Raw genomic sequence first — 72,089 nt, forward strand, 5'->3', positions numbered from 1 at the left:
AATAATAAAAAACTTACAGTCTTGAGATCATCCATTTGAATCGAAGAGTATTCCCTTCTCTATTTTCCAAATTGTTTAACACAGTCATTGCATTCGCTGGTTTTCAGCCCAACTGAAGTGGAACAACATCAATAAAACCAGTTTTAGACTGGACTTGTTATGGAAAGTCATGGAAAAGTCATGGAATCTGAAACTACTCACATGTTGACTCCCCGTCTTATCTGAACATAATTTTAGCTCCATGTTATGTCTATCTTACCTTCCTGGAGCAGAGAGAACCTGAATATCCGTTCCGGCAGGCGCAGACGTTTGGTCGGATACAGCGGCTGCCGTACAGACACTTCTGTTCACAGAGAGCTGAGAGACAACCAAGACATGAACAACAAATCAGCCTGAGACACAAGGAGACAAATCCTGGAAGATCCTATATTCATCACCCATTTCAATATTTGTTTCAATACAGTTTCATTTCATTTGAGGTGTGGTTTTGAGATAATTTGCTCATTAAAACATAGAAACACCCTGATGGCAGACCTAAGACACTAATAGCTGCCCATAACGTCTGTTATATGGAAGAGATAATGTACCGTCATTATCGGAAAATAAGCCCAGACAGGATGAATCAACACCCAGACATGAAGCAGAGGCTCGCAGTACGTGATCCAGCTTCTCGTCGGCTACTTACCAAATATATTCACCATTTGACACCAAACATTGATCTAAAATGGTTTCATTACAGGCTAAAATAAGCTTCCACCAAAAAAAAAAAAGTTCACCAGAACTGTAACTATAGAAACGTCTGTAGCTAGCATCCATGCTACACTGTAGCAGAACTGTAACCATAGAAACGTCTGTAGCTAGCATCCATGCTACACTGTAGCTGAACTGCAACCATGGAAATGTAAACAAATCCGGTCAGATTGCTGTTCAACCTCTAACCAGCAATCTAAGGTTTGTTTGTCTCTGAATAAATTAAATCTTGTAAAAATCTTCCACATTTCCAACCTCAGTTAGCTGAGATGTCTGCAGTAAAATCGTTTTGCCACAAGGTCAGCTGATTTGATTAGAAATCAACAAAATTGAACTTCTTGACTATGAAGTGATGTGATTAGATGTGAATCAGCGTGTGTTATTCAGAAATATCAGACCTCAGAATGCATCCATTGGCCAATAAGAATTGCATATTCAACAAAACTGTAATAATTAATGTCTGGATCTTGATTCACTCTGTTGGGGCTTACTGTGCGAAAATCACCGCTCGCTTTACATTATCCCTTACATAAGCAGTTTGGGCAGCCCCTATATAATCTACATACAGTCATATTAACAGAAAAAGATGTGATTGACTGTGTAAACGCCTCTTCCAGTGGGACATTTTGTTTTGGCGGAGGGACTTACGGATCTGGCACAGCATGCCCTGCCACCCCGGGGTGCAGTGGCAGCTGTTGGGACCCACACACTCCCCTCCGTTCAGACACTTCTGCAGACAGGTGGCTGCAGGAAACACACAACATGACATACACACATTATATACAATAGATAATATAATATATAACATTTGGTACATGCTTATAGTACGGATGCCCATTGAAGACATGTATTCATACGTTTTATTTACGCCATTTTCCCATGATATTGAGTTATTCATGTCATTATCTATAACACATTTTGTTTTGATAACACAGTATCAGTCTGTGTGTTCTGAAATGATGTTTTTTTGGGGCGTAAACGATCATCTGTGGGCATGTCTTGTGGGCAGGGCCAGAGGTGGGCGGGGCCAGCGGTTGTGTCTATCAAGGTGAGGTGAGCGGCCGCAGAGCAGGAAGTCACAGCAACAAGAGCAATGGAGGAAAGAAGAAGAAAAGAAAGAAGAAGAGCGAAGTGAAACGCTCAGAAACACGGGGAACATCAGCGTCAGATCGGCTGCGGTGACCTGATGACATTATCGAGATGACTGACAGGTGCTGGGGGCGGGAACTTGACCAACTGAGGGGGAGGAGGGCGGGCTAACAAGGAGAACAGTTGGATATTACAGCTTTAACAGATGATTGTTATCTGTAATCGACCTCTTCTAAGAAAGCTGAATTGCTGGATTTTGAGGAACCAGCTGCGGCTCGCAGCGAAGGCCGAAGGTCGACTCCATAAAACACCGCGAACGTCGGGACGGATGGTTTCCACATGCGGGACGCCCCGGTGGAAGCATCAGTCAGCGGGGCCTGGAGGGTTCAGGTGTCCAGGACTCTGCGGGACTCTGTCAGGATACCTGCTCCGGATTCAGTCCGGTGTGTTTTACAGCGGGATGATGGGAAACATCGAGCGCGGCCGGTTTGACGTACGGCAAAGCCTGTCTTCGCTCTCAAGTCTGGGCTAAAGGCCAGAATCAATGTGATCATTTACTTTATTCATTTATTTTTTTTTATTCATCCCAGCCTGCAGATGTTTATTGCCTCAGCTTTTATGCATCTGACATTTCATAGATCATCATTTTTTTTTTTACGTTTAACAGTAAAAATATGACAGACACATACAAACCTGAATCTGATTTGTACAGAAACTGTACAAAATGGGCACTTAATAAAATCAAATCTATCTTTTCATAATCTTAGTCTTCTGTACATGTAAAAAAAAAAAAAAAAGACAGCTATATTTACAACAACCTGTCAGGCCAAACATCAATGCAATCATTCAAATCACGTCTTTAAACATATTTTTACCAATTTTGCTTATGATTTAGTTTGGTTTTATCCGTTTTATTCCTGTCGTATGAGCTGGTTTTATTCTTCTGCAGCCCAGTTTTTAACTCATGCTCTGTATTTTTATGGTTCATCTCAACTTTTATACCTCTGCTAAAGAGTTTGTCGACCCTGTTAGTCAGTTGGTTTATCTGTCTGTCAGCAGGATTTCTCAAAAACTTATGAAGGGATTTCCATGAAAGTCAATTGACAGATCGGCCTTGGGCCAAGAAGCTATTGATTAAATTTGGGGATTTCTGCCTTTAGATGATAAGAAGGAAGTCAGTCATTCAATCAGTCATTCATCAAAGTTAAGTTCATCGTCAGGTTTATCAGGCTAGTCTGGGGAATTAAATCTCCACAGACAGGAGTGCGATACAAATAAAGTTTTCTATCATATATTACAGTACTTACGTTTATCACATCTCTTTCCCCGCCAACCTGACGGACAATCGCAAACATCTGGACCGACGCATCTTCCTCCATTCATACACATGGGCTCACACACACCTGGAGAGAGAGAGAGAGAGAGAGAGAGAGATGATGATGAAGAGGAGAACGAAGTCAAGGAAGAAGACAAGGAAGAGGGGGAAAAGGTGGAGGAGAAAGAAAAGGAAGTGAATGAAGAAGCACCAGATGAGAAAGATGAGGAGGAAGAGGATGTGGAGGAGGAGGAGGAGGAGGAGGAAGAAGAGGAGAAAGAACTCACTTTTCTCACAGCGGCGCCCGGTGTATCCCTCCAGACAGGAGCAGACGCTGTTCCTCATACAAACACCTCCGTTCTTACAGGGAGGACTGCATACAGCTGAGGAGGAGGAGGAGGAGGAGGAGGAGGGAGAGGAGGAGGAGGGAGAGGAGGAGGAGATGGAGGAAGAGGAAGAGGAGGAGCAAGAGGAGGAGGAGATGGTGGAAGAGGAGGAGGAAGAAGAGGAGATGGAGGAAGAGGAAGAGGAGGAGGAGGAGATGGAGAAAGAGGATGAGGAAGAGGAAGAGATGGAGGAAGAGGAGGAGATGGAGGAGGAGGAGCAGAAAAAGAGAGGAGGGAAAGAGAAAGTTGAAGAAAAAACATACAAAAAGTAATATTATTTTAATTATTATTTTAATATTCTTGATCTTCATCTCCATGACATTCAATATATATATAAATTTTATATACAGTATATATCATATTTTAATATTTTCCTACCTTTATTTTAAAACTCATTAAACCAAAAAAGAAATAAAATAGAAGAAAATAGAAGAAAATCTGAAAATATATACATAAAAAGAAATCCTGGGAATTCCCCTTTAAAAATCAACTCTATCAACTCTATCTGTTGGATTCAGCCATAAACACTCTAAGACTGATAGATTGATTGATTGATTGATTGATTGATTGAAGCAGCTGTACCGTTCTGACACTGCGAGCCATAGAAGCCGTGCGGACAGTCGCAGGAGTCCGGCCGAACACACACTCCTCCGTTCAGACACACGGGAGAGCAAAGAGCTGCAGAGAGAACACACACGTCAGCACCGACACACACACACACACACACACACACACACACACACAGACACAGACACACACACACACACACACACACACACACACTCACTCACCGGTCTGGCAGGAGGGTCCGGTCCAGCCTGGAGGACACAGACACTCGTCTGGAGAAACACACTGGCCTCCGTTATGACAGTGACGGTTACACACCACTAAAGAAAAAGACATCATAATAATAATGATAATAAAAATCTACACTTCAAAAGCAAAATTACAAAGTGATCCACACTCAAGAAAGAAAAAATAACAATAAATGAATATAAAATAAATAAAAAAGTAGTAGTTGGAAAAGTAGCAAAACAAATACTAAATAAAAAATAATTAATCCCAATGAATATAAAATAGCAGCAAAATAATAGTAAGAAAATGATCAAATAAATAACATAAAATAACTCATTTCATTATATTTGATTTTTTTTTTAAATAAAATAAAACCACAGTAATGAGACATAACTACATAATAGAGACAGTCAAATAAAGTAAATAAAAGACAAAAAAAAAATGAATGTCAATGAATATAAGGTATCAACCTTATATTCATTGACATATAAAAAAAATTAAAATAAGATAAAATATAAAAAAAATTACATAAAATAAAGTCAATAAAAGGGCATTTAAGAAATAATAGACAGAAGATAGCCTGATCTTGCATCACCTGCTTTTGTGATATTAACATTAATAATATGAGAAAAATAGTGTGAACTCACTGGTTTCACATCGGGGTCCGACGAACCCGTACGGACAGGAACAGGTCTGCGGTCCCACACAGGAGCCTCCGTTCTCACAAGGAGAACTGCACAGAGCTGCGGAGAGGGATTTTATTTATTTATTACAAGCAAATAATAAACATGTTGTCCCCCACCAGTGATGTAGTTCCACCCTTGGAGTCAGTCAGTGATTGCTGAGTGTACTTGAAATATGAGTGAAATTGTATAAGCATTTTGGTATGGGACAATGAAAGGACAGATTGACCATATATTTCTGTTGCCTACTCTCCTCAGAATTAGGCTTACAAGTTATATCTTGAAATATAGTAACTGTAATTGTCCTGTTTTTACTCAATAGAGCACAAAATATAAGAACTACAATACGCAATAAATACAATCTGTACACTACAATACAATTTATAATACAATATACAATATAACATACAACACCAGGAGCGTGAGTGTTATGAATAATATAAATGCTAAATGATATATGGTATTGCACGGTAGGTAAGTGGTAATATGATATAAGTAGTGAACACTGAGGCACAGTGGTAGTGCAGTGATGATGCAATAACGGTACAACAGTCCAACAACTGGACAATAACTACAGTGTCTTGTGGTTAGAGGTTTGCCCAAAAATTGTATTGCTGTATTGCTTTACCACTGAGTCCCCATTCATTGTCCCCCACATTGTATGATAACTTTAAATGTATGACCTGCTTTACCACTGAGTCCCCATCCATTGTCCCCCACATTGTATGATAACTTTAAATGTATGACCTGCTTTACTACTGAGTCCCCATTCATTGTCCCCCACATTGTATGATAACTTTAACTGTATGACCTGCTTTACCACTGAGTCTCCATTCACTGTCCCCCACATTGTATGATAACTTTAACTGTATTGCTTTACCACTGAGTCCCCATTCATTGTCCCCCACATTGTATGATAACTTTAACTGTATGACCTGCTTTACCACTGAGTCCCCATTCACTGTCCCCCACATTGTATGATAACATTAACTGTATTGCTTTACCACTGAGTCCCCATTCATTGTCCCCCACATTGTATGATAACTTTAACTGTATGACCTGCTTTACCACTGAGTCCCCATTCATTGTCAGCGGCACAAAGTCAACGTTACAGTGTGACTAACTAACGAACTAACTAACTAACAAACAAACTAACGGACGGAGACCGATCCATAGTCCCCCCTTTGTTGGGGGACAATAACTCACTTCTAACATTATGTGTCATCTTATGCCTTGTATGTCTCTATATTTTTGTTAATTGGTTAATTGATTGTTAACAGTTTACTGTAAAGCGTCTATAAAATCACAAATAACAAAACATGGTACTTTTTAAAGGATAGTAGGTAAATTAAAGTCACAATGAAACTGCATCTTGAGAACATCTTGCTTCCTTAATGTGATGTATTTCCTGTTGGAACAGGATGTTGGGGCGGGGCTTAATGCAGGGAGGGATCATTCAAAAGTCTAAACCAATGGGAGATCAGTTAGGCAGAGAAAGGCAGTTTTATTGGATGGGAGGGGCGGGACTGTTCAAATATCTGTGATGCTTTATTGGTTGGAGTGTTTACTTACACCTACTAGTACACGAAGAAGTCACAACTAAATATTTTCAGATTTCCAGGGAGTAAAAATAATGACATTTTCATATATTTATTTATTTTTTACTTTTTTTTGTATAAATTGTCGAATTGGTGTATGGTATGACAGAATGGATTCTCTCTATATTTTGGAGATACTGAATGACAAACTTAAGGATTGATATGAAGATTGATATGAATAAAAACCCATTATGGAATGTTACTGAACTTATTAACTATCTTTTCATAAAATAGTGATTTACTGTATTTCTTAGGGATCGAATCAAGAATTTTAGAAAATAATTAATGTAGTGTTTTGGGACTAAACCGTTTCAATGCAGACTACATTTATCAATTTACCTTCCTGACAGGTTTCTCCATGGAAACCTGTGAGACACTGACACACACCCGGAGCGACGCAGAGGCCGCTGTTCATACACTCCGGCTGGCAGATGGCTGATGGGAAAAAGACAGAGAGAGATGTTGGGATACAGAGAGAGAGTGACACAAAGACAGAGTTTTATCACATGTAAATTGGCCATCTGTCTGTTTACCTGTCTGACAGTCGAGTCCGGTGTAGCCTGGTTTGCAGCGGCAGGTATTGGGCGCCGCGCACTCCATATTCCTCCCACACGGATGCCTGCAAACAGCTGGAAACACAGACAGGGGGCGCCGTGCAGCTGTTAGACCTGCTGACTGCCATCTAAACTCGTGCAGCCAGACCTCCGTGTCAAAGTACGGAGCCCGGGAGTGGCCATCGGGAGAAAAATAATTTATGTCATGGTCACGATTTACTGTAACGTGCGCACGATATGCAATTCAAGCTCTCGTTTTATTTTTTCAAATAAATTGCCAAAACGTGCCTTGAAATAGTGATATCATGCTCTCGATATATAATACATGCGCTCTTCACAAGCTTATAAAGAGTCAGTGCACATATTGGTGATTATGTTTAAATGTGGCACTGACCTGATTGTGTTTACATGGCCTGAAGGTTAAGTGGCTAAATATGTTGCAATATTTGGGGGATTTGCCTATTCAGTGCAAACAGACAATGGATATTTACACACCAAATCCTTACTAGGCCTATCTGCAATACCTAAAAGGTTCCTTTTAAGTTGGATTTTTTCCTAAATTGCACAGTTTAACGAAATCGAGGGAATGAATTGTATCTCGTGCGCATGAATGAACTAAAACGTGCATACGTTACAGTAAATCGTGGACTCAATATAACTTTTTTTCTCTCCCAATGGTCTCTCCCGGGCTCCGTACCAAAGTAACAGAGGTTTGGAAAAATTCAAAATAATAAATCAAACTTTTACCGTAGCCTGTCGGTACATCCCTCTTTTAGAGCAGAGCCTTAGGCTAAGAAGCTGTAAAGACTTTTTTACGATACGATACGATACGATACGATACGATACGATACAACTTTATTGTCAGTTTACTCTGAAATTCGTTTTGCATCCTTAGGCAATTCCGTTCAAGAGATTAACACACAGATTAAACATACAGTTACACATGTAACACTTTTCATAGACGTACAAAACACATGAAACAATCATGATAATCATACATATCACATTATATCCTCTGGATTCAGATCTCAGTTGGCAGCACACTGATTTTGGTTTAGCAACAGGATAGACTGATGTATAAAAGAATTCTTCAGTCTGTTGCGTTGAATTGAGGGTTTAAATTGACTCTAAATCGCCTACTGGAGGGCAGAAGTTGGTATTCTCCGTTTAAAACATGCGAGGAGTCAGAAGAGATACTGTTAGCAAGTCTGAGCATCTCTTGTTGTGAGCTGCTTGAAAGAAGTGTGCCACAGGTTGGCCAATAATCTTCGCACAAATTTGGGTTTGATTATATAGTTTAGTTTTAAAAGTTTTTCAAGTTTTAAGATGCCGTTTCTGGTGTGTGTGTTTTCAAACTCAAAATCAAACTCAAAGCCAATAACAAGGTCTCCTTCTCCAACAGATGGGTGGGTTTGCATTATAGGACAATATGTGAGTGGAAATAGGAGTACCAAAAAGTTGATATTCTGTTAAACAGGTTTAATCAGGTTTGGAGGAGGTGGAGCTGTACCTCTGCAGGCCCGTCCGTCCCCGGTGTATCCTACGGGACACCTCCCACAGCGGAAGCCTCCGTCCCGGGCCGGCTCACACTGGACCCCGGGGAAACACGGCCGGTCGGCGCAGGACGTCGCGGGCCGGGCCGCCGTCGCCGTCGCACCGTTCCGTCCGCTCGGCAGGACGGAGGTGGCTCGGTGGAGGGGGGAGCCGTAGACCCTCCTGCCCGGCGTCGTGAGGGTCAAAGCGGGTTCGATCTGCGGCGGCTCCGGGCCCTCGGACCCAGGCTCCGCCACGTCTCCGTCCGCGGAGAACTCCGACTCGGACAGCGAGTAGGACAGAGCGGTGAGGGCCGCCGTTAGAGGGAGGGCGGGTTTCGGAGGAGTCCAGGGTTTGGCCTGGGCGGTCAGCTGGGGCCGGGTTGCCAGTTTGGGCTGCGTCACCCCGCCAGGCCCGGGGGAAAGCTCTGGAGCTGGGGGAGTTATCTTGGAAGGGGTGAAGCCCAGCACCGCTCCGTCAGACTGCTGGGAAATAATAACAGAGAAGTTCAGGGACAAGAATGACTTCACACTGAGGTAACTGGACGCTCATGTTCACTGCACATTTTCCTTTACTCTTCATAATTAGTAACAGACTGCTGAAGACCTTTTACAGTCATGACGACAATGACAATTTATTTGTAAGACACTTTTCGAAACCAAGCGATAATGTGCAATGAGGAGAGGGGTGGGGAGGATAATTCAGTTTAAAAATTTCATTGGATTAAATGTTTGTCTCCGCCCCCGAGTGCAGGATGAGTCATCAACAGAAATGTGCTGTTTACGAGAAAGAGACGCTCTGTTAATTTTTATATAAATTTTATATTAAATTTTTTTGTCATTTTTTTGTCCTGTATTGGTGAATAGGTGAACACTAGACCAGCGACATTGGCAAAAAGGTAAAAAAAAGTTTTTTGCATTTCATGGAGTCTTTAATTAGCAGGATACACACTGCAGTAAAGGTAGGCTCACCTTGGAGACGGTTGCCTGGGGAACCACAAACTCCCTGGAGGTAGTGATGCTTGTTCTGGCGTACGTCTTGGCGTCCGGCCTGGGGTTGGGACTTTGCCGGGTGACGTGGCTGTTTGTGGTGAGATGGAGGCCGCCGATCGATGACCTGGGAACATTTCTCGAAGCGGCGGCGGTGACCGCCTCTCTCCGCCCCGTCCCGCCTCCCCGACTCGCTCTGGTGACAGAGGAGGACAGGTGTTTGATGCCGTGCCTGGCGGGCAGGACGGGCAGGTGCAGCTGGGAGACTTTGTTGTTGCTGCCGTGCGGCGATCGGCCGGTCTTGCCTAGCGTCTGCTGCTGAGGAAGGTGATTGGACGCTGAGGGAAGAGAGGAGGTAACAGACTTTTACAAACGCCAAGCCCAAAGTTTTCATCACGGAACTTCTGTTGCCATATTCAACCCTGAAGGGAGAATTAGTTTATTATCTTTCTTTAATTTCTTATATGGACCACATTCATATGAAGTCCTAAATCTGATCCGTCGCCACGTGACTGCAGTCTGAACTGTCAGATCAGAATTCATCTGGTTTTACGTCACTCGACAGTGACTCTGCGTCCATGTGACCGTAAAAACATGGAGGACAATAACTGAAGCTGCTAGTGGAGAGACAGCAAAGTCACAAATTTAATTAGTATTTGGAGATTCCTCCATTCAAACTAAGCTAGACGGGACAGACTGTAATCGACCAGAGTTTGAAACAATTCTTCCTAGGATTAGGGCATGGACCATCACATTAGTGACTTCCATAACGTGACATTTTTTGTTGTTCATTTCCACATGTGGGTCATTTCTGGATGTAGGTCCGTGAACTGACTGTGAACAAAATTGGATCTGAGCAAAAAAATTGGAATTGAGAAATTGCTGACAAACAAATTAGCAGTGAAACACCATAGGTTTGTTCTCTTCTACACGCAATACATGATCATAAACAGAGGAAAACAAAGATGTTGACTTCAGCCCAGACACAGCTGAGCCGCAGCGTAAACACTGGTGACAGCACACATCTGGAATGAAACCAGAGCTGATGGGCGTCGGCCGCTCCAAAGGCCCAACATCTGACTTCATCTCCACACATATGGAGGAAAATATGTCAAAGCCAAGCGCCACACATTTTCATGATTTATCCCTCAGACTGGTGGTAGTAATCATAATATAAATAATAATAATCATTCCTGCTGACACAATACTACCACGACAGCTACAATAACTACTACTACTAGTACTACTACGAATGATAATAATAATAATAATAATAATAATAATAATAATACTACACCCTGGATTTCAGTGATTTATCTTTTTCCAGACTACTACTACTACTACTACAACATCAGCTACTACTGCAATTACTACAAGTACTACCACCACTAATACTGCTGTCACTATTACTACTACTGCCACTACTAGCACTGCTGCTGCTACTGCAATTAGTACTACAGCTGAAACTACTATTACTGCAATTACATTACTACAACTATTACTACTACCACTTCTAATCTTAATACTACAACTGCTCCTACTAATAATGATATGAAGTCTTTATTTTTATATCACTCTTCAAAACACATTCTTTTATATTCAAGACCTGCTGACTACTACTACTACTGCTACTACTACTAGTGCTACTGCTACTACTCCCCCTACTAGTACTACTACTACTACTAATAATAATTTTTATTTGTATTTGTACTGTTCAGATCAGCAAAGTGCTTTACACCCAGTATTTTGGTGAATCATCTTGTTTGTGACTCAGGATTTGGTTTCATCTCACCACATTACAGATGAACACGATCCACAGAAAATTGATTTAAACTGGAATGAATTTGTCGTGAGGACGCCGCCCGTGAGAAAACAGCATTAGGCAATCTTCTGTTCAAACTTTGCGGCTGGGCGCAGACTCAAAAACAAAGTACCAAAGGTGGTTACTGGATCCAGGCAGTCCCTAAACCACTTGATGTGACTTGGAAATGCTAGCAGACACCCGCAAAGTGATTATCCAGGGCAATAAATGAAATTCCATCAAACCAGGAAAAACACATAAAACTGAATCAGGAAGACCAGAATGTCCTGAGAAAAAAAAAAACATCTTAAAAACAACCCACAGTGTGTTCAGAGGTTTTATATTATTTAATGATGTTTTCATCAAATAGTCAATTTTATTCTTAAGGACAACATAACACTTTAGGGTCATATCTAATGATAATAAAAGGGCTTCCTTAAAAGCTACTACAGCTTCATTTTGGATGAAATATTATTATTTGATGTTAATTTCTCAGTAACCTATTTGAAAAACAGAAAAGATCACATCATCTTGTGAGCAAAGGGCTCAAGATAACTTTTTCACTTTTTTCTTCTGTTTTTGCCAAACTCTGTCAAAACTAATTATCAATGAAAATATAAAGAACTTTCCTACCAAATAATACTGGGATGAACAACAGGAACACCACATGAAAAAGAACTTTGAAGTGACTAAATGACATTTACAAAGGCAGCCACACAGGCGAGGCACATTAAATCGAATGCCAATTAGCAGTATGTGTCAGCTTTAAAAGATCTTTGATCAAAGGATCAAGAGGCAAGTAACACATTTCCAAAGAAGCCAAATTGTTGTTGCCTGAATTTCCAGTCTGTCGGTCACAAAAGCTGCAAAATCAATTGATCTAGCAACTCTCTCTTGAAAATCATGACAGCTTATGCCTAACACATATAAATACATATTGATTGGGGAAGGCAAGAAAAAACATCCGTACCCGCTTTGGCGTTCTTCATGCAGACGCGTCCGTTGCCGTGGAGGCCGGGCGGGCAGCGGCCGCAGACGTAGCCGACGTGCGGCGGCCTGCGGTTGATGCACAGAACCCCGGGGAAGCAGGGCCTGCTGGCACATGTAGCCGACAGGTTGGCAGCAGGAGAAGGACCGGACCCTGCCAGACACAAACTGTAGTCAGATCTCTGTCAGCAAGACAGGGAAACGCTGACGAAGACGAATGTGCTAGAATGCGTACAATATGTACATTCTTGTGCATTGTTGTCTGGGAGTGTCATGTTAATAAAATCATTCAAAAATCTTTGCAGCTTCACTACACTTAAGACAGAACGGTATGCATCACCAAAAATATCTTCCAAATGAAACTATGAGGCAAATTACATGAGAAAATTACAAATCGACAATTGAATTCAGCCCCAGAAAGACTGATCGGTACATCTCTAATGACGATTCTGATTTTGTCAAAGATTTTACCTTGGAAAACAACCCTGCTCCTTCCTCTCGTCTTTAGTTCTTTCCATAAGATAGTTGTACTTGAAAATACAGCTGTCATGAAGCTGGCAAGTCCTTTTCGTACACTAGGTGGTTTTATTACCCATGTTCTCTCGTGATTTGGATTGTGGACGAGTTTGTGTAAATTTGTGCTCCCCCAAAACTTCTGGGCGCATTCTGCTCCAGATTGCCTAAAAAATATGACCCTAATATTATTACTTCAAGAATTTGGATAGAGAGTGTTGGAAACCTTACCAGCAGCTGGTCTTCCATTTACTGGTGGCTGGGCTACAATGGAGGTCTTGGCAATAGTCTCACTGGTTATGGGCTGACCAGGCTTGACCCGGTCTGGTGTAATTCCTGGGACGTTGTTGGAAGTGTCTACGTTAGTCCGAGAAGGGTTTGGGCTAATTCCTGGTGTCTTTCTCAAAGTATCAATCTTAGTATGGGATAGGTCTGGTGTAATTCCTGGTATGTTCTTGGATGTATCTATCTTAGTGTGGGGTAGGCCTGGTGTAATTCCTGGTATGTTCTTGGACGTATCTATCTTAGTGTGGGATAGGCCTGGTGTAATTCCTGGGAGGTTCCTGTAAGTTTCTGCCTTAGTGAGGGATGGGTCTGGGCTAATTCCTGTAACCTTCCTCCAAGTGTCGACCTTAGCTTGTGATGGGTCTGGGTTGATCCTTGGAATTTTCTTCGTTTCATCGGCTCTCGTCTGGGAAGAGCTAACACTTGAGGTCTTCCGCAGAGTGTCTGTCTTCGTTTTGGACGGTTGCGGCCTAACATCTGGTATGCGGTAGACAGTTGAACGAGGAGCAGATGTGAAACTGGGACTGGTGGTGACTTGCCTGGGGACTGCTGTACAGAGAGAGAGAGAGAGATTATAACATTTTACATTGATGTATAACGCATTTATCCAATGTTCTTTACCCAGAGTTTCTTCCAATGAGTGTAACAGTAGAATAAGCTTCAATTTCTAGATCACCAACGTTAAAAGCAACCAATGGCAAGGAGGTCAAGGGTCAAAGAGTGTAGATGGAACAAATATTCCTGCATGAGTGATTACAGTATGTATGATAGAGCAGTAAGAAATAAAGGCTAGGTACGAAAGGGGAAATCAGGGACAGGGGGAGTGAGAGACGGGACTTTTCAGTAAGTTTGTATAAAGAACTCAATGAGGCATGATTACCACTCGCAGCCTATCAACACATTTACAAGCAACTAGGGGAGCGAACTAACAGCTAGCGTAGCAGGAAAGAGTCGGTGATTGACGATGACAGACCACAGACATGGCAGCAAGTCAAACAGAACTGACAGCGAGTGTTTTACATTTATTTGGAGGTTGGGATGGGGAGGGGGTTCTCCAAGCATGAGGCCTATATTGTTGTAGCCTTTGTAGAAGTCGATGCATTTATCCCGCATGTATCCTTCACTAGTACGCTGCTGCAGACATTTCTTCCTTGAATGTTGTACAGTAGAAATCAGAAGTCAGAATGTCTTATCATAAAACTCTTCTTGTCCTTTCTTTACTAGGTGTCTAGTATTTGAGTCAGGTCTCAAACACCTTTCTGACATCTGGGTCTCATGCCTACTTTGACTTGAATTTGTCTCGGTCGGTCTTTGCTTTCTCCCAGCAATTTAAGGGATTCCACCTGTGTAAAGCATGTAATGGTCCTCAAACGTCTATGCATTAATTAGTCAAAATTTGTATTAGTTGGATATTGATGGGTTTGGTACAGAGCTCCTCTACATCTCCTAAAGAAACCATCCTTAAGATGCTCCTTAAGTGTTATTTTTACTTTTGGAAAGACATGGACACTGTTTATTGCCTCATTTGGTCTTGATCCTTGATTAGAACTTCATTTGCTCTGGTCTAGGTCTTGACTTGGTCTCAACCCCCTTTGGACCTGGTCTTGACTTGAACTTGACTGGATCTGGTCTTGACTACAACCTTGGTCTCAACTGACAAGTTACCAGTCCATTTCCTCTAACTTCTGATGGCTGAAAAGACAGCAAAATATGAATTTTTCAAATGATTTGTCTTAGGGATGCAGCAGAAGTTCAGCAAAAAGTGGGACTTCTACTACATCCGTAAGTCCTGCGTGTGTATTTTATGATATATGCACAGGAGGCGACGATTGGCACGGGGGAAGACAAATGTTATTGTATCACCAAATACTACACATCAAGTCAAGTCAAATTTATTTAGAAAGCGCCTTAAAGAAAATACATTCGTCACAACTTGCTTTGCATCAAGGACATTCCATTCGTTGTTATGTTTTAATTTTATGGGAGCTCAGAGAAGATTTACGACCGCAAACAGCACGATACTCCCACGCAGCTCCCGATGGCCCTCACGCAAGTTGTGTATCTTTTGCAATGAACTGATCCAGGAGGTGAAATAAGTTAAACCAAAGTCCCTCGGCTCGAGAAGATCAGAGGTTCGAGGAGGGAGATGAAGAGAGAGCAACAAAAGAAAGGGGATAAAGAATACAGCACTAAAAATCAAGGGTGGAGTACAGTCTGGCCTTGTGAGACTAAGATTATAGTATTCCATAAAAATGACAAACAATTATGTACTGAAACTGAGTATGTTTTGTGTTGTGTGTTGCTGTGGGCCAGTTTCTCCATTAGGAACAATAACGTCTTGAATCTTGAGCCTTATTTTTTTATGGTTCGGTTTAGGTGCCAGATGAGTATTGTTTTCCTCAAAGGTCAATTCAGGGATTGCAAGAAAGTTTAGAGAGTCACAGCAAAGTGTTTGAAAGTCAGTTTAGTCCACTTCCCTTTGACAACCTGACACTATCTGAACAGTCCCACCTATAGGTACTCTAAGGATTATTTGCTCTTCAGCCCCAGTCTCTTCTTTAGGAAGCTACACCTGTGGTGCCTTGCTGTTCAACAGAAAATTAAACTTCTAAAACACAGTCCTAAACATTTTGAGGACTGGGTCTTTTTTTTTTGTCTTTTTTTATGCTGTGAAACTTCACACGGCAAAAAGCTCAAGAGTCGCTGGAGACGTGAAGTGGCCAACTGTCACCTCGTTCCTTCGTTTGTTGGTAGTCTTTACTCTTTACTCTTTACATCCATCTATCGCTGCACCATTCACACTACAGCTAGCTGTCAACTTGGCCACTAAAGTAGTATTGAGATGTGTTTGATAGAAAAATTAATTCAGAGAAACTCCCCATCTGCAAACCTTAAAAAGTCACAGTGCAGACGGAAAATACAGCAGTGTTTCGCTTTTTAAGATCTTGTGCGACTAAGACATGAAACCCATCTGTGTGCCGTGCTGACGACCTGAGACCTGCTACCCAGACAGCCTTGACACACTAATGATGTTAATCAGCTGTGAAAATCACTAGAACAGTTAGGTATTACAGACACTGAACATGTCTTAATAGCATTTAAAGCTGCAATAGGCAAAATCTTTATGTAAAAATCCAGCCTAAAACACATATTCGATCCCATCCCCATTTGCCCTATTTGCCCAAATTAAATTCTGGTGTTGGACTGTTAAATTCTGGTATCAGGAATCTTCTTGCTGCATGGAAAATGCCGAATCAAAACTTCAGAGCGAAATACAAAAGTGTCTCCTGTGCAACAGCAAATGAGCGCTCCGTACAAAGAAAGCTGGACTCGCCAACGATGGTTGAACCTGCTGCGAATATCTTTTTTGTTTGCCGTCTCCACCCTCATGAGCCATTAAGAAGAAGAAATTTAAGTCCGGGGAGTGCGCAGTTTGCTGTCATCACGTTACATGAGGGTACGGGCCACATGGGTAATGAAGTGACTTCAAACTTTTGTAAATTCAATTACCTCTCGCTTCGTGTTTGGCTCTGTTTTATGGACCGGCCTGCTATCTGTTTGTGTCTAACAGCAACTTTGTGAACATTTCCAACACTGTAGCACACATGCACACACACACACACACACACACACACACACGCACACACCTGAGCGATACAGCTTAGCGGGAAGCAAAAACCTTACGTTACTCTTTCTCGTTTTCCCACTGAGGCGGTTGTTTTTAAACCATTAACTCCAGTTAGCAGCAATACAAGGGAACATATGGAGGGAGGTGGAGGTGGAGGAATGGGAGGGAGGGAGGGGGGGTGGAGGGGGTTGGGGGGGCATCAGCTACCATCAGCCATCTGGTTTCCATTCAACACAAGTATCCCTGTTGATTGTTCCTCAGAGAGCGGGAGCACGGCTACGGTGAATGCATTTACATTTATGTTTCAGGCATTTAGCTGATGCTCTTAATCCATAGTGACTTCTAATGAGTGCAACAGTAGAATAAGCTTCAATTTCAAGGTCGACAACATTGCAAGCGATGAATCATAAATAGTGCCGTGGTCAAAAGCCACAGCTCACCAACAGCAGCTGGAACAAACATCCTTGTATGATAGAGATGCTATGGAAAACAAATAACTGCCAGGGAGAAATGGTAGAAAAGTGTTTTGTTTTTTTTGTTACGTGAGACCTGAGAGCTCAGCAGAATGACTGCAGAATTTCAAAGAGCAGCAGCGACTGATAAACTCATGTTATGCCTGTAATGGGATCCAGATTTCGGGGGAGAAGCTATGTCATCATGTCTATGGGGTCTCTTATGTTGTCCAGTACACTGCAAGAAGTTCTTTTATTCGGTCTTAAAATCTAATTTTCGTTAAAATAAGTGAAGAAAAAAAAAACTGCCAATAAGGTGAGATCATATCACATTTCCAATGCATTTTAGCTTTCAAAAATCCTCTTGAAATAAGTGGTTAGTGTTAATTTGAAAGGTTGAATATTTTATTAATATCAAGATGTCACTTAGTTGACACTGGAAAATTCTTAAAAAAAAAAAACATTGAGTTGCACTGGGACTGAGTGAAAGTATCACATCTCATTGGCAGATTTCTTTTCAGTAAAGATAAGATTTTAAGACTCTATACAAGATTAAAAGATTTGTTCAGATGAATATTTTGTACAGTGTAATTTCAACCTAAATCTGTACATTTTTATCGTTCCAGAAACCCGGGGAGAGGAACGTGTTCTCATTTTATTGCCATGATGTAACGGTCAGATTTCTTTGGATAGGCTTTCACTGCTGGCCCTGACTGGACACCAGACTTGACAAAACTGTAATCGAATACTTTGTAATCGAAAACATTTACATGTTGCATTTTAGGCATTTGACTGACACTCTTATCCAGACTTACACTAAATGAGCAGGTTGAGGTTCAGTTCCTTGCTCAACCGTACGCTGACAAGACATTTTGTTGTTGATGTCCCTTTTAGCTATGGGACATTCGCTAACTACATTTAAGTGCAAATTACACCTTAATGCAGCCGCTTAAATATGAGGAGGCAATTTATTTGTCTTGTCTTACAAGCAATACGCCCAATACTGAGGCTGTGTAAGTCTCTTTTAAGATTAATGAAGATGAAACCCTATTTAAACAGTTTAGCCACAGGGTTTCCTGCAGCGCTTTAGAGGCAAGACAGGCTGCTGTGACAAAAGAAAACCTCTCCTTGACTGCAAAACCCTAAGAAATCCAAACTTCCATTATTTATTTTCATTGAGACCAAAGCAGTTATGAACACAGTGTTCAACTGAGACGGATACGCTGGTCAAAATCGACTGCAACAAAAGCAAGCAGACTATTTTGGGAGCATGAGGTAAAGTTTTTATAACTTTATCAAAACATCTATAATATCAGAATTCCCTGTCTGAATGTTGGTATTTCGCTCCTTTAACAAGCAATACCTCATATGCAAATGCATATGCAAATGACTTTTGCATTGCCTCCCTCCCTGTATTTACTGGTATCCTTTGTTAGCCTACAAATAAGCAGATAAGAAATTGACTTGTAAACTAATTTAATCGACTTTGTTTACCATTAAAGAAACATAAAATGTGTGTGTTATTTATTTAGGTATTTAGGTGAGTCAGCTAGCCTTGACTAACATGTTAGGGAGGCTGTGTAGTCACTGCAAGACTGCTAGGTTAATTCCCAATATTAAAAATTACCTGTACATGTGGTCCCATCTCCCAGCATGTCTTTGGGGCACGGCCCGCAGCTGTAGGAGCCGAAGCTGTTGAAACATTGGACTCCTGGGAAGCAGGGCTTCCTCTCACACTCATTAATATCTTCCAGACAAGTCACACCTGGCAGAAACACACAGCAAATCAGTTAAAGGTGAGGACAGTGATCATGTCTCCTCTACTGCTGCCTTAAAGCACGAGGTGATTGCATGCTCAGTGTATACTGCTACGTTTTGTGAGTTTTAAACATCAAAGGTGACTGGGGTTTAGATTTCATATCAACAAAATTTACATCCAGAAGTGCTCTGAAATAACAGACAGTCCACTCTGTACCAACAATGTTTTTGTTGTGACAGGATAAACTTTAAATTCATTTTTCTCAATTTCATTTACTATTCACACTGCTGACTTTGGCTTTGTAGAGCAGTATTTGTGTAAAGTGATATGTATAGTCTACTGTTTATGAGTAGACTGATATGTATAGTCTACTGTCTCCAGTGTTTTTTACACTGTCCCTTCATCGTATGAGGCCCTGTTGTCCCTGCACCATGTGTGTCTGACACTCTTATGCTGTGTGACTTTCAGTGAGCGAGGCTCTGTGTCACTTCAACGAGACACTTGGTTGATACTGGGGTCAAACCTGTGACCTTTCAGATACACGGGTTGTAGTTTTAGTTCGGCAAACATTTTTCGGCGGCAGAGCTGCTCTGGGGGCAGAAATAATCTGATTGGTTGAGTTAAACCTCAGTGGGCGGAGCCAAACAATACCTTTGTCTACACTGAAGCCCAGTGAAAAAGACAAGAGGAGGAAGCTAATGTTATGAAGCCTTGTGCTCTGCTACCAACTGAAAAAATGCAATTTTGCCAGGTCAGCTAGTTAGCCTAGCTGAACTTTCAAGTTCAAACTAGCCATGCTAGCCTATAGCTAGCTAGGGAAGCTAGTTAGCTAACTAGCTGCTGACCTTCCTCATGAATGATAAAAGAAGTTTTTGCCATTTATATTTTCTTTTCAGAAACATTAGACTGAAGCCCAGTGAAAAAGACAAGAGGTAAGAGAGGAGGAAGCTAATATTATGAAGCCTAGTGCTCTGCTGCTAATTGAAAAAATTTAATCTAACCTTATACAAAGTTATCTTTGTTACCTAGTTAGCCTAGCTGACCTTCCAACATCATGAATGCCATAGTAATTAATGCATGAAAAAAGTAATTTCCATTTACATATTTTATTTATATTTTGACTAGAGTTCCTTCTCCTTTCCTTTCCTTCTTTCTAACCATCTAAGTTTGCCGGTTAGCTAACTTGCGCTCTGAAAAACTCTCTGACATTATTCTGCCTCCAGAGCAGCTGAGAAATGTTTCTCTCTAACCACTTGGCCACCCAAGATTTTATAAACTCTTACCTCTGAGCCCTGCAGGACACTCGCATCTGTACCCGTTGGCCGTGTTGATGCATTTTCCGGCCGTGCACGGAGCCGACGTGCACTCGTCCACGTCCTGGTCGCAGAGGGCGCCCTGCTTCCCCTCGGGACACACGCACAGGTACTTCCCACTGCCGGCGGGGAAGTTGACGTCCGTCACACACGTACCGCCGTTCTGACAGCCACAAGGCACCACGTCAATCTGTATCGAGGGGGGGAGAAGAGACATAGAGCGAGAGTGAAACCTTGGTCTAATTACCGTAAACAAATGAGAGCATGGTGGAGACGATTGGTCGCCTCTGTCTGTTACACCAGTGGTTCTAGTGTTTCTCCAAATGAAGACCACATTTCCCATAAGCCCTGGTGCTTCCTGTCCTACATGTTGCTGCTCCTCCCCGCTCCCTCACCCTGGCATCGCTCCGGGTGCGTTTGTTTTGAAGCGCAAGAAGAAGGATAAGAGACAATAGCAGACCTTGATATCATCCAATCTGTTTTGTGCCATACAGCAATATAGCAGATTTCCCTCAAAATCCAACCAGGTGGAGAAACAATGGAAAATGCAGAGTAGAGGCTGATAGAGGCTGACAGGCTTTTTGGTGATGGTCTGGTTTGTTTACGGTAATTATGCTTATATCTCAAAATTAATGTGGTAAAGATTTATTGATGTTAAAATGCAACACAATGCACCTTTAATAGAGCAATAATGCTGTTGAACCTCCTTGGTGCCTGCTATCCTTGTGTGAGCGCAGAGAAGTTAATGGTTATTTTCAGGACTTTTATTTTGTAATTTCATTTTCAGGTAACAACTGTCATTTCAGTGTTTATCTTTTTCTTATTCGAAAGCGATTTGGGTTGGAAGGAAAGGCTTGAAACTTCAGTTCCAGCTAAATGTCCTCACCATCCACAAAGAAGATGTCAGTGCTGAGAGGATTCATGTGTGTGTGTGTGTGTGTGTGTGTGTGTGTGTGTGTGTGTGTGTGTGTGTGTGTGAGAGAGAGAGAGAGAGAGAGAGAGAACCACCCAGGCAGGAACATCACTTCCATAAACTGTTTACAGCTCCTTCTTTCTCCATGCTGTTCTCATTTTCTTCCATGCCATCCCTCTCCTCCTCATTCCCTTTCCTCGTCTCCTCCTCTCCTCTCCTTTCTCCTCATTCCTCCCCTTCCCTTTCCTATCTCGATCCTCCTCTCCCCTTCCTTCTCCTGTCACCTCCTATCCTCTTTTCCTCTCTTTCCTCTCCTTTTTTCTTCTCCTGCCTTACTCTCTCCTCTCCTCCCTTCCCCCCCTTCCTTCTTTCATCTCCTCTTCTCTCCAGTCCTTTCCTCTCCTTTCCTACTCTCCCCTCTCCTCTCTTCTACTCCTTAATTTCTCTCCTCCCCTCACCCCATCCTCCCTCCCATCTCCTCTTTTCTCCTCAGTTCCTGCTCTCTCTCCTTGCCTCATTTCCTTCCCTAGTCTCTCGTCCTCTCCTTCCCCTTTTTCTACTAACCTACCATTTTCTCTCCTCTCCTTTTACTCCTCTCATCTCCTTCCCTCCTCTCCTCCTCTTCCTCTTCTCCTGCCCTATTTCCTATTCCGGCCTTCCACTCTCCTCCTGTCTCCTCTTTTCTCCTCTTCTCTTTCCTCACCCCCCCCCCACCTTCCCTCCTCGTCTCTCCATCCCTCCCCTCCTTTCCTACTCCTCTTTTGTACTCCTTCCTTCCTCTCTCTCCTCCTGTCTCCCCCACCACACTTTCTCCCCTTCTCTTTTCTCTTCTCTCCTGTAGAGCTGAACAATTCATAAAAAATAAAAAAAATCGAAATAGCAATATGAACTTCTGCAATTTCCAAATCCCAGAGGCTGCAAAAACCTTTAATCATACTCAAACTGACATCTATTTTTTTTTTTAACAAAATCAATTTTCTTTAAACAATTGTAAAGTTATAAAAAAAATGATGACAAGAAAAACTTCAGTTTAAATCTCAGTTGCAATTAGATTTTTTGTCTATCTTTCAGCCCTACTCTCCTGTTAATTCCTCCTTTCTCTTCTTATTCCCTGCTCTCCCCTTCCTTCCTCCCCTCCTCCTCTTCTTCCCTACTCCTCCACTCCCTTCTCCTTGCCTCCTCTCCTCCTCCTCTCCTCTCCCTCCCCACCATTACCTCCACAGTGGTGGTGCTCTGGGCGTTGCACTCGTCCGACAGGGTGAAGCGGAACAAGCGTCTCTCCTGCCGTTCCTCCTCTTGCTCCTCTTCCTCTTCCTCCTCCTCCTCCTCCTCTTGCTTGGGGACCCTCCAGATGAGGAGGCCGGCCGGGGAGAGGACGGCCTCCTGCGGTCCCTCCTCCAGCTGGAAGAGGAGCGCCGAGCCCTCGGGGTCCGACGCCGCGAACTGGAAGACGAAGTTCTCCCCCGCGAACGTCCGGAGGTCGCCCTCAGGTCGGTGGAAGGCTGGTGGCACGTTGACTGAAGAGGGAGGAGAAAAAAATGTAATTAAAAACTTTCCATCTCTCCCTTTAGCTCTTACTCTATCTTTTCTGACCTCCTTAGTTTTGGTGGTTTGTAATTTTGGCGATCTAGGAATTGAAACTTATTCTACTGTTGCGCTGATTGTAAGTCGCTCCAGAGAACAGCGCCAAATAACTAAAATATAAACGTAAATTGAATAGGGATGGAGAAAGGAGAAGACAAGATGATTAAAAAGATAATATCAGTGTGGTTTTAAGTTAGTGCCAGTGGTCTAGTTTCCCTCCAAAACATGTCGTCTTACAAACTTTACGTCACATCAATGTCTTAGTTACTAAGTCATTTGAAGGACCTAATAACTCTTAATAATAACTTAATAACTCGACTTAGTAACTCATCCGAATGAGATCAGCTTTTTGGCCACAAAAGAAATGTTTTACTTTGCCTTTCAGAACTTCTGTATGTTTTTAACTGGTATTAGAAAGATATTTAGGTCACAAAATAATGCAGGCAGCAGCTACAGACGACTACAGACTACTGCTATACTACAGAATGCTACTAGTTAATGGTTTAGGACCAAAATACATTTCTGATCTCCTTCAATGTTATGAACCCTCCAGACCCCTCAGGTCTTCAGGTGCTGGTCTGCTTACTTCCCAGGATCAGAACAAAGCATGGAGAAGCAGCTTTTCGTTTTTATGCTCCTCATGCCTGGAACAAACTTCCAGAACATCTGAGGTCTGCCTCCACTTTACAATCCTTTAAATCAGGGCTTAAAACGTTTCTGTTCGCCAGGGCTTTTTAAGAAATCTAGGGCAACACTCATCTGCACTGTAATATTTATTTCTTTATATCTTATATAATTTTCTTTTAAATGTGGTTTTAATGCACTTTTCACTTTTCTAATCCTCTTGCACTGTCTTTTTAAGTCTTTTATCTTGTGGATCTCTTGTCTATACTTTTGCACTTGTAATTGTACATTTTTTACCTTTACTGTATTTTTTATTACTCTGTAAAGCAGTTTGAATTGCGTCAGTGTATCAGTGTATGAAATGTGCTATACAAATAAAGCTGCCTTGCCTTGCCTAGTTCCAGCGTGTTGGAGTTAGAGGGATGATTGTCAGTCTATCTAATCTGGTGGGACTTGACCATGTGAATCCCCCCCCCCCCCTCTCTCTCTCTGAGTGGTTAAACGACGGGTCAGGGCATGCTGGGAAACCTATACCTGGCAGATGGCCTCCGTTCCTTTGATCTGCTAATGGACAGAGGAGCAGGAAGACTCAGTGTCGTAGTGACAGCTCTAATGACCGCCTGCACTGCTGCTATTACCAGTCTAATGACACATGGGTTCTTTAGTGGAGCATCACCCTCAAAAACAACAAAAAACATTAAAGATCAGTCTCCTAAAAACATCCCAATGGCATATATATCCTATCCTACTGTATCTTATCCTAATAAGTCATGTGACTGCAACTTTGATTTTGGTGCTTTTCCTTAATTGAAATGAAAGCTGACATGGCTGTTTATGCGTGGAGTGACTTTATACTATTACTATTACTACTACTACTGGTACTGGTACTACTACTGCTACTACTACTATTACTACTACTGCTACTATTAGTAATACTCACACAAACACAAACACATTTTATAGTAACCCAAAATGCATCCTAGACCCGTCGATCATGATCTGCCTTGTCTCCCTGTTATTAATCCTCAAACGGACAAGTTGTACGTTTAGAAACACAATCAGCTGTTCACAGAGCTGAGGTCCTCCAATATGGCCGCCAGAGGGGGGGGGATACATCACCTGAAATCTCTCCATAGAGGAGTGATGCAGTTTGATAGTGTACAGCTGTAGAGGAGTGCATGAGAAGTATGAGATGAATATGTGATAATGAGTTTTACCTTGGTTGAGAGACCAGGAGAACTTGGAGGTGTCTGAGTCACAGAGGAGGCAAGGGCTGCTGGGATTGGAGTCTCCCTCCGAGAAACACATTCCATCTATGTTACATGTCTTCTCCTGGGAGAGAGAGAGAGAGAGGGGGGGGGGGGGGGGGAGAGAAATAACTGTTTACTGACTGTTTACATTTCTTTTCCAACAATCAACAAGGACACTGAATAAAAAATTAAGACATTAAATCCGCAAAGGTAATTTCCCCATCCATAATAATAATAATGATAATAATAATAATAGACTTTCAATAATCCCCTATTCTTTGAAACACATCCAAGTCTTCCATTTTAACATAATATTTGTGTTCCAGTACTAACAAAGATAGACAGAGAGGAGAGAGACAAAGAGAGAGTGATGATAGAGAGACATAAAGAGAAAGAGACAGAGAGAGAGACAGTGGAATAAAGGTAGAGAGTGACAGAAAGATAGAAAAGGAGAGAGACACAGAGAGAGATAATAAGAGAGAGAGAGTGAGAGACAGTAAGAGAAAAAGAGAGGGAGAGAGAGCTAGAGAAGAGGGAGACAGGAAAGAAGAGAGTAACAGAGAGAGGGAGAGAAGAGACACAGAGAGAGAAAGAGACAAAAATAGAGAGGGAGACAAGAAAGAGGAGGTGAGAAAAAGAGAGGTAGAGAGAGAGGCACAGATAGAGAAGAGAGAGAGACATAAAGAGAAGAGAAGAAGAGAAAAAAAGAAACAATATTGGAAGAATAGTAAATAAAAATATTGCCAAAGCAACATTGTTATTAATTTCCATGCCAATAAAGCCTGTTGAATTGAATAAAAGAGACAGGTAAGGAAGAGTTGTTAAACATCTCAGCTCCAAACTCATCTTCACCACATTCAGTTTACATGTCAACATGCTGAAGCAGCTTCCAGAAGATTCTACACTATAAAAAAGTTTTTTCCAGTTTCCCGCAGCGACTTGTTTTCCTCTGGCCTTTTCCTCTGGAGACTGCAGATAACGGACAGGAAATCAACTATAAATAAACATCAGCCGCTCCATCTCTTCCTCAGGTAATTCAATTTCATTCAGCTTTGGCAAGCACAACTAAACCCCCCTGGTGTCTGCAAGTGTTTGAGTGTCTGTATCTATGTGTGTGTGTGTGTGTGTGTGTGTGTGTGTGTGTGTTCACTACAAGTTGCTCGTAAGAGGGGGAAAGTGTTTTCTGTGTCTGTACAATAGGTACAGCTCGTTATCTTTTTTCTGAGAGTTTTAACTAGACAACTGTTGCATGCTGGGAAGATGGAAACTTACACTGTGTGTCTCTGGTTTAGTCATTCAACAAGCAGCCAGTCTTCCAGAGTGCAGATTCTCCACCCAGGAGTGAGAGTATAAAACGCTTCACCGCACATTTCCACTGTGCACCCACTGAAACACATCCGCCTCCTGTAGCTACTCCAATAACCGCTATACTCAAGTTAAAAATTCCTTCTACCTCTCCTCTCCTACACTCTCCTAGCATTGAGATTGGTCCATTGGATAATTGTCTGTTAGTTAATTAAGTCTAAATCTCTAACAATCACGCTAGAAACAGAGAGCTAGCTGAGTCAGCTTGTTGTGGTGTGGCTGTAGATCCATTCAGTAACGTTCTCAGTAAAAGTGAATAGTGTGATAAGGTGGATTTGTTTCCAAATGTAGGTTACTGTGACACAGTAAACTGTCTTGTCTTTAGCCCTAGTCTCTACTCCAAAACACTCTAGTTGTAGCTTGAGATAGGGTGACCACATTTTCAAACCCCCAAACCGGGACCCTTAAGTGTACCGCACGTTCATGCACGCGCACAACTTTCAACACCATGGACAGCGCCTCAGCAAACGAAAAATGATGTTTTGTCTCCAAAAATCTACCAAAACATAGTTTATGTGGTGCATTGTTTATGTTTTTTGACTGGGTTAGGTAATAATGAGCGGGACAGAACATGATAAATGTCTATGCGTTTAAGCGCTGAAAACAAGTATAATACTATTATTATTATTTTAATTGTGGTGAAAACTGGGACAATTTGGTAGTGAATGTTGAAAACCAGGACATTTTAGTGTTTTACAGATATTTGTCGGGACTCGGGACACCCATCTTGAAACTGGGACAATCCCGGACAAACCGGGACGTCTGGTCACCGTAGCTTGAGAAGAGTCAGCTCAGTTAACCTGAACAAACTGTTAGCTAGCTAACTAGCCAGCAAAGACACTGATGTTAATGTGAACATGTTAATGCTAGCTGCTACTAGATATGTTAGCTAGTGTGCTAATCAGATGTGTTAGCAAGACAGTGATGGTTAGCTGACCAGATACTATAGCTAGCTAACAAGCTGATATTCTCTAAACACTAATGGATCAGGTTTACAGTTCAGTTCACCTAACAAACTCTGGTCTTTAACTAGCCCACAGGTGTGTTAATGTTGATTTGTTAATGTTTTGTAAAATCAACAAAAGTCTTCAGCCTGGAGGAGATAAACAGCATGACATGGGGAACAGGTGTGTTTGACTCTGCTTTGATTGGCTGTGTATGAGTTACCTTTAACTTACAGAGTCCTGAGCGCGAGGCCTCGCAGACCTGGCAGACGCCATCGTAGATTGTCAGCACCTTGGCCTGGCTGTACTGGGAGCCGTCATTGGTCACCTGGGACAGGAAGGGGAGGAGTTACGCTGTGAACGGGCCAATAGATTCTGCTGCCCACCAACTAGGTAAAAGAAAATGTTTCTACTCTTAAAAAGGATTAAAAAGCATTTTCGACACATCCATACGTCTAGTCTGGGACGGAAAACTGTGTTACTTTACAGCACCGCATATGTAAACATCATATTTTTAGGGTTTGTCATTAAAGTGGTAATCCACAAAATTCAATTTTTTTGTTTATTTGTCTCCATCTTTCGTGCCAAGTGCTCATTGCTGTGGTAGTTTTTTATGTTTCTGGTTTGTTTGGAGTAAATAGAAGAAGAACTGTGGTGTGGAACTGTAACTTGGTAGTGCAATGCAGAAACACCACAGCAATGAGCTAGGGCTGAACAATTAATCAAAATTTTATTGAAATCGCAATATGGCCTACTGCAATTTTCAAATCGCAGGAGGCGCAATATTTGTTAAAGGCGAAATGTGTGTCAAAATACCATTTTAAATTAAATATTGTGGTGCTGCAGAGATGTCCTGGCCTACACATCATATTCTACAGACTTAAGAAAACATCTTTGTTTGGTACAGATCCCCGCAAAAATCACACCATAATCATTTTAATACGTTATTCAATGAAAATGAGAATAATGATGTAAAAATGATCATTCCCTCTAATATTGCAAATCATATCACAATTGCAATATCAGTCAAAATAATCACAATTAGATATTTTTTCAAAATCGTTCAGCCCTACAATGAGCGCTGGGAAACAAAGTTGGGAACAAAATCAATGGATCTCATAGATTATCACTTTAAATGCAGGTTAAAATGAGAGCGTTACCTTCATCTCCCAGCGTGCGTACGGCTTGTCGTCCATCATGAAGTCTTCTGTATGGACGGCCATGTTGCTCAGGGACGGGACGGCGCAGTCTAAAGCCTTGGAGCTGAGGAACGTGGCTTTAGTCCTCTGCTTCTCCCCTGGCGCCCACACTCCGTTCATATACTGTGGAGACAGACAGACACAAAACATCGGCACGAGTCTTGTTACTGGAAGGTGACAAGTTCAGTTCCCACGACAGCCAATGTGTTCATCCCTGTCAAAGTGCCCTTGAGCTTCACACTGAAACCCTTACATAGCACACAGTAAGGTTTGACCAATTCGGGTTTTTGATGGCTGATTGCTATACTGATATTTTTAGACTGAAGTCGCAGATAGCTGATATTTTGTGTTGATATTCAGTATCTTCAAATTTGACAATTTTCATGACAAATGACACGTATTCAGAGTTTCCCCCAGAATTTTCTTCTTGTCAGGGTGGAAAAGCCTCTGTCCCACCATCATGGGACACTAAAACTCTCCATTGAAACCCAGACTAATGAAATTCTTTTAGGTTTCAGCTCTTTAAAGCAGCTACCTGTTCAATGGTAGGGAAACTCTGCGATATACTGCCTTTTCTGCCTTTAAACTAAGAATTAACAATAAAAAACATTATTGAACCATTAAGTGAATGAATAAAATGTGCAAAGAAAATAAAATTTCATTCATTTCACACTGACATGACAAATGTAATTCAGTGGAAATATTAAAACAACAACATTTTGGTCACAAAGGCTCTGCTCAGCCAACAATCCCAAACGTGACCTTTGACCTTCCCACCACTTACCTTCAGTCTGGTGGCGTGGCAGCTGAGGTCGGGAGAGTCGATGAAGCCGAGGCCAAAGACTCGGACGCTGCGGCAGTCGAACGCTCGGATGTCACACAGTCCGCCGTTCTCCAAATCTGTTAGCTCTACTGGCTGGCCTATCAGAGGAGAGATTATTATTAGTCAATTATCTTTCCAGCCTATCAGAGGAGAGATTATTATTAGTCAATTATCTTTCCAGCCTATCAGAGGAGAGATTATTATTAGTTAATCATTTTACCAGCCTATGAGAGGAGAGATTATTATTAGTCAATTAACTTTCTAGCCTATCAGAGGTGAGATTATTATTTGCTAATCACCTCACAAGCCTATCAGAAGAGAGATTATTACAAATTAGTTATCTCACCTGCCAATCAGGAGGGATATTATTATCTGCTAATTATTTTATTAGTTTCAGAAAAGTTATTAATATTAGTCATCAAAGGTCTGTAATTTGAGCCTATCAGAAGAGAGGTCATTGTTAGTTAATCTTCTCACCAGCCAATCAGACAAGAGATTATTACCAGTTAATCATCTCAACAGCCTATCAGAAGTGACATTTTTTTTAAGTTCCATCAAACATCTCAAACTCCAGCCAATCACAGAAAAGAGATTATTATTAGTCAGTCATCAAAGGTTGATAACTCTTTGACTGCCAAAGAATAGAATATTAGTAGAGATGGGAAAAGTACTGCAATATTTTACTCAAGTGGAAGTACTAGAAATGTTACCCATCTAAGAAATTACTCAAGTAAAGGAGTAGCTCACCAAGAAAATGCTTAATTTAAGTCAAAAACTGCAAAAGTTTTGTGCATTTTCCAAAAGGCATTATCAGCTAATCATCTCCACGCAAGAGAACAATATACAGCTCTTCTTGATTTCATCTCAATCTAAGAAAAACATGTTGTTAATGAGAATCCCTCACGGTGGTAAGGCAATGTAGTCTGAGTGAAATAAGTGAAATAACAACCTCACAGATTAACCTGCTAAAAGCATTAAGGGACCGGGGCTCCAGGACTGGAACAGCTGTCTCTGGATACTCACTGATGGCCAGACTGCAGTCGTAGAAGCTGTGGCTGGGGTAACACTGGCAGCCCCACTCCGTACAGAGTCCGTTTCCGTTGCAGAAGTTGGGGCAGCGCAGTGCCGTCACCACTTCCCCGGACGTTCCCGGTGGACCGACCTCCTCCAGGGCCCGCCGGGTCCGGTTCTCCAGCAGCCTCCTCTCGCACTCGTTCTCCAGGTAGGGCAGCAGCTCCTCCTCCCAGCCCAGGTCGTCTTTGAGCTGCAGGTCCAGGATGCAGAGATCCACGGCCTCGTCCAGACGGCGTCCCAGCAGCCCCCGGCACACCGCGCCAACGGTGGAGTTGGCCAAGGCCGTCTGGCACACCTCCAGGGCTTTGGCCGAGGTCAGGCCGCTCGGCGTGGGCCACCGGGGTTGCACCTCCGGCCGGGCCTCCTCCAGGTGATCCTCTGGGAAGAAGTAGGCGAAGCTGTCCAGATCGGCCTGACTGAGGCTCTGGGCGGTGAAGATAGGCCGGAACTCGTACAAAGTCTGTCTCCTCGGCCTGTTGACGGAAAGCAGAAGGTCTTCCCTGAACTCGCCGTCCAGTTCATCACCAACATCATCACCGTGTCGTCCGAACTCCCCGTACAACTGAGGCTGCTGTTGACTGTCGAAGGCAGACATATCCAAGATGCTTTCTTCTCGCTCTGGACTCTTGATGTATTCCAGTGTTGTGTCCATGGAGGGGAAGACAGATGTGTAATCCACATTATCGTAGGCGATGCAGTCGGAGTGAGCGGAGGGATTATACAGGTTCCCCATCCCTGTCGCAGAGTGATGAGAAGCGCTGTATCCTTTTCTGCACTGACAGAAAGGCCTCCTGATCTCCTGCCTCGTCCCAGTGGGCGTCTTGTCAAATAAGCTCTCACCAGGAGCTATCCTAATACACACACAAAACAAAACCATCTGGAACAAGTATGCTTTGTGAGACTAGACCAGTTGGACCAAATGAGATCCCAACAAAGTAAAGTACTGCTAACACAGATATTAGCTTTTCATTTAAAAAAGATTTATTGAAGGTTAGGTTTTATTTGGTCATGTTGCCTGGATGAGCATAAAAAATAATCCAGTTTAGAGGAAACAGTGTTAAACTTGAATTTTAGTTTAGTTATTTCATCTGCTAAGAATTATAGCCATCGTAAATGACGTCACTGACTGACCTCCAGTCCTCTATGAAGCGGTGCAGGTCGTCGGCGCCATAGGAGCTCCCATCAGAGCCGTGGAAGTCGTTGTTGCCGTTGCGGTCGAAGGTGCCGCAGAGGCCTCGCGTGTTGCCGTAGTCGTCGCTGGGCGCCCTGACGGACAGGCTCATCCCCCAGTCGCTGACATCGGCCCTAACAAAGGCCCCGGAGGGAAAGATCAACTACAAGAGGAGAGTCACAGCCAGCAGCTAATTAACATAATCTGCTCATGCAAAAAAAACCCCCAAAGATTTAGAAACTGAGAGAGCTGGTCATTCTTGGTGAGTTCAGCCAAGATCCCTCATGCAACTCACAGGCCTAGCTACAAATTATATATATAAATCTGTCCAGATATTTGTTGGTCTGACTGACTGCAATTAATACAATGAATGCTTCAACAGAGAAGAAACACAGAGTAGTGGAAAAAATAAATGGGAAATAAACAGGACATAACATGCAAGCCAGATCTTCAGTGAACCAAATCTAAACACCTATTTTGTATTTTCACTGTCATGTCATATTTGCCATGTTGGCTTTTAAGAATCCACTGATTCATTTGTAATGCTAACAGGCATTAAGAAGGACCAGTAGCATTGCTATTGAGTTAGCTGTAGCCCGCAGGCACCTGGATAGCCCATGTGTATTTACACAACATCCATTAGAGCACTTCAGCAAGGCTTAAGCAAATCGCCGCTGTCAGGTGAAAACCTTGTAACTCCAATTTTGGTGATTTTCATGTTTTTACATAAACTGAGGGATGATGTGATCCTCTTTGAGTTGTGAAAATTTGTATGACCCTTGGGCTTGCTTTCAAAAATGCATTCATGGTCAATCTAACACAAAGGCTGCGTTCACACTGCAAGCCTTCATGCTCAATTCTGAATTGCTGCTCATATGTGCTGTTCCTATCTATTCTAGGATGTAACCCTTATCTGACACCAATATGAACTGACAGCAATGTTGTAAAGACACAATGTGCAGAGTAACACCAACAAAAGATGTCACATCCTTTTTTGTACCTATGTTTCGCTAAAGTTTCAGATCTCTTTCTCTCTCGTTTTGACTGAATTGAGACCTCTCCCTAAATACCAATCAAGTGTCTTTGGCTTAATTACTGAAAATTGGACACTTTCAGAGACCCAAGGATTTAATCTGACAGCAGCGAAACAATGCTTACATTAGGAAGTATTTGGAAACATTCAGAATGCTACAGGCAAGACAAATAACAGAACAATTGTGAATTTGTGTCAAACTGAACGGATACCTACGGTGACCTTCTTCCCCTGGTGGGACTCGTGGACCCTGACCCGGCTGCCATCGGTGTCGCCCAGGTTCTTCAGGGTGAGCTGCGGCCTCGTTTCCTGCGGCCGGCCGTTGCACATGTCGAAGACGGCGACCTCGTTCCCCTCTCGCACCGCCACGCCGCAGTTGCAGGCGACGGCGTAGTGCCGGCTGCCGCAGTCCCACTGCCGGGAGTGAACCTCGAACTCCCTGGTCAGACTCCGGTAAAGGACGAAGGTACCGGTCTGGTGGTTTTCATAACGCCTGCGTCAGAGAGTCAGAATTCAGCATCATGTGGTTTTAGATATGCTAGGAATTAGCCTTGGTGAGCACATGTATCAGAAAAAGATAATTAGATAAAAAAAAAGATAAATAGATAAATAGACTAGACGTAAATAGACTAGATAGACTAGATTTTAGGATCAGACCGATATAACAAATTGTCGATATATAGGGCCGATATTGTCCTTTTATTGAACTGATTCTTATGAGACATTTTGATTGGATTCTACACAAGTATGTAATCAATATTATTACTGTCGTCATCCATGGTTTCAATGGAGAGTTTTAATGTCCCATGGTCTAAATGCTGTTTCAGAGGCTTTTCCACCCTGATAAGAATACAATTCTGGGGAATCCATGATCACACAAATAAACAATGTACATTTATATGTATATCTACAATGAAATGTATTCCCAAAACGAATATGTCTGTAAACACAGTATGGTAACTAGACCAAACGAGTTAGGATTTGTTTTAACCTACTTAAACCTACCTACATAATAACCTAACCTACATTTTATTCTTAATCCACCAAGCAGTATTAAACAGTACCTGAACAAAGTGAACATAGATGGAAAAGTGACACATAAGTACCAGTATGAGTGGTGACTTTAGGTTAGTGCATTAATATTTGAATTAACAGTTATGCGGTCACAGGTTTGTTTAGATATTCTAATATTATATCATTGATATTTAAATTAACTGTTATGTGATCACAGGTGTGCATTGAAAGGCTTCAATTGAGACTCAGCCAATCGGAACTGAAGACCGGAACTATTAGTTTTAAAAATAGTATTATAAATAGCTTCACCTACCAGTTGACCCAGGTCTAATGACAACCAATAAAGAGGTAAATTACCTGCCGTCCAGGCTAATGACATGCGGGTCAGTCAGGGAGTAGCAGATGGAAGTGGGAACGTCCTGAACCGTGACCTGGGGGTGCAGGTTAGAAGAACAAACGTTAGCGTGGCTCCACCCTCTGACCCCGCGCTTTTGATGTTTTCACTAAACACAGATGGGAAACTCCTCACTGATGGGCCGCTGAGAGACACAATGTCTGCAGGGCTTACATCGCTACTTATGTAAGATAATAGTTAGTTTTGACACAAAGTCATGGATTCTTTCCAAGCCATTTAGAGCAGGGGTTCTCTAACATCTTCATGTCACGGACCGCCAAATAGACACATTGGGCCATGGACCCCCATTTGAAGAGATTTCGTCCAAGGGACCATCCCTTATGGAAAGATTTATATTATTGTTCATTTATTATTAAACTGAAAAACTGTCTACACTGTAGGAAGGGTAATAGTGGTGTGATTAGAATAGTCATTCTTATATAATCTCTAATTTCTAGTGAATCAAGGACTTCTTCTTCCTCCTTAAGGACTCCTGGAACCCCTTAAAGAACCTCCTCAAGGACCCCTATAACTCCCCAAGAACCCTGGAACCTCATCAAGAACCCTGGGACCTCCTCAAGGAGCCATAGAACCTCCTCAAGGACCCCTATAACTCCCCAAGGACCCTGGAACCTCCTTAAGGAGCCCTAAAACCTCCTAAAGGACACCTGAAACCCCCTTGAGAACCCCTGGAACCCCCATGGACCCCTGGAGCCTCCTCAAGAACCCCTGGAACGTCCTCAAGGAACCCCTGAAACCCCTTCAAATACCACAGAGCATTTAAATACAAGCCGCATGTAGGTCGCATGCCTCTGGATCCATTTTTTTTTTACCACATATCCATGTGGTCCAGATGGGAATTGAAAAACTCTACTCTGCGCCTCTATGCAGCTTTTTGTTATTCTCACTGATTAAAAAATATCAGATCTGTACCACAGATGAGGGGGAAAAAAATCAGAATTGGGACGCTTTCAGACAGTCTGACAGTTTGACAGGACACATGACAGGACCCATAGAACCTCTTCAAGAACCCCTGAAACCCCCTCAAGGACCCCTGGAACCTTCTCATGGAATTCTTCATCCCCCTTAAGGACTCCTGGAACCCCCTTAAGACCCCTAGAACCTCCCCAACGACCGCTACAACTCCCCAAGGACCCTGGAACCTCCTCAAGGAGCCCTAAAGCCTCCTAAAGGACACCTGAAACCCGTTAAGAACCCCTGGAACCTCCTCAAAGAGCCCTGGAACCCCCAAGGACCCCTGGAGCCTCCTCAAGAACCCCTGGAACTTCCTCAAGGAACCCCTGCATCCCTTCATATACCACAGAGCATTTAAATACAAGCCACATGTAGATCGCATGCCTCTGATCACATCTGAAAATATCCCTCCCTTCCAGCTTAATGTTTTAGTTCAACATCACAATGAATCCTCCTTAAAAAAAAAAACATTCCCAAACATCCCTAGAGTTAACTCACTTTCAGGGAAGTCGGCACGTAGCTCCTCCAGAGACGCGGGGCGCTGGGACCGGGCAGCGCGCCGATCAGGCTGGGCCGGTTCCCGTCGCGGGTGAAGTCGGTGACGGCGGTGAGGACGAACGTCGCCCGGCCACAGCTGCCGTCCCTGCAGGCGTTCGGCTGCAGCTCCACCTGGCAGGCGGACAGCGCCACGTTGGAGGCTTCCTGTCCGAGACCGTCTGTAGATGTCAACACAACCACGAGTCAGTGTTAACGGACGGCTCACAGCTGCCTGCACAACTGTAATAATGTCTTCCTGTGCACACTTTGATGTGTTGATGTGCTGGGTGAGTCAGAGCGTAAAAGGAAAACAACCCAAGGAGGGTGAGAGGGAGTTTTTATGTTGTTAATAGCAATGGGGAAAAAGGCTCAGGATGGCAACTTGATCCTTTCAATCTTTATTGACGTACACATTTCGGAACAAGCTCCTTCATCAAGGCACTTTTTTTTACTGCATGGTTGAAGCTCCAGGGGCCGGTGGCATAAAGATAGACCTAGTCTTAGACTTAAATGTGACCTTAAGTCAAAATTGCTATAGAGAGAGTTGTTTCTGTCTCTAAAAACTCTCTCTCTTCTTCAGGCTCTTTCCAAAAACCAAAGATTTGCCATCTTGTATGAAACAGCAGTATTTAAACCTCCCACTCTGACAGTTAGGCCGACTTATTGCCATAACAACAAAGTTACTCAAGATTAGCCAGGGGGAAGGTGGCTAACTTTCCTACCTCAAAATAAGTCAGTCGTAATATTTTAGCCTAGTCCAACCTGAGAATCTAAGACCAGCTGAAGGCTTAGACTAGTCTTAAACTAGCTTTATTCAACTGGCCACAGATTCACTAAGATTGCGTTGCGAGGGCAATCTGCACAGCTAAGATTGCAGAGCTTTCATCATATTCACTGAGAAAGGACACTGTGCAAGAAAACAGCCAACTTCATGTTCGTGAATTGGGCACCATCTTGATTTGCATGGCCTCACCTACAAATATAGATTATTGGCAAAATAATGACACTTCCATATAATGTACATATGAAAGACTATGACAAGCGCAAAGAGGCTTTATTATTTGAGCAGCGTTATTAGGCAGCTTTCTAATCAGCTCCAATTAGCTTTCTGATTTGGTTGGTGATACCGTGCGCGTTCTCCCCTGCACAAACCTTTAGTAACTGTGGACCTTCGTGTTTTTATACCCTGCATTTCCACTGAGGCGGTATGGTGTGTACTGTAGGCGGACTGACCTGGGTCGTGGACACTCAGCGCCAGAGGGACGCCACACTGATGGCCGTGGTCTGGGCCATAGCAGGGGATGGGCACCGTGCTGTGGACAGTCACCTTGTGCTCCTTACTGTTCTCCACTATGTGGAGCGAGTCTGGAGAAAACTGAAGAGAAAGAGGAAAAGGGAAAAGAGCATTTAGTGAGTTTGGCCAGGCAGGTATCAGCTCTCCATGTAGCAGGGTTTGTTCTGTCTCCACTTGCCACTGTATAACAGTATCATTGTAAGGTGTCTTGCCATTTGTCAGATGATTGCATGCTTACAGATTTGGGGAGTTGACACCATTTTTTTTAATCTGAAAGCACTAAGCCATGCTGTACATCATCATTATATCCTAGTATGGAACCTTGGCTGTCGAATGTCTCCTACCTAAGTAGTGCCACGTTATAAATTACTCACTTTCAAAGAAAACGTTTGTAATGATTTGAGTTTACCTTTAGTCCAGCGTAGAAGCTCTCGCTTTCCTTTGGTACAGATCTGCTGTGGCTGTAGTTGGCTCTGAATGTCGACACACTGCAGGAGAACTGTGGGGAGAAACCAAGGATACTGCTCAATTTACATTTACATTTCAAGCATTTGGCACTCTTATTAAACCTTAAAATTACAAAATTCCATCAAGGAGGTCAAAGGTCAGACCCACAGTGAAAATATTTTGGTGACCCAAGAATGATCATGTAAAAGAGAAGTGCTAAGAAAACAAACAAAATGAGGGCAAAAGAGAAAAGTAGAAGAGATTTTTTTTTATCCTTCTACCAATGTTTGATTATTTAAGAAAACAATTCTACCACTGCAGTACTTTTTGTATTTTAAAAGCCAACACTAGTTAGAACTAGGGTTTGGATGTCACAAAAATTACACCCATAAATGTTATTAAATGATAGACAATCCATTTCTGTACCAACAGTACTTCTGTAGGGGCAGGAAATGAACTTTGCATTTTTTTTTTTCATTTTTGCTTTGGCATTGTAATGCAGAATTGTTTTGTGTACTTTTAGAACAAAATGATTTTTGAGGTTTTCTGACTGAAACAGCGCTTTAAATTTTACGCTACGCAGTTGTTGTCATATAAAAGTTTAATAATGTATGCTTGATACTGTATTTGCAATTCATCAAAACATTTCCCTGTGTAGCACACAGCATAAGGCTCGACCGATCCCCAGCACTAAGAGCAGTAACATTTAACTCGCTCTCAGGGTAAAAAAAACGACGCCGACCTTTGACCCAGCCCAGCTGCGACATCAACATGTGTGAAAGACGGGCCCCATGTGCGAGCCCGTCCCTCTGTAGCATAATCCAGACACAACTAACATGACCCCGACTGACGCTGGGGTCCAAATATGGCAGGGAGTAATGCAATCGGCCACAGCTGTACGAGGGGGAACAGAGAGAATGACATCACCTGAGTTTCAAATAGCACCACGCTGAGAGGCTAATCAGTTAATATTTCCTGGCAACAAATAATATTTCCAAGGAAATCCGAGCTTTCAGGCAGCCTCTGTTTTCTGGCTGTTTCAAAATCAAGCTGCGCAGCAGACGGTCAAGTCGAGATGCTGGAAGCGGTAAACTCTCAAGTGTAGTCATAACATCGTCGCTGTCCGGTGAAAACCTTGTATCGCCAAAATGTAAACTTTGCAGGAACTAAGAAAGAGAGCCTTGGTTTTAGCTCGATGGCAAAGCATTTTGACTTTATCCAACGGGTTTTGAAAGGGTTTCGTAAGACCAAGAAGTCAGAGAACCCACAGAGGAGCATGCAAATTGAAGATAAAACATGAAAATCACCAAAATTTGAGTTACAAGGTTTTCACACAACAACATATTACTTAAAGCACATACTTAAAGAGTGTGTAACCACGGAAACTCGGACACTCAACAAGTTTGATGCCTTTTCCTGGTCATCGGCGGTCAAACAGCCAATCAGATTTCAGTGCTTTCTCATTTCTCTACTGATGTGATTTAGTTTAATGAGCAATATCTCTGTCTGGCAAGTGCAAAATGGACAACAAGTTGATTCCAGCCATTCAAAGCTTCCCGGTTTTCTACAACTTTTATTTGAAAGACGACGGTAATAAACGTCTCAAAAGGGGTTTGAAGATCAAAGCGCTTCCAAAACACAGTGTTGCCCCGTATGACGTCATCTGGCGACTTCTAGACACTTTTTCAGCAGCCAATTGCTAATTTCCATGGGAGAGAGCTGGCACCTAACCCCTCTTTATATGTGTACTGACTTACTTCAAGGATTGGTGCTGAACACGACCTAGCTAATGTCAGCTAAATAGTATTAAACAACACAAGAGGCAGTTGCTTTGTTGTATATTTTTGTGTATATCTGTCCTTGTTAAAAATACCTACAAGCCATTCCATACCATACTAAGATTCCCTGAGAAGATTCAAATGGAAAGCATGTGGAGAAAGGCTGGTCTAACCTGGGACTGATTTAACATCCCCATCCACCACCTTGCATTTCCTTAACGGGATATGACACACTCTGCCTCTCCTTTGTACAGGCTGAACCCTGCCAGAGAGGTCAGCATGATCCAGGGCTTAAGTCGCCCGGTCGGGGTCGAACCCTCAACACGTGTTCCCCGACAGCTTCGGCGCCGCCTGGCAGGCATTACCGTTTCTCCCAGTCTGAAGTGAACGCCGTCCATCTCCACCAGGGAGAAGGTCTTCAGCGTGGATTCCTGCCTGATCTCGGCCTTCATGCTGTGGCCGATGTGTCTGGCCCAAACCACCTGGTAGCCCAGCGCCTGGCTGGAGGGCGGCCCGGCGAAGGAGCACCTCAGGTGGACGCTGTGGCCGACCAGCTCCGGGGCGATGACCGGCCGGGAGGGCAGGGCCGGGAGGGACGCTGAAAACAGAGGGGTGGCAAAGTTTTTAGGGTGAAGTAACGTTTAATGTTTCATGTTGCAAATATAAGATGAACTTAATAGAAGGAAAATAGGCGAGGGAGTGCTTCAGGTATTCAGGCCAGTGAAAACGTTTTTAAAAGGTCATTTGTCGTATGTTGCAGAAATGCAGCAAATGAAAAACAGCGGAAGGAAAAAACAACAACAAAAAGAGACAACAACAATAAAAATTGCAAAATCATAATGTTAGCAGTTAAAAGTAAGTGTATAAAATTTGTTTTTAGTTGTGTCTTCGATGGTTAGCCGCTTGTATTTCCTCAATAGATAAAAAATACTGAAGATTAAAGTTACAGTGTCCTCATTATGCTATACATACAGGCCATTTTGGCTTGAAAGACCTCTTGCTATGTTAACCAATAACAGATTTACAGATGTTTGTAGTTTACAGACTTACAAATTCATACTCCAGTGCCAGAGCTTATAAACAAGGTGTGCAAATATGGATTGCTGCATATTGAACTAAATCTTTTGTGTTTTTGTGAATCTCTTACCTTTGCATCGACCGTTGACTTCCACCTCACCTGGTGGGCAGAGTCTGGGTCCAAAGTCTGGAGTAACTAAAAAGAAAAATGTATTGATTAACTGACAGCATACTATTACATTTATTCTCACAGCTGCAGTTAGAGCTGCATGATTATAGCTAAAAATGATTATTTGCTAGATATTGTGATCACAGTTATTGATATATTATTAATATGCTACCTTGATATACTTGGATTTTGACTGTTATTAGATTATCAATCAGTTATTTAAAAAATTTCAGCCTACTCGGTAATAATAAAACCCAATAATGTGATCATTGTTACATAACAGGAAAAAATATATTCTGTAAATGATGGGTAACTTTGATTACATTAATGGGAATTTTATTATGTTAATCGGATTATTACACTCTTAACTGCAAATTGTTATTACATGAAAGGTTTACTCCATTAATTATAAGTTATTACATTAAACATTTTAACATAGCAAAAACCTTGTATCTCGAAAATGTGAACTTTTCAAGAACTATGAAAAACATCCTTATTTTCAGATTGACCTCAATGTTTTTCAGTGTTTATCCAATGGGTTTTTAAAGGGTTTCTTAAGACCAAGAGGTTCTGTAATTTTCACAAAACATAAACATAAAGAAATGCGTAATCCCTCAACTTCAGTGAAAACCTCAAAATCACCAAGTCTGGAGTTTTTCACATGAGCGATATGGGACTTTTAACCTCTAATTTGACAAGAACAGAGCAGATGAAAACATCTCCAGGGCGATTCGGATTCCTTTGAAGCGCTCGCCCGTGTCGTGCGTTCACCTTTAGCGCAGTAGCCCATGCACCCCTGGGTGGGCTGCAGGTAGTAGAGCAGGAACTCCCCGCAGTTGCGCACCGTGACGGGGATGCGGAAGAGGCAGCAGTCCTTGGTGCTGCCGTGGAAGAACTGCCAGGTGGCGCAGGCCGAGAGCTGCCGGGCCTCGCCGGGCCGGGGCAGGGAGGCGTCCTTCAGTGACAGCCACACCGGCGCCTGGGTCCCGCATCGATTCATCTGCAGGGGGCCGTCAACAGAACCGGTCATTACCAACGGCGAGGGGGTTATTACCACCCTCGCACCTGGGCTGAAGGTGGCTATTAACATGCTGCTTGACTGCAATCAGCCCAACTTTGCCCAGGTTTACACCAGCGGAAGAAATCACATGTTGTATTCACAGGAATAGTTCACCCAAAAATGAAAATTCTGTCATCATCTCCTCCCCCTCATGCCAGTTGAAACACAGGTGAAGTTTGTCCATATAACACACAGGGAGGCTGCAGCACAACTCCATAGCAGCCTTCTCCAAAACAACTGAAGTCAGTGGGGACCAGTTCTTCAGAGTTCCAAAAAGACCTACAGTATATTTACACCATCATTTAGTGCAAATCTGAACTACAGCTGACTGATTTGCAACAAATAATGGTGTATAGGTCTTTCTATTCACAGTATGATTGTTTGGCTGTTTTTGTTGAGGAGCTCTAAAGAACTGGTCCCCATTGACTTCAGTTGTTTTGGAGAAGGCTGCTACCAAGTTGTGCTGGCAACCTCCCTGTGTGTTATATGGACTAACAAACTTCACCTGTGTTTCATTTGGCATGAGGAGGAGTAGATGATGACAGGATTTTCATTTTTGGGTGAACTATTCCTTTAAGTCTTTGTGGCATAGATGTTATCCTTTAATGTTTGGAGGAAGTGTTTTTAAGCGTGGCAGCTACTGTAGCTATACAAGAAAATTTCAGATTGCGTGACTCGCTTTTATCAGCTGAAATGCAGTTGAAGGAGTACTTTTTCTACAAAAAAGTGCAATAGTGGGAACACGACTTTACACAGACATTTTGCAGTAAACTACCACGCTGGTTAGCTCGGCGTCTTACCTCTACGCAGGTGGTCGGCATCTCCGCCGGCTTGTTGTTGATGCTGAAGCGGTACCAGCCCGGCGACAGCGAGTGGTCACAGATCAGGTCCTGGATGGCCGTGTTCTGGATCTCGGTGGAGTCAAAGTCGACGCTGCGGTAGGGGTTACGCAAGATGCGATGGCCTCCTGGGAGACACACTGGAGCTGAGGACAGGGAGAGCGGTGAACCGTGATCCTGTGCAGCTGGAAGGAAAGTCTAGATAACTCAAGTCAAGATAACTCCCTTCCACCTCGCCTTTCTGAGGGAAGAGGTCCAAATCTTTCACTTAATTGGAGATTTATTGAAGAATAAAGAATCTCAGGACATGATCAGGTGTGTTTGTAGACCTCAGTCTACAGTCCTACAGCTTGGTTGTGTACAGGACGGTCTGAAAGGGCAGACATGACAGAGATCGAGAAAACCAAAGCAACTCATGCTTGTCATGGGAAGAGTTGTACATAACAGTCTGGCTGTCTTTGGCCTGGAAGAGACGGCTGACGCATTTTCTCTCTCTTGATGCATGAAGATCAACAAAACCTTCAACATCCAAGTTCAACGACAGTTATACTCTGACAGCAGGATTAAAGGATTGGTTTAAAGACAGGATTGAGAACTTATTTTTCACTCTTGAGCTGACCGAGTAGGTTCTTGTTACCAAGAGTGAGTATGTTTTGAAGCTGAACACCGGAAGTAATAATTCACAACATTTTCATATAAATAACTGTCTGTTCTGCTCCTCCTCAACAGTGATCCAACCTATATCCAGTTCATGAGATGTGTGATGCGTTTTACCTTTCCGGTTTTTTGGAATAAACAGAAGAAGAACTGGGCAGTTAGCATGAGCAGCGATAGCCACCATGGCTGAACAGACAAAGAAAAGAGCGTCACCTACAGAAACTGCATAAACGGAAAATCCAAGCTACGCCCACACTGTTTGATTGACAGGTGATCTCTGGGAAGTGCAGTGCAGGAACACTACAGCAGTGAGCGCTTAGCAACATGTTTAATGTTTAAAAACACAGATTTTGCAGATTACCATCTCAAAATTGCTTCAAGATTGGCAAGTCCTACCCTTCGTGAATCTATGTTTATATACCTGTAACTATTGAAAAAATAATAATTTAGGGCTTAAGGCCTGACAATTGAGTATCAACATAGACGAAGAGAGGTGGGAGTGAGGGAAAAGTGGCGTAATTGTGTTCCATGAGTTGCTCCTAAACTGTCAGTCGGCATAAAGGAGGTGAGCAGGAAGGATCATTTCACCCCCAGAGGTTATCTAAATTGCTAAGAATAACAGACATTCCTCTGAGCCCTTTGCCTCTCTAAACTCGCCCCAGGAAAGGACGCTAAAGCCAATGGCGCATGACAAGCCTCTGAACACAGCTTGCAGCTGGAGGTGAAACCGGGGGGGGGGGAATTATTTGAGCAGAACATGTAGTTTTCCACACTACCACACTCTCAAAAAGCTCTGCGTCTGTGAAGTGAAATGGGTCAAACGTCTAGCTTTCCCCCTAAGTCACTGACAGATCCCTTTCTTAACAAACCTAAACAAAAGGCTTTTCTTTCGCTTCCAACGCACAAACTTGTTCGCTTTTCCCCCCCGTTTGAGTTTTATTGTAGGATCGCGGCTTGGAAATGCCAGGGAAAACAAACACTGGGGGTATTTAAGGCGTCTTAAGACCGTCAAAGCCTTGAATGGCCCGGGCGCAGTTACTGCCGCTGATCCCGAGCCTAAACAAGGGTCTTACTGGCTCGTCCTCATGTTGACAGCCCCCTTGAAAGCAAACGCCCTTGTTTACATCGTCGCTTGTCTGTGCACACACCTCGTCCGACAAGAGGTAAGGTCGCAGGTTATCCAAACAGCCAGGTTTTCAGGGAGGAGGAGGACAATCGAGCGAGACTTTGGCTGTTGGCTAAACTGTCCCGATTGGCAGCTTAATGAGTTTACAGAGCCGGAGGGGGGCGCTGAGCTAATGAATCTACGGCCGGGGAGGGGAAATCCCACTGGCAGCCCAGATGTGTGGGACTCTACCAGGCCTTCTCCTGTTTCTCGGTAAAGAAGATTAATTCGGTTGAGCGTGGTGTTAACACAACTGGGGTTATGGGTCTTTTTCCCAGAGGGCCCGTCACTCACCGCCAAAACGGGAACCTCCAGACCGCAATCGGACCCGGGCCAGAAAGTATTTCAAGGGTTTTATTCCAGAATGAGGAATCCAAAATTTTGGAAAGTGTTCTTTACCACAAATTCTGGCAACTTTATAAAGGATAGTAGGTAAATCCTTGGTTAACAAAATGATAACACTAAACACACTAGATCCTCGATATTTTAGAGTAGGATTCGACCAATATGGGCTTTTGAAGGCCGATACAAGTAGCGATATTATTGGATTGAAGCTGCCGATAGCTGATATTTTGTGTCGTTATTCAAGATCTTTATTTTCATGACAACAAATTGCAAATATTCAGCGTCTCCCCCGGAATTTTATTCTTGTCAGGGTGGAAAAGCATTTAGACCATCATGGGACTCTAAAACTCTCTCGCTGAAACCCAGAATAAGAAGAAGAAAAAGAAGAAGATGACGACAAAGAACAAGAAGAAGAAAAAGAAAAAGAATCAATCTAGAATAAGGGCTTCCCATAGACAACTAGTTGTATTATTGATCGGAGGTGGACGACACTGACTGGCTGATATCTGATTTTTAATAAATGGCCAATGTCAGCAAACCCATTTATCAGTCAAACCCTATTTTAGGGATTTTAGGTGATGAACTTACCGGAATTATTTTCCCCCCAAAATGGACATATCATGTTTTGGTACAAAACTCATTTGCTAATACATTTCATGGTTTGTTTTATACTACTTAGGTACCAGATGATTGGGGTTTGCCATATAGGTCAATGCAATGAGTGCCAGAAAATTTTTATTTTTAATCACAGTTAAGTATTTGAAAAAGAATTTGGTATGATTCCCTGTGATTGACAGCTAACCTAAAGCTATCTACAAATACTGTTCTGATTCTGATTACAATCTTACAATTGAGTAAAATGGATTTACATCATTACATTACAAGATTTTACCTCTAAAATCTCTGATAGAATTTGTCTTTTGTATTCCTTATTACTTTCAAACGTATTAAATGCGTTGGTGCAGAAATGCTTGGTATTCAGGTGGGTAGGTGGTTTGTCTCCGCCCAGAGTATTTCTTTTTACGACGGTCTGTCGTTAAGTTTACGACTGCATGCTTTGATCTGTTGTGGCACCAAGGAGAGGAGCATGATGGGAGAGACAGGGACCATCAGTCACATGTCAGACTCACCAGTAGGTAAAGATGGAAAGACCGCAGCAATATTTAATGAAGCAGAAGTACTGCTACCTCAGTTAAATTTGACTCAGGTCAGAGGACTTGACTAGAAAATTAGGCTCTGTTCACACTGCAGGCCTTCATGCTCAATTCTGAATTGCTGCTCATATCTGATTTTTTTGGATGACTGTTCATATCTATTGTAGGATGTAAACTATATCTGATATGAACTGACAGCGATGTTGAGAAGATGTGTGAGCAGAGTAACAATAACAAAACACATCACATCTGCTTTTGTTTCAACACATTTCGTTATAAATTCCGGTTGCAAGTTCGGTTCAGTTACAAGTTCGGTTGTGCCTTCGAGTTTTGACTGAATTGAGGCGTCAAGTCGTCTATTTGCCTTTCCTTCCATTGTTGTCTCTTGTTATTCTCTGTGCAAACACTGCTCAGACAAGCTACTATGGCGCCATAAGACAGCTGTCTCACTTGAATCATGTAAGATTTACTTATTGTCATGGCAGCTCTGATAAATTCTGTTCAAATACAAGTTGCATGCCTCAGGATCTGCTTTGGTAGCATATATCCATGAAAAAATGTGATTGCTGTTCAAACTGATTAGAAAACATCAGATCTGAGTCACATGTGACGAAAAAAATCTGAATCGGAACACTTTCAGCTGCAGTAAAAGGTCAGCTCACTAAAGAATTATACAAGTATTTAGCGACTTTTGAGCAAAAATCATTGCGATTTTGTGCATATTCTGGTTCTATCTTCTGCCTTTAAGTTTATGACTACATGTGTCATGGCCGCACTGGCAGAGAGAGAGAGAGAGAGAGAGAGAGAGAGGGGCATGATAGGAGAGAGGAAGTCAAGCCACTGACCAAGAGGAGGAGAGCAAAGCCTTCACAGCTGTTTGATGCGGTTCACTGCTTCATGTTGAGCAATAAGTGTGTAATCAGGTCTGGCAAGTGACTCATTACAACATTTTGTAACGTTTCAATTACAGCTACATGTGGAGGAAGGCTTTTTTTTCTGTTTACAATCTGTACTTTTACTTCTACTTGAGGAATTTTTAAGCATCTATTCTCTTTTACTTGACCTACATTTGAATTGTAGACTTCAGACTAGAGATTTACCATTTATAATAACCAGTTATCCAGGACTTTACCTCCCATAATTGATGTATTTGTTGATATGTAGCGGACCATTTCCAACGTCCAGGATTTTTAAGAGGTATACATGCTAAAACATCATAATTGTGGTATCAATTTAGGAACAAAGTACAAAGTCTCTATGCCATTTGTTCAAAAGTAGATAAGTACTTGAATACTTTTGGGTTAGCAACTCTTTTACTTGACAAATCCCATAACAAGCACTCTGATTTGATTAAAATATAACTGTAGTTTTACTTGAGTGAACTTCTCCAGCACTCTTCCCCCCTCTGTGTATGAGATGCCCTGACTAGTTTTGCCCTTGACTGTGATTTCGTCTGGAGTCTGTGAAGGTCCATCTAATCTCTGGACATGTTGAGTGATGGGAATGCAGCTGCAGAGGCACCAAGTCACACAGCAGCTCTGCACACTCCACTGCTTTCAAGTGGCAAGTTTTCAACCAGAACTGTTTTTTTCTGTTTTCATATAAAGCCATAATGATTAGGAAACTGTTTGGTGTAAATATGGGGGTCTGGGTTGCACTTTTTTTTTTTTTAATCTAAAATGGCCATTATCTTCTTTAAACGCTCACCTATTATCATACCTTTGGTTTTTAGAGGTCAGTGAAACAACCATAGAACCATTTGGGAATCATTTTTTGCAAAAATCAACAGGTAGAACAGGATTTAGGATTGTCTATTACATGCAAATAAGCCATAACCAGTTTTAAATCCACTTACCATGTTGGCTGAACGCTCCCAACTGCACAATACACAGCAACGCGATGCGTAAATATCCAGGGAACAGCAGGCGCACCAAATCAAATGCGCAACAGTCCATGGTGCTGCGCTACTTCAAGACTGGCTCCGGGAAAAGAAAGAGAGAGAGAGATGCGGCAAAGCTGATCTCAGTCGTCGGGTCCCATTGGAAGTCTGGAGAAAACAGCGTGAAAGTGGCGCAAACTGTGGTTATTTCACCGCTCCGTTTGCCCGGTAATTAGAGAAAGGAGGCTCAAATTTGCGCTCCGCTTGTTGGAGAGCGGCTTTCCAGCACAGAGCGCACGAGATTACAAAGAAAAAAGGGGGCAAAGGGGGGGGAGGCAACAAACCATTTAGGAGTCTCCAGCTCTCCCTGTAGGTGGGCCCGAGCTGAAACCAAACCAAACTCTGCTCCTTGAACATCACTTGGACACAAATCAATAAATTAGCCCGGTTTATTGCCCCTTTGAATCCAAGCCACATGTGTCATTCGTAATCAAAGCTTAAATACTCTCAGCCAACGTGACGGACGGTTTAAATCCAAGACGTCGTCGTGGTTTATTGGAGTATAAACACTTCCACCGCTCTTTCGTTTCTCCGGCTTTTGCTGTGTGGTCTTCATAAATCTGACTGCTTACAGTGTGAGGCAGAAAGGAGACTCACTGCTGCTAACCAAAGACACTAATCCATGTCAGATTTTGAGCAACTGAAGATTAATATCAGACATTAAATTTCATCTCAATGGACAGCAGCTTCGGACAACATGTGGTGTTGCTGTTTTCCTCCCATGCACATACCAGAAGCCAATTAACACTGCAGAGGAGGATCAGGTTTCCACAGTAAAGGGGCAAATTCTTGAGTTTTAACTCCTCATCATCTAGTGGCAAATTACTAGCACTTATTTTGAATATATTATATGCATTTTATTGCAATAATATGAGCAGAATCCAAGTCACTTTAATCGCCAAGCAGAAAAAAATGTACAGGAATTTGTCTTGGTGCAGAAAATTATTGACAATTTTAGAGTTTCACAGTATATACTGAGCTAAACAGTGGCAGTGCAAGACACACAATAGGCAGCAGACTATACATGTCACTATACTGTATATACATGCACTGTTCTGCAGCTGTATGTATTCAGTGTGGTCATAGCTGCAGAGGGAAGTCTAAGCTGAGCAATGTAACATGAGGAAGTTATACTGAACAAAATGATGCACATGAAATTAATTATCAGCCTTGGAGAACATGCATAAGGAAGGTTTTATTAAAAAATGCTACAAATTCTTCACAAAGCATTAAGTTCACTTCTTCAGTATCTCTAAATTAGAGAGGACCCAGTCTGTAAAGTTTCTCATTTTGTCAACCTAGAACTTAAGTTGCCAGCTATGCTTTAAAAAGTACCAGGATTTGTTTTATTTTGTGCTAGCAATCATTTTCTAAGAGTAGATGTCACTTTTACCGAATGGTGGATATCTCATTTGGGAAGAAACTGTTAATATCCAGTGTAACTTCGTGCTAGTTCATCTTAAACGTTTGAACGGGGGTTTCAACGGCAGCAAAAATTCAGTTCATTCAGTTCATTAAAGCGGCTCATGTGACTGAAAACAGTTTGCGATTGAAATAATTTCACCGCAGGGGGAATTGAGAACTTGCGAAGCTGAGAGAGAGAAGGTCGGCCTCCAGAGTGTCGAGTAAATATCAGGTGCTGGAGGCAGTGGAGACGGAAAGACATACCTTTCCACTAAATAAAAGGGCCAAGACTTCACTTCCGCAGGTGTTCAGCGCTCGCCTTTTCATCCACGCTTCACTTCTGCGGCTGATGTGAGAAAAGCCGTGGACCTTTAGTTTCCTTAGATGTTGTCTTCTTTTAAACATTTGCACCAAAGCATCATGGAAACATCCGGTGTTGATTGTTTATTACAAGACAGTTCATGCCTTTCTTATTTCAATGCAGTGCAGAAAATATTAGGGAAAGCTGAGAGGTTTCTGAGCAAGATCTTGGTCACAGTCTTCCACTGAGAATTTGTGGGTTAAGTGCCTTGGTCAATGGTACTTTGATGGTCTAAGAGACTGTTACTCATTTACTTTCATTCTTTTTCTCCAACCAATAAACTAATTTAGTCATATGCACATCATCTTAGGTGCTGGGTTGAAGAGAAGTCTGCAAAAATGAAGCGTAGAGCCCTCACACTACGCTCCAAAATCACTTTTATTCATTAAAAGACAAAGTTTCGAGAGTCGAACCAGCAACCTTCCAGCTGCCGGCCTGCTTCTCTAGTCTTTAGGCTGCAGACAATCCAAAAGTAAACGTGGGAAACTGTACATTTTTCGAGTTTTGTCATAACTGTTATTACCAAGAGCCAGAGCAGCATCCTAAAGTATCAACTAGATTTCAGTCGGTAACAGAATCAAGCAGGGTTGTGTGACCCCAAAGGCTGCTGGTTCTAATCCCCGGACCGGCTGGAAAAATCTTGTTAGGAGAAGTGAATAAGGAACCTCCCTCTCTCCTTCAAGGAGCCCCTGAGCAAGGCACTGAACCCCCACCTGCTGCAGTGAAGCTGGTCGTACTGGTCGGCTCCCAGGTATGAATGTGTGTGACTGTATGAATGTGAAGTAAGGCGGGACTGAAAAAGAGCGTTCATTCTCAACATTATCTTCCCTGGATAAATAACAGTTAAAAAAATTGCAATATTTTTTTCCATGAGACTGTATCGATTTTCCAGCCCCTCGTATCAATACATTAAAAAAAAGTATTCGTGTTTTAAACAGATTTAAAATGTCCTTAAATTTCCTTGAAATCCCTTTGAATTAAATAGTTTTGACTCAATTTGTCCAATGAGTTATCAATATAATGTGATGTACATATTAGACTACCCAGGTGGTACACAGCAAGTTGTATTTTCAGCTCTATTTTTAAATTTTCAGTAAATTATGTAGAGTATTGCAATGTATCGCAATATGTTTTGTATCACAATGTATCGTGATACAATCGTATCGTGACCCATGTATCGTGATACGTATCATATCATGAGGTCCTTGCCAATACCCAGCCTTAAGTTAAAACATCAAGGAATTCAGCCACTATTGCATTTTGACACTTTGTTTCAGAATAGAAAATAATCTCTGAATGATGGCTGGATGATCGAGTCTACAAGCTTACCAACCACAGCCACAATTTAGATTTATTTAGGGTTCTGGTGTTAATTTCCCACTTTGGTGGTAAGATAGAAGCCAAATGTCCTTAAAGCAAACGTATAAAATACTAACCAAAAGGTCAAAAGTCATTCAAGCTCGTACAACCTTCCTCTTTGTGCAGTAGCATTCACACAATCCCTCCCTCCCCCCCGAGTTGCTCCTGCAGTAAAGCCTCAATTTGTCCCGTAACACTCATCTTTGGCGGGCCCATCCTATGTGTTTAGACGTGCTGTATCATCACAATTAGACTCATGTGAACCTTTTGAAAAACTCCCTGATTTCAGGCCGTGGCAGTGGCTGCTAGTTAAAGCGGCTTTACGGGAGAGAAAACATTATCCGCGGCCTCCTTTGATGTTCGAGTCCTGAGAAACGACAAGGGGGGGGGATTCGATCCTCCCTCCTGAGCACTTCCAGATGTCACACATCCTCTTTTACTGTGAGAAAAACAAGGGAGGAACATACAAGAGGCATGTCAGCGGCAACAATGCCCCCAAACATCTTGTGACCATATTGTTTCTGCACTCCTGAAAAATGATGAGTCATTTTCAACATGGATTTTCATCTGCGTGCCTAGTGTCGGACGATACGGATTTGCGTTACTTCCCCAACACGGCGGATATTATTAGCAACATATGCAGTGTAGATATGTTTTATTAACATATGTTGCGTTGGCAAATTACTAAAATGTGTGCTGTCCAGATGTGTTGAAAATGACACACCGTTTTTAAGAGTGTAGTGGAGGGAAAACATATTTACTGGGTGCTTCGTTTATGTCAGTTTTTCTTAGAGAAGTTACAAGATATTTTACAATCCAGCTCCCATGCAGCTCCTATGGAAAAAACACACCAACAGTTCATTTCTAAAACCCTACGTCTGTTTCATCATCAATCATGACCTGAAATTCATCATTCAGCACCTTGAAATATAGACAGCAGGCAGGGTGGAAGGGGTCAAAGGTCAATCAGTCTGAACTTGAGGGAACCTCTATGTCTTAATTTTTCCTGACGGTTATACCCGAGGAGAACTGCATGTTTTTGAAAGGACAGACTTGAGAAAGAGAAACTGAACCAATGTCGCCACTTCGGTAGATTAGATTAGAAAAACGTTCATGTCCTCATTGAGGCAATTTGTTTTGCATTTTAAAAACAGTTACAGCAGTTATACTTATTTCAGCGTTTCAAGTGTTTTTATTTATCAAATGCACAGTATAACACAAGGTCATTCTGAACAGTGAAATTCTTAGGACAAGGCAAGCAACATCTACATAGTAGGCATAAAAAAAAAATCAAATATTAAATTGTTAAAAAGAGTCACAAATAAGGGCAAGAATAGCAAAAATGTACATAGTAGTAGAACATTAACAGCAGTTCCAGAGCCAATAAAGATGGGCAATCTGGACAGTAAGAATAAGAGTAATAAATATTATAAATATAAAGTGTAGGAGTGCCGATGGATATGTGCAATAATTTATGGTGTTGTACATTTAATGTACATAGGAAGTGTCTAGAGCATACATTGATCATGTGATCAATGTGATCACTAAGATTAATGTTGCTGGTTGAGAAGCCTGATGGCCTGGGGGAAAAAACTGTTTGTGAGTCTGGTAGTCCGTGCCTGGATGCTCCGGTGACGTCTGGCGGCAGCAGCGAGAAAAGTCCAAAGCCTGGGTGGCTGTAGTCTTTTATGATTTTCCGTGCTTTCCTGAGGCATCGTATATGGCAGTGGTTCTCAACGTGGGGTCCGGGGACCACAAGGGGTCCTTGAGGGGATTGCAGGGGGTCCCCAGCAAATTCATGAATTGTTAAACTTCAGCATTACTTAATTTACAAGAAGTTAACACAATTAGAGAATGTAGAAGAATGACTGTTTTGATCATAGTTTCTCTGTTATCTCTCCACCTAAAATACAGACAGTCATGAAATTCTGGACAAAATCATATCTAACAATACAAATATTCTCAAATTTGGGTTAGAGAGACAACATCTCATCAAATGGGGGTCCGTGGCCCTAATGTGGACTAAATTAGGGGTCCTTGATATGAAAAAGGTTGAGAATCACTGGTACAGTATATGGTATATGCTTTGCACGGAGGGGAGGTGGCAGCCAGTGATGGAGCAGCTGCCGTACCAGGTAGTAATGCAGCCAGTGAAAATGCTCTCAATGGTGCACCTGTAGAAATTAGTGAGAGTTTTGACAGACATTCCAAACTTCTTGACATGGCAAAAGTGGAATCACCTATTAAAATAAATTGCGTACTGTGCAGTAATGATGCAGTTTCAGCCAGAGTTTCAGTGTTGACAACAAAGCACTGACACTCTGAAACTGTATTATTACTGCACAGTATACAATACAGTTTCAGAGTAGCTGTATTCAGGCCTTTATGTCAATATCACTGTAATAAATGTACTATAAATGTACAGGAATTTCTCTTGGTGGCATTTATGCAAGGGCACATCGACCACTTTCATGTGGTTTCAAAGTAGCAGGAAAAAAGGAGTCACATAGAGTAAGACGCTAAAAGTTTTGGCTGAAATATTCTTAAATAGTTCCTTGAAGAACTCCAATATGTTAGAGGCTCATGGAAGCGGGAACTCTTTATGAAGGGGCTCCTCAAGGAATCTTCTGGGGTTCCCTCATGTTTGAAAGCTAAAGAATAACTCAAGGTTCATTGAAGCTTGTTTACATTTTAGAGTGTACATGTCAATGTAAATATTCATCCATTCTGTGGTCAAAGTAGTAATCATGGGATGGAGGCCAAAAGTTTCCTTGAAGACGCTGTTCTTTTAGAGACATATGGACAACATTCATAGTTTCAAAGTACATACAGACACACGTGATGCAGGGACAATAGTGCCTCATACAGTGCAACACATATGAAAGCAATAAGACTATACACTAAAGGTTTTTCAGGTTGTTCTCCTAAGATCCAAAGAGGCCAATAAAGACCTACTGTCAGGGTTTGCGAATTCTTTTTGAAGGCGTTCCCCAAGGAACCTTTTTGGGTTCCCTTGTGTTTGAAATCTGAAGTTTCAGTGAAGCTCATTTAAATTTTAGAGAGTACATGTCAATATAAATATACCAGTAAAACACAGTAAATCAAAGTTCATTGAAAATATTTTACTTTTTAGTGTACGTTTCAGTCTACATATATCCATTCAGTCATGGGATGGATGCTGGAGGTTTTCCTAGACACGCTGTCCTTTCAGAAGGTGTCTGCTCTTTATATTCACCATTCTCATTTCATCACTCCATCAGAAAAAGGCCATGGGGACCTGATCTGGGTATGGCTAGACCTCCATCAGTGAGAATACAGTATGCCATTTAAAGCTCCAGTCTGGAGTTTTTCTCTCTTTACTAGACACATCCCAGATAGCAAGGTGTCATCGATTCATTGTCAGTTTGGGAAAATATCTATTTTACATACTGTATGTTCATATGCAATGCTGAACTTCCCAACTTTGAACCAGCCAACTTTAATGGGGCTGTATTACAGGAATTCAAATTTCCCTCTATGTATATAGATATATAATAAATGCATTGTTAAAATTTGCTTTTATTTGAGTGGTTAAATTTAAAGTTATTGCATTTTCAAAACCCATCCGTTTTTGTTTCAGGCTAACTCCAGGAAACGCCTCACAGCTGGACTTGGTCTTGATTGGCTCCCTTGACTAAAGATTTACCAGTGAATTGAACCAGCATCCTTCCAGTTATTGATCAGCCTTCTCTACATTTAGGTCGACCATTCACCCAAAGGACATTTTACATTGGCTCCAAACGTTGGCCCATATTTACATCATACATTGCCACTTCTGACCGAATCCTTTCTAGACTCTTACCTTCACCCTTATGAAAAACAAATACACTAATCCTATAATACATTTTGGTGGAATGCAATACTAATATCTCAGCAAAAATATAAACTATATGTAATATCCTACATAGGAATATGATAAGATCAGTATAAACCCATTATTGAATACCATCGAAATCCCTCTAAGAATATTATAATGATACAATAAGAGACAAAGAACAAACAAACATAAAATACAATAAGGTTACTATAAACATACTATTGAATACCATAGACACACTGTAAGTCCCCATAGGAATATTATGTAAGTATCACAGTGATACCATACAAAACCTCACTGGTGAATACCACAGACTCTCCAAGTGCCTACAGTAGTATTACAGGAATATAGGAGATAAAATACCATAAAGTATAATAAGGTCACTATAAAACACTGCAAACACACTATGTCTATAGAAAAACTTTAGGAATACTATGGGAATATTATAGTGATAATATAGGGGATAAAAACACTCGAAAGATACAGGAAGATCACTAAAAACTCTCACACACACTGTAAGTTCCTATAGGAATATTATAGGAATATAATAAATGATACTTCCTGTTAGGGTTCCCTGCTTATTTACGACACTTTGCTGCCATCTAGAGGAGATAAGAGAGAACAACAGAGAGAGAGAGAGAGAGAGAGAGAGAGAGAGAGAGAGAGAGAGACAGACTTTACGCACGGCTGGTTATTTGCTATGACAGCCTCAGCCGCCTGCAGTTTATCTAGTAATCTTGACTGCTGTTCAGCCTGAGAATAACCCAACCGGGAGACATGCATTCATATCTCCTTTACATTATGACTGCCAACAGAATAGAACAATGTAAAAAGTCTACTGTGCCTTAATGACGGGGCAGTGATATTGATAAGCCTGTTAATTTACGCATTCACACAGTCGGCAATTTTTTTGCCAGCTTTCCTTCCTGCCTTTGGCAGCAGCAACTGTGTTGCTTTTAGCCTGGATTATATTTTTAAATTCTTCATATTTGTTTCATATTATAGTTTGCTCATCTATATAAATATGTGGCTCTGGTAGACTTGTCCATGTTTGCGATTGGGCATGTGATGCAAACACCGCCCCTTTAACGTGAACGCCCTCATAGATCGGGAAAACCTGGGTTGATTTAACGAGTTGATAACTCGTGACACCGCTCAGTGATTGCGGTTGTTAGGTTTAGTGAAGCCAGCTAATGAAAAGATATCCTGGGTATGTTGAAGTTGCTTCGTAGTAGCCTATAGGCCCTGGAGTCTTATCTGAGAAGAGTTCGTCCCATAGGGAATCCAGTCTGAGCAGAGTCTGCTGTCAGGTGGGTAGATAACAAAACGAAACAAAATACTGACGCTTCTGCATTTCCTCATTGTTGCAACTTCTAGGGAATGAAAGTGAAATTACTGTTCCTCATTTTGCTGGGGACCAAGTTTATTATAAACTGAAACTCAGAGGAAAACTATGCGTTAAAACATTGTTGTAAAATGTAATAAAATAAAAACAAGGCTTTGTGAAAAAAATACAACTGAAGTAAAGCTATCTTGTCTATTTCTAATACTAAAAAAACAAAAAAAAAGTGATTTTTGTTTTTTGTTTTTTTTTGGGCGCAGAATTTTGAACTGGTCCCAACTCAGTCCCAAGTCAGTTGAGGATGTAATATAAATAGCCTAAATCTGAAAAATATTTTACTTATACTTGTTTCCAATATTTACAACATACCTGGTATTACCTCCTATCATTATCGGATATATTATATTATATTATATTATAAATATCACCCCTACCAAAAATATAAAAAAACAAAAACAAAACTTTTTTCTAACCCCCCCCCCCAAAAAAAACCCCCCAAACAAACAAAAAAACAACAACTAATACTAAACATTTGCAAATAAAATAAAACTACCAAACTCACACAAAAATATAAACTAATGGAAAAATCCCAAACTATAACAATCCTACTGGGGACCCCTTGGAACTCCCTGAAGGACCCCTGGAAGTCCCCGGACCGCACTTTGGAAACCACTGGACTAAAAAGTTGTAAATATGGATATATTTTGCAGCGTGTTGCGTTTACATGTCTGCCTGTCTGTCTGGTTCATGCTGACTGGTAGACATGACAACAAATCAGAAAGTGAAACAAATTAAAAAAAGGGGGAAGGCAGAGAGAGTTACAGGACATTTTCATTCCATCTGCTCCTCTTAATCTCGGGTTTGAGTTGAGGACATTCAAACAATGATTTACTGATTAATGATTGACTATACACAGGTTACACACATAGAGGTTAAAGAGCATTTCCACTGGAGAGGAGACACTTAACCTGCTGAAGCTCATCTGGACATCAACTGGTCCACCGTGAGTTACAGGCTGGTTCATTATTTTCAACACATTTTTAATGATTTCATGACTAAAGTAAAAGTAGGCCATTGTTACTGATGTATTAAGTAAAAGTAGACCTTTACAACTAATGTTTAAAGTAAAAGAAGGGCAGTGTAGTTGCTGCTTAAGTAAAAGTAGACCCGAGTAATAGATGCTTAAAGGTAAAAATGGACCATAATAATTGATGTTTAAATGAAAAGTTAACCATTGAAACTGATGTGTAACTAAAAGACGGGCATTCAGCTGTTGTTTAATGTAAAAATAGGCCATTATAGTTAGTGTTTAAAGTAAAAGGGAGATGCTTAAAGGTGAAAATAGACTATTATAATTGATGTTTATGTTAAAATGGACTATTGCAATTAATGTGTAAAGCCAAATAAAATCCATTTCAGTTTACTTTTAATATAAAAATAGACCAGAGTAATAGATGTTTAAAGGTAAAAGTAGACCATTGCAATTGATGTTTCAAATAAAAGAAGGCAAATGCAATGGATGTGTAAACTAAGAATAGACCACTGAAATTGAAGTGGTAAGTAAAGGTAGACCATTATAATCAATGTTTAGACCACTGAAGTTAATGTGTAGTGGAAGTATAAGCTAGACTAGTGTAAAAGATGTTGTAAGGTAAAATAAGACTTACGTGTAGACTATTGTAATTGATGCTTATCATAAGTTGACCATTGTAGTCCATGCTTTAAGTCAAGGAAGGTAGTTAATGTTTAAAGTAAAACTAGATTGTACCTGATGTTTAATGTAAAGTAAGGCCATTTAAATCAGTGTTTTATGTAAAAGTCTACCATTGTATTTGATACTTTGAGTAAAAGTGGGAACCTCTCATGCATTTCTCCTAAAAAATATATATTTCACCTATGCTTCTGAATATGTTTAGAGCTATATTTCAAAATACACATATAATCATGTAATTGTGCATGTAAATGACCTTCTTTCAAAATATATTTTGGACACTGGAAATGCATTTTCTTCCTATGCTCTGCTGACAACAGATGCAAGTCGTGTCTCCAATCTTTTCATTTCTATTGAAGGATTACTTGCTCTTCTACCGGTTAGGAAATTTCTACCACCCTTGGGTTTATGAAACTCTTTCAAACCCCATTGGATAAACATAAAAGTGTGGTTAAGGTGAAAACAAGGCTGTTTTTCTTAGCGTCTGAAAACTTGACATTTTAGAGATTTGAGGTTTTTTACTTGACAGTGACGACATTCAAAATACACTTTGACGACTCATACATTTCAAATGAATGCCATCTACATGTATGATTTTTGTATCTTGCATAAAGTATGTATGAAATGTTCTTGGGCATCTTACTACCTGGATGATTGAACTGAATCTGCACAGACATATATATGTATGAAAATGTATTTTTTTGCAGTAAGAAGAGGACTGTAATTGATGTTTTGGGGAAAAGAAGGCCGTTGTAACTGATGTTTATATAAAAATACAACGTTTTGTCATGCATTTCTCCTCTCTGCAGGCAGAGGGCGCCTCAGTTCGACACACTAATGGACTCGTTCGCCGACTCGCCTCCGAGGGAAATCTTGCAGTGTGTTGCGGAGACGCTGGGCTGCAGCACGACCTCCGCTGAAGTGGCCGCGTACCTCGACCAGCATGACGAGCTGAGACATCTCAGGGAGAAATTTCTGGTGCCCAAAATTGCGGATCTGCCTCCCTGTGAGTTTGATGTTCCCAAGTCGCCACTCCTGCACTCAAGTCAATGAAACCTCTACAGATTCACAGTGTAAAGTGATACAGTGGAGTTTTTTTATGAAGCAGAAGTAGTATAGGCTACATTGCATATATTTTGACTGCCTTCAATGAAAAAGAATTGTAATACATATGATACTATACAAATATCACTGCAAAGCTTTAAGCCACAAGAGGAATATGATTAGAATATTACAGTGATTAAAAATACCATAAAGTACAACATGGTCACTATAAACTCACTATGGAGTATGACAGACAACAAATGGAAAAGCTTTCGTGAACTGGATATAGGTTGTGTGGGCAAAATGGGCAAAACAGACACTATATAAAAGTGATGTACTTTCAATTTGGTGGATTTCCCCTCTAATGTCTCTACAGCTGATCTCTCGCTTGTCGATGGCACCAAAGACTGTATTTACCTAGTGGGAAACTCCCTGGGGCTTCAGCCCAAAATGGCCAGGAAGTACCTGGAAGAAGAGCTGGAGAAATGGGCCAAAACGTATGATAAGGCTAAAATCAATATTTACCAAAAGATTACAGTGAGAGATGGGTAGGGTTGCAAAGGGGTGGAAAATTTCCGGTAAATTTCCGGAAAGTTTCCGGTAAATTTCCATGGGAAGTTAAGCTGGGGAATTTTGGAAATATTCCAAATTGGAAACTTTCCATGGGAATGATGGGAATTTATGGGAATTTATGGGAATTTATGGGAATTAACTGGGAATTGAGGGTAATTTAATGGAAAGGTATCATATCCAAGCATAAATATTTGTTTTGTTATAAGCAGACATCCATCCAAAATAATACAATTAAAACAGATTTATTTGTAAGTAGAACTTTATCAAGTGTTAAATATTTTATTGAACAATCAATTCTTTCATTGAAGAACAAAAACATGAATGTTGAGTTAAATATTACTCATCCCCCCGACCCAACCCATTCAAAAATTAACAAAAATGCACAGGAATGCACAGTGCATGTAGGGGGCGTGGTCTCAATAGCCCTGCAGTAAGCAGTGTGCTATGTGTGCATGTGATTGAGGAATAGCATAGATATTCAACTGTACTTGCATGATATCTGGTTGTTTTAGTCAGGATTATGCTAAAATATATTTTCCCCAACTATATTTAAGTTCCCTATTAAGAGCACACCTTCAATTTCGTAAATTCCTGGTTTATTCCCGTTTATTCCCATAAATTCCCGTTAATTCCCATAAATTCCCGTTAATTCCCATGGAAAGTTTCCAACTTTGAAAATTCCCGGAATTTTGCAACCCTAGAGATGGGTGTTTTTTTTGCAATGTAAACTCACCTCTCCTCTGAGAACATTAACTTTTCCTGCTCTGCTGATCCTCTACAGGGGCGTTCACGGTCACATCCAAGGCTCTCGACCTTGGGCTTGGGCTGAAAACAACATAGAGCAACTCATGGCAAATGTTGTCGGTAAGGGACACACTTTATTTTAAACCTTTTTTCTATCTACAGAGGGTTGACTGAGCCCAAATGCTATTTTTTATATAACTCCAAAAATGCACACCATGGCGCAAGTTTCTGGGAGATTGTCGTGTTGGCGAACTAACCCGTTAGTGTAGCTCGTTATGTCAAAAACAGGATGCTATTTTGAGTAAATTTTACCAATTTCCTACACAAAACTACCAGACTTGGCCGCATATAATTTAACATTACTTACCATTTAGCTTTAGAGCTACTACAAGTTCTCATTTTCTCACTTTTGAGACAATTGTAGTGACCTGCTATCACGCAACATAGTGTATGCTAAACTGTTAGCCCAGAGCCAGCTATCACTCAACATAGTGTATGCTAAAGTCTTAGCATGGAGCCTGCTATCAGTCAACATAGTGTATATGCTGAAGTGTTAGCATGGAGCCTACTATCATCAACATAGCGTATGCTAAAGTGTTAGCATGGAGCCTACTATCATCAACATAGTGTATGCTAAAGTGTTAGCATGGAGCCGACTATCATCAACATAGCGTATGCTAAAGTGTTAGCATGGAGCCTATCACAGTTGCTTAGCCTTAACTGTAAACGTTGTATTTCTGCAACTTTCAGGTACTTGAAAAGAGTTTCGTACACAGCAATTAAACACCTAAATCCACAGGTCCACACTTGAGATCGGCGATGTTTTTCTGTATTAGCTCATAATGTGGACAGAAAACGTGTGAGAGTTGTAGTTTAGTGGCATTTTTGTCCAGACCTTTTTTCTAAACCTTTTCTGGAACTTTGTCATCATAGTTTGAGAGGCTGCCTGCTCAGGTCGTTGCACTTTTGCATCCAGTGCCTGTTTTGTAGAGTCCAAAGTACATGTGAAGGCTTTACAGCTTTTAAACAAATCGGCATTTATTTACACAGGGTCTGTATAAGGTAGTATGTATTCTGTTCATTTCCTGTAACAATCCATTTAGGACCTGGTAATGAAACTTAGTGCAAGTCGGACTCAATGTTTGTTTCACATTATTTGTATCTGTGCCTATCTGTACACCAAATACAACACAACAGTTTTAGAAATTGCAGAGAAGTACTGATCTGAAATTGTAGAGAAGTTTATATATTAACATGATCTGACCACTCATTCTAGTTCAGTCCTATTTTAAATAAGAAGTTAGATACATACTGTAAATGGGCCTATAACTCTTATCCACTTTGAAAGAACAGGACTGTTGGAAGTTTGAAGAATGAATGCACATAATGACTGATTGATATGCATTGATATGTACTGAACCTCAGAAGGTTCCTTGAGGGACCCCTTTATAAAGGTTCTGTTGTCCCCGTACCATGTGTGTCAGGAGGTACTTTGAAACTATGAAAGTTGCCTCCAGGGAACCCTTTGGCATCATTCCTGTTATGTGGTTTATATCTGTTCTTTGATGTCTTAAATAAAGCTAAATAAATGAAATCTAAATCTGAAAAAATGCCTACACTGAGCATTGAATGGATATATGTAGATTGATATGCGTACTCTTAAAATTAAGAGTTTCACTGAACTTTGAGGAGTTCTTCAGATTTCAACTATAGGGGAACCCCAGACGGTTCCTTGAGGAACCCCTTCATCAATGGTTCACAAACCCTGACGGTAGTTCTGTGAACCTCTTAACATATTGGGGTTCTTCAAGGAAGTATTTATGGATATTTCTGCCAGTGAGGAACCCTGAGGTGTTTATTGGCTCCCTTTGGATCTTAGAAAACCCACTTGATAAATGTTTGGGGTGTATAGTCTAATATTGTATGTTTTGCTCTGTCCCTTTGTACTGTATGTGAGGTCCTGTTGTCCCTGTATTATGCATGTCAATTTGCACTGTTGTTATGTAAGTTGTCAATATCTCTTTGCAACTAAGCTACCAAGAGAAACTCCTGTACATTTATTGTAGTCAGCAAATGAAAAGAAACTTAAGTCATAGAGGAAATCACTGAAGTGATTTCCCCTATGACTTAAGTTTCAAAGTGGATAAGAGTTATAGGCCCATATACAGTATGTATCTAACTTATTATTTAAAATAGGACTGAACTAGAATGAGTGGTCAGATCATGTTAATATATAAACTTCTTCATTTAATGATGATCACTCATTCATTCTCTCTCTCTATGTCTTACAGGTGCTAAAGCTGAAGAAGTGGCACTAATGAATGGTTTGACAGTTAATTTACATCTGCTACTAGTAAGCTGATTTCCTACAAATTCTCTGTTGTATTGAGTATATTCATTAAATGCCAGTCATTTAGTCAATTTCAAAGCTAACGGTCATTTAATGCTTTTGTTCTGTAGCTTTCTTTTTACAAACCTACAGCAACACGTCACAAAATTCTTCTAGAGGACAAGGCCTTTCCTTCAGACCACGTGAGTAAATACACATTAACAGACAATTGTTTTAAATTTAAAGGTTAAGGTCCCTCATTCTGACACTAAAAGGCCACTTTTCCATAAAATCATTCCTTTGTTCCAAGATGGATTTTTGTGTTTTTGTGCAAGTGACTTTCTCTGATTCATAGCTGAGCCACAAATGCAGCCATTGGTTGAAGTCCCACTTTTTTACTTTATAAATCAAGCTTTTTTGGATGTTAAAAGGAATGGTCTGCTTACTAGTCAGCTGAGAGACACTAGCTTTGTTACAAAATTGAATTTGTTTATACTGTATAAGACTCAAACTTCAGGACATTTACAAGTGAAATTTATTGAAACCAGCAGGATTATTTGCCAGTGCAGTGAGATAATTTGACTAAAAATATCATGATAGGTCTGGAGAGAAGATAAAATCACTGGACAACTTCTCGGTTTTTGCGGTGCAGCGTGACTGCAGGATAGATGCAGGATAAATGCATGACTTGGCTGCCACTGTGGATCTCCACCAAAAGTAAAAACCAACAAAAACCAACACTGGTCCTCTATCTGGCAACAACATTCATGCTTGTACAGCAACTTGTGGTTTGGTTATTTGTCTTTATGACTGTTGTTCCTGCCGTCTCTTGTGTTTCTCTGACTTCTTCTCTGTGGTTTCCTTCTGGGATGAGTAAAGTGGATGTGCTCTCCTCTCCTGTCCTCAGTATGCCGTGGAATCTCAGATCCGGCTGCGAGGATGCGACCCTCAGCAGAGCATGCTGCTCCTGTCGCCCAGACCGGTACGTCCAACTGCCTTAGAGCACAGCTGTCAGTGGGGCCAGCAAGGCTAAAAATACATGACCTAACAGTCCTATAAGCATTTTATTAGTGGTAGTAGTAGTAGTAGTAGTAGTAGTAGTAGTAGTGGTAGAAGTAGTGGCAGTCATCATAGTAGTACTACTAGTACTAGTTCTAGTATTACTATTACTATTATTAGGCTACTACTGCTGCTGCTGCTGCTGCTACTACTACAACAACCACTATACAGATATGACTGCTTCTACTGTTGTTAAAATAGTCATAGTTGAAATAGTAATACCAGTAGAAGTCGTGATTGTACTGTAGTAGTAGTAATAATAGTAGTAACAGTCATAGTAGTAAAAGTAGTAGTTAGTAATGGTAGTACTAGTAATAGTAGTAGCAGTACTAGTACTTAGTAAATACTTAGTAAACAGTAGTAGTAAATAAACAAGACTAGACTAGACTAGTAGTAACACTAGTAACACAGTAGTAGTTGTAATACTACTAGTAGGAGTAATAGTAGCATTACTGGTAGTAGTAGTATTAGCAGTAGTAGTAGAAATAGCAGTAGTACTAGTTATAGCAGTGCTGAAGCAGAATCCAGAGTGACGTAAACAAGTGCAACAGTAGAAAAAAAGCTTCAATTCCTGCATCACCAACATAAAAAGCAACCAACAGTAAAGAGGTCAAAGGTCAAAGCTACAAAACACTGGCAATAGTTGGAACAAAACAGTCCCATCTAGAAAAATTATGTTAGACAGAGATGAAGGGAATGACAGAGATTGAACAGCTCAAATATCAAAGGAAACTGGGTCGTCATCAGGAGCGAAATAAATCTGAATGGACTCTGAAAGGGGAAATGAGTTGACCTCTGACCCCCGATGGTTCTACCTCCTGTCTGCCAGGGGGAGGAGACTCTGAGGACGGAGGACATCCTGGAGGTGATAGAGAAGGAGGGCGACTCCATCGCTGTGGTGATGTTCAGCGGCGTGCAGTACTACACCGGCCAGCTGTTCAACATGGCCGCCATCACTAAGGCCGGGCAGAGGAAGGTAACACCAAAAACCTAAAACCACCAGACTCACTTAAAGCTGCACTAGGCAATTTTCTGTGAGTGGTAACTTTGAACACTGCTTGAACTTCATTACCCAGAAATCAGTGCAGTGAGGTCAGTAAACTTCACACAGCACACTTCATGTGTACCATCCCGGCAAGTCCGTGATGCTTTATACCAAAGGTACGGAAGCCCACCGAGGACATATATTCAAACATCTTATTTTCCCGTGATAACAAGTTAATTTTCTTTGTTTTCTCAAGATATTGAGTTATTTACATCATTATTTCGAGATAACACATTTTGTTTTTATTGAGATCTCAAGATAATTTTCTCATAATTTTCTGTTACAGTTATTATTGTAGTAGTTTTCTGCTTGGAACTAACATCTTAAAGGAAAACATGTTATTCAAAACCCAAATGTTGTCAGTCGGTCAGTCAGCATGTCAAGTGTAATGCACCGCAGTTGGAAATTTCAAGGAACAATATAAATTAATTCATTATCTCATATCAAAACAAAGTTTGGTTTTCTTGATAACGAGATACTTACTCTCTGCCCATTACTTTGTTATCTCAAGATAATGACATAAATAACTTGATACCTCAAGAAAACAAGGGAAAGTTATCTCATTATCACAAAACGGTTTAAATAAAATGCATGAATTTATGTCCTCAATGGGCTTCCTCACTAGCACAGCTTTAAACTGAGCTGACTACAAAAATGGAAACTAGATGAGAAAAATGATATCAGGAAGTCAGGAGTTCCAGTAAAGTCTGTGTCACAGTCTGCTGTTAAACTGTGATTCAGTGTGTTGAAGCAGGGAGGCTGTGGGAGGCTGTGTTGAACAGCGCCACCTACCAGCAAACTTGTGGCATTACTTGTAGTGTAAACAATGACCTCATAAAACTGGGAAAATTTACAAAAGAAATAGGACATTTGCAAATAGAATTAGAATACATTATCATGACATTTTCAAATTTCATGTTTCCCTCTCTCTCTCTCTCTCTCTCTCTCTCTCACACACACACACACACACACACACACACACACTCACACACACACACACACACTCACATTTAAGTCAACAAGTTGGTGACAAAGTGCTTTACAGAACACCAAAGTACATAAGTACAGATAAAGGAAAATTACATCACAAACACAAAATGAGGCCAGAGCGTGTGTGTGTGTGTGTGTGTGTGTGTGTGTGTGTGTGTGTGCTGGCTGGATGCTGTAATATTTACTCACTAGCGCGCGCACACACACACACACACACACACACACACACACACACACACACACAGGGTTAGGGTTAGTTACAGTTCCTAGTTTTGTTTTGTCTGTTCAGCCATGGTGGCTATCGCTGCTCATGCTAACTACCCAGTTCTTCTTCTTCTGCTGTTGATTCCAAAACAATCCGGAAATGATTGGAAGAAAAACAATGGAAAAGATTTCATGAGCTGGATATAGGTTAGATCAGTGATTCTCAAACTTTTTCATATCAAGGACCCCTAATTTAATGAGATCTGAAAATATTTTTATTGTCACATATGATTTTGTCCAGAATCCCATGACTATCTGTATTGCAGGTAGAGAGATAACAGAGAAACTATGATCAAAACAGTAATTCTTCTACATTCTCTAATTGTGTTAACTTCTTGTACATGAAATAATGGTGAAGTTTAACAATTCATCAGTTTGCTGGGGACCCCCTGGAACCCCCTGGAACTCCCTCAAGTGGTCCCCGGACCCCACGTTGAGAACCACTGGGTTAGATCACTGTTGAGTTAGAGCAGATAGAGAGAGAGAGAGGAGCAGAACAGACATTTATTAATATGAAAATGTCTCAGATTCACACTGTTAAACCCTGTGCTGTGTGTCCCGCAGGGCTGCTACGTGGGGTTCGACTGCGCCCACGCTGCAGGGAACGCCGAGCTGAAGCTGCACGACTGGGGCGTCGACTTCGCCTGCTGGTGCTCCTACAAGGTCGGTTTATTTATTTATTTATTTATTTATTTATTTGGATCCCCATTAACCACCACCAAGGTAGCAACTACTCTTCCTGGGGTCCACACAAGTAAACATTACATCATAACGCAAAACAATAATGTATTGAACATCCAAGGCAAAAAGAAACAGAAAATGACAACAACAACAAAAAAAAACAAGCAAACTACAACAATGAAACAACAACAATAAAACTACCAATAACAACAATGACAACAAGTGCCCACACTATATCTAAATAGTCAGTAAAACATTTGATACAGCTCAGGAATGATAGTAGTACCATTTAAAAACAGCATAAACATAACCAAGAAAATTCCTCATTAATGATCATATAGTCAGATATTATGTCCTATTTGGAGAGGGGCTGGTGTTCTGTGCCATTAGGCGTTTCTTTAAACTCTTTTTAAAAACAGTTTTAATTGTTGAATGTGTAATGTCAGACGGCAAACCATTCCATATTTTCATTCCTCTGTACATACCAGTATGTTGCCTTGCATTAGTTTTTGAGACAGGAAGTGAAAAACAACCTCTTGATGCACGCCAAGTATTAAAGTTATGGCCATTACCACTATATGAAAATTGATGGTAGAGGTCTTTCGGGATTTTAGACAATGAAATATTTCTTATAAAACAGAGTAGAGAAATAACCGTCCTGTCCCTCACCAATGACCAGCCTAAGGTTATGTGCATTCTGATGATGTTAGCTCTTCTCTATTCTGGACTAACTGTAGTTTTTCCAAGTCTTTATTTGACGCACTTGACCACACTACTGGACAGTAATCCAAATGAGTAAGAGCTAATGTTTGAACAATGTGAGAAATGCATTGTTGTGGTAAAAATGTTGCACATCTCTGTCGGTCTGTGGGGGGAAAAACCCACACAGCAAACTGGTTTTCCATCGCAGCTGCTTCCAGCTATCTGCTGCAGCTGTTTTGCATCGGTTAGCGCTCTGCACAGACTTTCATTAACTTTGTGTTTCGTCTGTATTCAATCAAGAACGCTACACACTGATGGAGAACAGGTGAAGTCCTCAGATCTTCTTTCACTGTTAGATATCATCGATCTGTATGGAAGCCCATTTCTGCCAGTGTGATGAAAAAAACGGTCCTGTAAGTCATTATAATGAGAAACTTTCTCAAAATAATGACTTAGTATCTCAAAATAATGAGAAACTTTCTCTAAGTCATTATTTTGAGATAGTAAGTCATTACTTTGAGAAAGTTTCTCATTATTTTGAGATACTAAGTCATTATTGTAAGATACTAAGTCATTATTTTGAGATACAAAATCATTATTTTGAGATTCTAAGTCATTATTTTGAGAAAGTTTCTCATTATTTTGAGAAAGTTTCTCATTATTTTGAGATACTTAGTCATTATTTTGAGAAAGTTTCTCATTATTTTGAAATACTAAGTCATTATTTTGAGATACCAAGTCATTATTTTGAGAACGTTTCTCATTATTTTTGAAAAAGTTTCTCATTATTTCAAGATACTAAGTCATTATTTTGAAATACTAACTCATTATTTTGACTAAGTTTCTCATTATAATGACTTACAGGATCTTTTTTTTTTTCATCACACTGGCAGAAATGGGCTTCCATAGATCTGTGATGTTCAATTCATTCCAGGAGATATTTTGTGATTAAGTTTTTTGTAATTTACTGTTTTGGTGAACCCACTTTCCCTCAGCCTGCCTTGTCTGCTTCTACATCAGTTAGTGATTTCCTACATTTCCCAGAATGCCTTTCGCCAACCCCCCAGAGAAGGGGCGTTAACTTGTTGCTTTTAATCAAAACTAAATATAGCCAGCTTGTCTGTCCTGCTGTTGGTGGAGAAACTGCATCACTGCCTCTTCTGCGATGGAAAGAACACACCAAACAACAGAAATGCATCACCAAATAGTGTTTTTAAGCAGTGTTCAAGTGTTTTAGGGTGGATTTTTTTTAAATATGACAACACTAAATACCAGATAACTGTGTTAAACTCAGCTGTTTTTGTCTTCACACAGTATGTGAATTCTGGCGCCGGCGGTCTAGCGGGGGCGTTCATCCATGAGAAGCACAAACACACCGTCAAACCAGCGTGAGTGCATTTAAAATAGTGTCATTACACACTTTAGGATATATTGCATACTTTAGGACTATTGCATTTTTTTTTCATGTCATTTTATAATAAGAATTTATCCACTCCACTTCCCTCTAACATCTGAGGCAAGTTGATAGTTCATCACATTCTGTGGATTGATAAATATATTATAGCATAACCGAGCATAGAATAAATTACTGTAAATATCATTGTAATTTTAACATGGTTTTGTCCTCCAGGCTCTTGGGATGGTGGGGACACGACTTGAAAACACGTTTCCAGATGAATAACGGTACCGGAAATTATCTTTTTTTTATTCCCTTTACCTTGATGTCTGTGTAAGACATGAGACAAAGCACAACATCACATACCTGAGTGCCTTATTGTAGCCAAAGATATAATGTAAAGTTGATTTATACTGCCATCTTGTGGTGTCATTGAATATTACATCACTACTGGAGCTCTGCAAAAACAAATCTTATATCTCCAAATTTGTCTATTTTGATGTCAAACCTTTATATTTAGTAAATTTACTTTATACAATTTAGGCATTTCTAAATCTAAATCTAATCTAATAGTAGCAGTAGTAGCAGTAGTAGAAGCAGCAGTAGTAGTAGTAATAGTAGTAGTAATAGTAGTAGGCCTAATAGTAGTAGTAGTAGCAGTAGTAATAGCAGCAGTAGCAGTAGTAGAAGCAGCAGTAGTAGTAGTAATAGTAGGCCTAGTAGTAGTAGTAGTAGCAGTAGTAGTAGTAATAGCAGCAGTAGTAGTAGTAGTAATAGTAGGCCTAATAGTAGTAGTAGTAGCAGTAGTAGTAGTAATAGCAGTAGTAGTAGTAGTAGTAATAGTAGGCCTAATAGTAGTAGTAGTAGTAGTAGTAGTAGTAATAGCAGCAGTAGTAGTAGTACTAGTAGTATTCAGATCCATACAGGGCCTAATCATAACCAGTTGTAGTACCTCTGCTCTTCTCTCCTCAGTTCTGGACCTGCAGTCTGGAGTCAGCGGGTTCAGATTGTCCAACCAGCCCATCCTGCTGGTCTGCCCCCTGCAGGCCAGTCTGGAGGTACTGCATCACACTGCTTATCACACACATGAACAGTATTACAGTGTGATGGTAAATTGAACTACTGTAGGTGTTTAGTCTTCACAAAAATCTCCAGTACTGAGTTACAGTACAGTCAGTATAACTCTGCTCTAAGCTGGTGTGAGGTAATTTTATCTGTCTGAAATATTCTCCTCTCACTTTGTTTTATGTCTGCTCTGGAAAGTTTGTTTCTTCTTATTTGCTTTCATTTATTAGTGTTTTATTGTCTGTAAAACATTTTGTATTAGAAGTGGTATACAGATTACATTTATTATATACTTCTTAAAATAATCTATTTATCCACTGATCTATCTATCTGCCTGTTTGTCTGTCTTAACACTATAACACTTAATATTATGTCACTTATTTATTTATGTCTTATTTATCTCTTTATTGGTTGATTTGATGAGTGTTTTGCCTGTGTTTTTATCCACTTATCATTTAATACTACTACTGCTATTAATAATAATAATAATAATAATATAATAATAATAATAATAATAATAATAATAATAATAATAATAATAATAACCTTTATTTGTATAGCACCTTTCATACACAACATGCAGCTCAAAGTGCTTTACATCAATAGAAGGCAGATAAAAGAACAGATATAAAGATAAAATATATATAAAAGAACAAACAAAATGCACTGAATTAAAATAATCAAATCAAGTAAAATAGAAAGATAAAAGAATACAAAGAAAATTAAACAGTTAAAATGAAGGCTGATTAAAAGCTAAGCTGAAAAGATACGTTTTAGAAAATGAAAAAAAAAAAAAATCTAAACAGGCTTTTTTGTCCAAATGGGTTTTAGAAAGTGATTTAAAGGACCACACCACTTCATCTTCCTCTGTTTGTCTCCCAGGTGTTCAATCTGACCAGCATGCAGGCTCTGCGCAGGAAGTCCATCCTGCTGACGGGTTACCTGGAGTATCTGATCCAGCACTACTACAGCCGGGACGCCGCCCGCCCCGCCCGGCCCGACGGTCCCGCCCGGCCCCACGTCTCCGTCATCACGCCCTCCGACCCGCAGCAGAGAGGCTGCCAGCTCTCCCTCTGCTTCTCCGTCCCCATCCGCCGAATCTTCCAGGAGCTGGAGAGGAGGGGCGTCGCTGTGAGTAGAGCGCATGTCACACCATCCAATGTGATCGCAGAAAATTTGGTGAAATTAGGGTGTCTCAGTGGTCTGAGGCGCGTACCATGTTAACGTTACCTTTCTGGGTCTGAATCTGGCCCAGAACCTTTGTTGCAAGTCGTCCCTCTCTCTCTCTTTCCCAATCTTTCCTGTCTCTCTCTGTTTGGAACTGTCCAATCTCAGAACCCATCGTCTACCGGTCTGATGACGATTAGACTCTGGGGGCGACGGCCAATATTTTGGGGTTTCCGGTGTAGCCAGCGGACATCCGGGCCAAGACTTCCTCTTCCATGCATCGGTCATTGTTTACAGTCCGATTAGCAACTTGACTTGTTTCTTTTATTACACGAGTCGAACGTTTCTCCACACAATACACAAACATTGATACTTTTTGTAGGTGTTTTAGGTCCAGACGGCATTTCGGCTAATCTCTATAAACAGATATCTGCACATGAGACGTCGTCTCTCAACTCCAACTCCATTCTCGCGTCTGAAGTTGCTAATCGGACTGTAAACAATGACCGGGACACGGAAGAGGAAGTCTTGGCCTGGATGTCTGCTGGCTACACCGGAAACCCCGAAATATTGGCCGTCGCCCCCCAGAGTCTAATTGGCGTCAGACCGATAGACGATGGGTTCCGAGATTGGGAACTGTCTAATAAAGGCGAAAATGTTAAAAAAAATAATGTTAAAAAAAAAAATTGTGAAATGAGCAAAATCTGACACACAGATTAAGTTCCTCCACCACAAATTAGATTCTGTGACAAAAACACAAATTGGACACAGCATATTCAGCTAAAGATTAGCTAACAGTTAAGTTTAGGCAACTAAAACAACTTGGTTAAGGTTTGGGAAAGGCTTTGGTCATACTTAAATAAGAACAATTTTAGCTAAAAATGAAATCTTCAACAACAAAAACAACAAAATGTGCATTGCCAAAATCTGTTTTAGAACAGTGTTTAAGCCAGAGGTGGAGACTCAAGTCACAGTTTGAATTGCTTGAGACTCGACTTGACTTGGGTTCTGGTGACTTGGGACTTGACTTTGACTTGTAGCACTGTAAAAAAAAAAAAAAAGGTGAGCTCTCCTGTTTTTGAGAACAATGGAAGCTAGAGGTGGGGACTCGAGTCATATGACATGGACTTGAGTCAGACTCAAATCACAATTTGAATTGTTTGAGACTTGACTTGATGCATGAAGAGAAGCCTTGAGGCTCGACTTGACTTGGGTTCTGGTGACTTGGGACTTGACTCTGACTTGTACTCTGATGACTTGAAAAGGTTTCTAAAGTCTTGACTTGAGATCTTGTGTTTGTGTAAATGACTCAGATTGAAAGTGATGAGATTTGTTCCAGCAGACGACTGAATTTAAATTCTGTTTTCTGAATTTGTATGGAATGATTGAATTTATTGAAGTTGAAACTGATTATAGAAATCAAACTCATGATGCTCTTACCAAGTTTTTATCCTATTAAAACCATTTTGCATTGAAAAGTCCTAGATATTTAGTTTTCTTTAAGATATTAAATTGATACTGGACTCTTGATTTGTTCTGACTTGACTTGCTGTTCTACATTTAGACTTGGGACTTGACTTGAGACTTGTGTCCTCTTGTTGCTCAGTGTGACATGCGGGAGCCCAGTGTGCTGCGAGTCGCTCCGGTGCCGCTCTACAACTCCTTCAGCGACGTTCACCGCTTCATAGAAACCTTGGGGTCAGCGCTCGCTGCCAGCAGCCAAACTCCACAGGAATGAAAAACAGACTAAAAAAAAAAATACATAGAATTAGAAAAAGAATATGTACAGCTTTCTACTCACTG

The 72,089-nt window shown here is 41.1% G+C and overlaps 2 protein-coding genes across 6 annotated transcripts in view; one reads left to right on the forward strand and one right to left on the reverse strand.

The window, feature by feature from the left end:
* Positions 1 to 250: 250 nt before the first annotated feature.
* Positions 251 to 47,210, reverse strand: LOC139658286 (von Willebrand factor D and EGF domain-containing protein). Its single transcript, XM_071536376.1, has 32 exons — positions 47,111 to 47,210; positions 41,896 to 42,080; positions 40,807 to 41,035; positions 39,997 to 40,062; positions 39,215 to 39,447; positions 37,034 to 37,123; positions 36,564 to 36,705; positions 35,292 to 35,509; positions 33,782 to 33,855; positions 32,627 to 32,903; positions 31,338 to 31,540; positions 30,156 to 31,057; positions 29,094 to 29,230; positions 28,271 to 28,432; positions 27,334 to 27,438; positions 24,769 to 24,883; positions 22,559 to 22,860; positions 20,401 to 20,620; positions 18,986 to 19,123; positions 13,225 to 13,827; positions 12,464 to 12,634; positions 9,671 to 10,030; positions 8,681 to 9,175; positions 7,150 to 7,245; positions 6,956 to 7,051; positions 4,983 to 5,078; positions 4,332 to 4,427; positions 4,123 to 4,218; positions 3,442 to 3,537; positions 3,147 to 3,242; positions 1,399 to 1,494; positions 251 to 357 (listed from the first exon to the last, which is right to left on the reverse strand). Exons 1-32 carry the CDS (start codon positions 47,208 to 47,210, stop codon positions 251 to 253), a joined length of 6,402 nt encoding a protein of 2,133 aa, XP_071392477.1.
* An 8,134-nt stretch (positions 47,211 to 55,344) lies between these two features.
* Positions 55,345 to 72,089, forward strand: part of kynu (kynureninase) — a 17,153-nt gene continuing 408 nt past the window's right edge. Inside the window, exons 1-14 of one of the 5 annotated variants that reach the window (XM_071536388.1) lie at positions 55,345 to 55,484; positions 58,037 to 58,233; positions 58,648 to 58,768; positions 59,626 to 59,708; positions 61,880 to 61,941; positions 62,049 to 62,120; positions 62,825 to 62,899; positions 63,806 to 63,952; positions 65,840 to 65,938; positions 67,973 to 68,046; positions 68,289 to 68,341; positions 69,027 to 69,112; positions 70,002 to 70,250; positions 71,893 to 72,089. The exon at positions 71,893 to 72,089 is cut by the window's right edge and continues 408 nt beyond it. In XM_071536388.1, coding sequence (XP_071392489.1) covers positions 58,065 to 58,233; positions 58,648 to 58,768; positions 59,626 to 59,708; positions 61,880 to 61,941; positions 62,049 to 62,120; positions 62,825 to 62,899; positions 63,806 to 63,952; positions 65,840 to 65,938; positions 67,973 to 68,046; positions 68,289 to 68,341; positions 69,027 to 69,112; positions 70,002 to 70,250; positions 71,893 to 72,024 — 1,422 coding nt within the window. In that variant the 5' untranslated portion in view covers positions 55,345 to 55,484; positions 58,037 to 58,064 and the 3' untranslated portion in view covers positions 72,025 to 72,089. Of the gene's footprint in view, positions 55,485 to 56,381; positions 56,520 to 58,036; positions 58,234 to 58,647; positions 58,769 to 59,625; positions 59,709 to 61,879; positions 61,942 to 62,048; positions 62,121 to 62,824; positions 62,900 to 63,805; positions 63,953 to 65,839; positions 65,939 to 67,972; positions 68,047 to 68,288; positions 68,342 to 69,026; positions 69,113 to 70,001; positions 70,251 to 71,892 lie in introns of those variants that run through there. The other 4 variants (XM_071536421.1, XM_071536404.1, XM_071536414.1 and 1 more) reach the window with 4 other exon arrangements.

This window comes from Centroberyx affinis, unplaced genomic scaffold (assembly GCF_046629955.1).
Source record: "Centroberyx affinis isolate AG114_WGS23_722 - 3 ecotype Tasmania unplaced genomic scaffold, CSIRO-AGI_Caff_v1 ptg000186l_1, whole genome shotgun sequence".
In the NCBI taxonomy this organism is placed as follows: domain Eukaryota; kingdom Metazoa; phylum Chordata; class Actinopteri; order Beryciformes; family Berycidae; genus Centroberyx; species Centroberyx affinis.

Coding starts and splice junctions, on each gene's coding strand:
- LOC139658286 (XM_071536376.1), bottom strand. CDS start 47,210: ATGGACTGTTGCGCATTTGATTTGGTGCGCCTGCTGTTCCCTGGATAT. Junction 9,176..9,670: donor GGCAACCGTCTCCAAGGTGA/GCCTACCTTTAC, acceptor AGTCTGACGGAG/CGGTGCTGGGCTTCACCCCT. Junction 4,219..4,331: donor CGGACCCTCCTGCCAGACCG/GTGAGTGAGTGT, acceptor TTCTCTCTGCAG/CTCTTTGCTCTCCCGTGTGT.